The following is a 70,781-nucleotide window of genomic DNA, read 5'->3' on the forward strand; positions in this document are numbered from 1 at the left end:
GGCAGGACAGGTTAGAGAAAAGTTCTTATCACAGCTTGCAATGCAAACAGCCAGTGAGGCAAAAGAACCAGAAAACAGGTGATATATATCTCTGTAGGATACTTCAGTCAGGTATTTTAAAAATGTCAGACATCAGGGTATTGTTTCAGCTTCCTGGTATCTAATACAGATGTCAGATTTTTCTTTTTTTCCAGAGTAACTAAGTAAATTACTCCACATTCTTCTCCTAGAAAAATCACTTTGTCTGTTCCAGTTACCAGTGAATGATAATGCATCTTTTTCCCCGCAAGTCATGCAGATGCTAAGGTCTTTTCATAGTCCCACCACCAGAAGGTGCTGAAAAGTCTTTTCCCTGATACCAGCATAGTGATCCTCACCACTCACAGTGAGATGTAAAAGTCAATGCTGTGCCTTATAATGTCACACTGAATAAACTGAGATATCAAGCTGTCCAGAGCACTGAGCTAGCACGAAGGAACGAAGCTTGGAGCATGGAAGGATGAGGGTTATAATGCTTACACTGCCTGGCAAGGGGATCAAGTTTTGTCATTTATTCTGTATAGAACTTGAGCAGGATCTTAGGCTGCTTGTCTGGAGGTCAGAGGTGCTACTGCTGTGTGTGTGAACACTTGTGTGACCATTTTGCTATTTGGCCTGGCCCTGGGAAGCTCCAGTGACCACGAAAATCGAGGTATTGCTTTCCTGGCCTCCTGCTGAATCGGGGAGCTGCCTCCAGCAGGAGGGTGTTGTTATAGGATTCTCCACTTAGTGTCCTCACTTGCTTGCTTTTGGGATCAGCTAGAAAAAGGGGAGGGCTCTTGTTTCAGGAAGGATAGGGGCTAAAATCAAGATCTGAGTATCCGCGTTTTTTACATAAGGTGTTAATCTTCAAAATTAAGCCCTCTGCAGGCTCTGACTGCGCACCTGGGGGTTGGCAGCGTCTCTCCTGATGCCTGGTGGGTTTGAATGGCTTCAGGATGCAACCCACACTTGTAGACAGTGTAATCCACATTCAGGGGCTTGGCTTAGCTCCTCTGAAGCCTGGAGAGCGTGGCAAATTCTAAGGTGTAGGGCCTGATACAGAGCTGAAAATCCCTGGGAATCCCTCCTGATCCAAAGAGCACGGCTGTCCCATTGTGAATAACCAAGTGCAAACGCTTTCATGTGATATCTGCTAATGAGTTACTGAACAGACAGTATTAGTCTCATTTTGGGTCCTGATTCTGTAAAACATCAGTCCGTGCTTCATGCTGAAGGCAATTCCCCCCTCGCATGTTTACCGATAACTAAATGGTTGATCGGGAAACCTCACGTAGTTCTCGGTGTTTATTTCAGACTGAAGGAAAGATACCTGTCTGGTTTTTTTCAGCTGTCCCTGTTAAGCTAGTTATAACATATCTACCTGTAAACTTCACCTAGCTCAGTAATAAAATCTTACTCCCTAGATGTCTAAAGCTGGAAAGAATAAGGTCTGTGCCCACCAGCTCATGTATTATGATTGCCTGCACATCACAGGCCACGTAACACCATGTGGAATTGCAGAGGAATCTCTTCGCATTTTCCCCTTGCCCCATTTCTCAAAACTGAAGTGGGTCTCTTTGTAATGGGAATTATTTTAATAAATGTAATCAATGTATTTATTACTAATTTGTTAATTTCAGTATGATAGGTATTGCTCACCTTAAAGACACATCTTCATAGCATTTATATTATGCAAAAAGGGAGATCCAAAGTTTTCACCAGCCTGGACAGAGAAGGGATTGAACCAGAGCTCCGTAATGTGGATCCGCCCTGGGCTTTGGCACACTAATTGCTGTGGGGAATCTTTCTTTTCTGTCCTTGGGACTTGGAGTGTCCTGAAAGCTTTACTTCTGTAGCTGGTGGAAGACAAAAACCTATTTCAAAACTGAAGTCTTTCATGAAGGAACAACATTGTAATTCAGATGATCCTAACTTTACTAAGTTCCCCTATTTTAAGGTCAAAAACTGTGGGGTGGTTTTTTTTGTTTTGGTTTGTTTTTTTTCAGATCTTATACAAAGGCATCTTGTCTCCATACAAAAGCACAAATGGGAGAAAATCCAGCCCTTCCACCAGAGATTTGTTCCAATGATAAACACTGACTTTGGTTTAGAATACTTTGCCTTATTTCCTTTGTGAAACTTTTCCAGCTTCAGTTTTCAGCAAGTTGATCAAGTACTGCCATTGCCTGCTAGGGTAAACTCCAGAAGGATAAAATTTCCAGTTAATGGGGAATATGTGAACGCATCAATTCATGAGTTGGACTTTCACCCAGTAATTCCACCAACAATTTAGTAGCGTAGTAAGAGGATTACCTTCAGTTCCCATTCCTGTTCCCCAGACTCGTCAGTCCAAAGTCTTCTAATTATTTTCTAGGGCTTCCAACCTTTGTCCAATTGAGCATTAACTTGTACAATTGTATCTGACAACATTTTAAGCCTATTTAAATTCAGCTTAATTTGATCTTTTTCCTTTGCTATATAATTCTTGATTCCTTTTCTTTGTCCAGCCAAATCTCAGGACATGGGTCTCTAACCTGATCCTTTTTCTTATGAATTGTTAGGATCCAGCTTGTGACTATTGGAAGCCAGTTGGCAGAGCTGCTTTTATGTGCAAGATCAGGACCAGAATGAAAAAACAGAAGCATTTATTTCTCCAGGGTGTAGTCTGAGAGCAGCTGGAAGGCTTGGGCTGTCACTAGTGCATTAGGTGTGAAATACCCGCTGTCCTTAACTAGGTGAACCTCTTGACAGCAGAGCCTGTTATTCACGGTACCACCGATAGGACCGCATCAATGGGCCAATTTTCTGTGTAAGCGTAAATCACGCTGTATTCTTCATAGAAGAGAAAACCCACTGAGAGAACTGATTCTATTTGGGTGAGTTGTACTGAAAGAATATTGCTATTTGAGAAATAACCATTATTGGGTTTGATTTGATGTGGAATACAATAAAGCCCAAGCCGAATTATGCAGGGTTACTATAATTATTTTAAAAGCTCAGCATGGAAAAATTTGTAACAGCTCATGTGCTCACATCAGGGATCGTTTCAATTTTACCCTCATGAACAGTTGTTCATTCGTCGCTGATTGCAACAATCTTTTAATCAAGAAAACAGTGTGGATATTTTACTCCAGCTGGTAACAGGGGTTGGGGGAAATAGTAATTTTACAAGCTGAATTTGAGAACTGAATTTCTTCAAAGTAATGATACTTGCTAAATAGAAAGAAGTGGCTTCAAAGCTTCTTTAAAAGGAAAGACGGCATCAAATTCAGCCTTTAAACAATGTGTTGCGAATATGCTCCAAACCTAGAAGCATCAATGGGAAGGTCTCTGTCACTGGCAGCTTACAGAGGCGGCTTTTCCCCATTGCTCTTCACGTGGCAGCAATGGGCAGAAGCTCTGGTTTGCTTCACCAGAAACAAATTACAAATCACTAAGTGAATGAGCCAGCACACAACAAAACAGCTGGAAGCAAAGATCTCCCCATCCATTCTCCTTGCTGCTTAAATTAGCTCATGCAGTGCTTGCTTACTCCTCAGTGTCCAAACCCAGCATCTTACTGAGTACCTTAAAGGCTGGCATTATTTGACAACAAAAAGGTGGACAGGCGCTGCAGCTGGCTTCCCAGACAGGTAGATGTAGGGAGGGGATAAGATAACCAGTCTTTTCTGTGTTCTCAAAGTCCCATATCCTTTGGAGGTTACTCACCATCACAGCTGTCCGGAAAGCACCTTTCATTATTTTCCCATTCTTAATGTGAAAGAGCAGAGAAAGACAGCCAGGAGGATCGCTTCAGATGATGTTCTTGTTGCCTTTTGTGGGATTTTTTTCCCCCTGGAAAATGTTGGGGTTAAAAGTGTTAGAGGCGTGTAGTGAAAGCTTGAGAATTCTTGATGAAACCTATTTTGAAGGTTCCCCCCCAAACCACACACAGACACTTTTTCAACAGGAAAATGGTACTTCTGGAGGAAAGAAAGCCAACTTTTCTGACCGCTGTTTGACCAGCTCCAGGACTACGACAAATTCTTCAGGTCCTGATCATAGGCCGATGGTGTCTCCTATCATCATTTTTAAGCCAGGTCCATCCAGGTATGAATGGCACAAGCAACAGCACTTGCATTGCAGAGTTGCCTTGAAGAAGGACCCATTTGGGTGCCACCAGTGCCAAGTCAGTGTTAAGCTTCGGGTTGTTGCATGGCTCAGTTGCCTGCTCTTACTGTGCTGGCTTCTGCCTGCTCTGGCTCTTCTGCAGACCAGTTTGGATCCATGCTTCCTGATGGGGACACAGGGACACTGCTCTGAGAGTAGGATGCTAGTTAGACTTCTACTCAGGTGGCCCATCTGAGGAGACAAAAGCAAAGGAGAGCTTACCCCACAGACCTCACAACTGGTTTCAGTGACCAAGTTTGGGAATATGTGAAGGAGATGCCCAAGCTGTGAGAATCTAGTCTCAATTCAGACTCATGCAAATAGGCAGGTACGGAGCAGGACCAAAGCCCTGCCAAGCCACAGAAATATCTGTTTTGCAATCAGGAGATATGAATAAGTAGTCTATACTGAAATGGGACACTCTGCTTTTATAAATGTTTTTATAATCTAGTAAGCAGAGGAAAAACTGTATCAAAGATGTATTTTTTATCAGTGAAGTGACACTACTAAGTTATGTACAACTTAGGAGCTTTTCCATCAAGTATAAAGGGATATGGCCAAGATGCTTTAGCCTTTCCACACAGGTGGAGTGACTCCAGATATCAAAGGTGCAACTGAGAGGCTTCCCTCCTCCCTGCCCCAGTAAACTCTTGGTGGCGTCACTGGGAATCTTGCGTAGCTGCAGAATTCAGGTTGGGGACAGTTATTGTTAATACAATAAAAAGCAAATGAGAAATCCGTGGTTAGGTATGTCATTACTGCCAGTTTTCCCAGCTTACTCTCCAGACAGATTGGGTTTAGGGGATTGTTTTTTCTATTGCCACTTCTGGAATGCTAATAGGGACTGGGAGACTTGAACCTATTCAAACTGATCTCTTGATATTTCTCATTCATTTGTATATTAAGATTATTCCATAATGAGAAAATGTTTGGATTTGTCATACAGAAGACATACTTCACCCTACCCAGTATCTTCTACATGGAGGGAGTATAAATTGACCTCTGTCATGGTGATATTTTCCTTATCTTTTTAGTGGCATGAAAACTGGCAAGTAAATCTTCTATAGAAGCTCCCAGCACAAAAACGAAACTGAAATATTTAATCCCTGTGGAAACAGCTTATCATGGATGGAGGATTTCCCCCAAAATCAGATTGTGAGCTTCCAAGAATACATCCTGGAAATGGCGGTTTCACATCAAAGCTGAAAAAGGGAGTGAGAGGAGGAGAGGAGATTTGTGGGAGGAGGAGGAACCCGACTGCTGGTGTTCACCCAGCCTCTGCAGTCTCAGCCTCCAAGATCTAACTCCTGTGGGTTTAGTGTACATGTGAGTACTTCCACAGATTTTAAGCACTCCAGGCAGAAGTGCCGTTGTTAGCTATTTAATCTGAAAGCAGAGAGGATCATCTTTCTTCCTTTCAAATCTAAATCCCTTGTTAGCTTAATGTCGTAAGAGAGGAACACAATCCTCCAATAGAATTGAAAGCCAGGCTTTTTTTTTCTTCACTCCCAAAGAAAAGTACAAGTTACAAAGGAATGCTTACTTTTATTTGTAGCTTTTTCCTGAAGTGCACGTGATGTGTCAGCTCCTTAAATCCCTGTAGTCTGTGCCTGAGTCTATATTCTTCCAAGTATCTTATTTTCAGTCTCCTGCATCACTTTCTACTTTCCTCAGAGGTTTTTCTTTTAATTGCAAAATTTTAAAAAGTCACACATCAAGGCCATCTTCTCTTAAGTCTTAGATTTCCCACTCCTGTTAGTGGATGTCTACTTCAAGGCAACGATGCAATGCACTCCGTTGTTTATGTCATCCTCTAGTGGCAGAAGAAGGGGAAATCTCTCATGAACCGCGCAGACTGCTTTCAACAACCCATGGGTGAACTAGGTCCCCCTGCCCCTGTGACCCAGAAATTATTTTCTCTCTGCAAGTGACTGAATTTTCCTTATACTCGGTTATGATATTTCCTCAAATGTTTCGAGTCATGACACTTGGAGTTTTATATTCTGTGGCTTCTCTGTGGCTTGAGAAATGCTGCTCAGGCTCTCAAATCATGTAACTGTTCATGATCTTTGCACAGCTGAGGGGTAATGAATAGGTCCCAGCTAGTAGCCCACTTCAGAGCCTTTTATTTCTAGTCTTGCTGATTTGGATCTTGGCTGGGGTCTGAGTAAAAACTGACATTACTTGGTAGCTGATTTTTTAATGAGCTGGCAGCTTCTATTTTCTAAAAGGGCATGGCTGAAATGGGATACTGGAGATTTTGGTGACACACTCTCAACAGAAAAGAGGCCAGGGATTGAATTAGCACGCAATCTGAATTACTGGAGCATCCTGAAGCATCTCTTCAGATCAAATTAACATCTTGTCAGCGTGAACAACCCCCATGTGCTCATTCAGGACACCCTTTGGATTATTCCTTGGGACCCAGACTGTCACAGAATTCAAAAGATTACGTCCTCAGATATCAAGACCTGTGCAAGCAATGTCCATTATCGAAATGAATTTCAGACCAGCAATATACTGAGGGTGAGAGGGAGCCTCAATGCTGCAAGCAACTTTGCATGCATCCATGTAGCTATACTCAAGCAGAGGTTCTTAGAGCATTAGGAGCCTTCATCAGGAGACTTCCACTGAAGTCTTGTGACCTTCAGCTTTGCTTCTTGTAAAGAGATATTTGTAAAAATGTACAGCCTTCCATAAACACCACCCAGGCCTGGTGAGCAAGGGGATGGGGAGAGAAGGCTGAGTCCTTGCTCATTCAGGCAACATATTATTGATTTCCCTCTGAAAAGAAATAGCTCACTTTTATCAGAACTTGGCAGCAAGCAGAAGAAACGTGAAGAGCAGCCCAATACAAGCAGCATCCTGATAAGGTCTCCACGTGGTGCCTTGATGCTGGGCGAGCAGTGACTCTTCAGGATGAAATCATTAGTCTGTCTTTGAAACCTTTCCAAACTCAACTCCTCTTCTAGGAAGCACCGAAAAAGAAGCTAACCTGTACCAACCATGACAGCAATTTTAGCGACTTTCCATTTCAAGACCATCCTTTTTTGAGTAAGGAGTATAAGTTTGTTGGTGACCTGATGTAATGCCTGGCAGATTCACTGAGCTGTGAGTAGGTTTTCTCCTTCTAAAATTTGCTGTGTTTGAAGGTTTCCCATCAACCACCTTTAAAATACTGGGGCAAAGAGCCTTTGTTTTCCCATTTCCCATATCTGAAATGAGATAACAGTTCCTCTGAAGCTTGATTTACTGATGTTTGTAAGGCTCGTGGTAGTTTCTGCTTGGGGATTTCAAAGGGCTGCACTTCTGTCTAGTGTAAGTACCCTGACTTCAGCAAAGCTATGAACTAGATGAATATCTCCATCTTGTGCTAGTAACTCCTAACTAATCTTATTAAATCCTTTCCAGACCCAGATCAATATCTGAAATGCACTCTGTCCTGTAATTAATCTGATGAGCCATGCTATACATGTTTACAGGTCCCTTTGAATTTTTCTTTAGAGTTTTTTATTTTAAAATTAAACTGGTTTAGCAGAAACAGGGTCATGATCTCTGTTTCTTGGTAGCTTTTTCATGCCCTTATTAAATATCCTGTGCTGAGTGCACTCAGTAATTCAATGATCCTGCCCTGGTGAGTAGAGTTGGATAACAGGGTCTTAAAGACCCTGCACAGGGGCAAGTCTGGCAGTTTGATAGCTCATGTGTGAAAGGCGTCAGTCAGACCAGTCCGACCGATGCATGGATTTGTCCCTCGGAGACATAAATGCATGATGAAGCGTGCGGACCTACATGAGTTAGAGCACCGTCATGTCAGCGCTCCTGGCTCCTACCTCATGCAGTCATGTCTTCACCTTTGCTTCGTCTGCTTCAAGCTCTTGAGGGCAAGTTCTACCTCTTGGTGAGGACAGTCTTCTGATACCTGGCTCTTTTTTGAGCAAAGGGCTATTCAACAACAGCCCCATTGATTCGTGGCGGACTACAGTACTGCTAATTGGTGAGGGCGTGAAAACACCGGCCTTTAGTTTTATATGCCCTCCAGAAAAATGGGCATGTGATCTAGTTCATTAATAGTATAGATGACTTCATTAATAGTATAGATGACAGCAAGACTTAGAAGTAAGCTGTAGGAATAGAAGGAATTAATGGAATAATACTGTGACTCAATTTTGTTGCCATTGACCAACAGTCACATAGCTCACATATGTGAGATTGCAGCAGGCAGTAATTAACGCACTACAGTTGTGTCTGGGCTCAAAACCACAGCTGGCTGGTCTAGTGTTGGCAATAACTTCCAGTTTGAGCAGGAGGTTAGACTACAGACCTCTACAGGTTCCTTCCAGCATGCCTTTCCAGGAGCGTGTGACCCTGCCCAGGAGTCCTCTCATGTTGCACAATGCACAAAAGTTCACACCCTAGTGTCACAGCAAGGGGTCTAAGGATGGGGAGAGGATATTGGATATATGCACAGGGAATCATGAGAGAGCTGAAAACAATATCACAGTGTTGCTTTCTTTTTCTTCATCAGTCTTTAGCATGCTTCTTTGGAAGGGGCTTAGCTAATTGAAGGCATCAAGAAGGAGGCACTGGAGAGGTTTATGGCAACAGGGACAACAGGAGGTGCAAGGCTGAGCCAAAACACTGAGAATACTGGGTGGAGAGCAAAGCAGTCTGTACCAACCAGGGAGATCAGTCTCTAGAGTTTTCCATGGAAATCTGATGGTTTTCCCATTTAAAGAGTGGAAATCACCAACATTTTTGGTCTTAAATTTAAGGTTTCTCCATGAGACACAAAGAATATGGCACAGCTGAAAATGCAGTACTTGGAATCGGTGAAAGTTTTGTTCACCTCTCAGCCAGTGCAGGAACTGCTAAAGGTGCTCAAAGGTCTTGTGAGGAGGTTCATCCCAACCTCTTTTATTATTGAAGTTTACATGGGCATGGAGAGGTGAGGAGAGAAACGGGCCCTTGTGTCCCTTCTGTAGAGACTGAAAGTGCTTATCAGCACTTCATTTAATGATTCGGGTCTGGCACAGGCCTAGACTGCTCTTGGGCCCAGTTCAGTCTTGCAGCTGGTACATGGGCTAGTTTGGATGCAGAGGCTGTTTAAGAACATCTTCCTTACCTCTGAGGGCATTTGCATGCCTCACTGTTCCCCTTGCATAAAGAGGAAGGCCTGCCCGTCCAGCTTGTGAAAATTACCCCACAGCTAGGGCACTTTGTATTACAATTTTAGCCTGGGTCTGGTGACGCAGCCTTGATCTTGAGAGCTAACTTGACCACCCAGACCAGTGCAAGCCTGCCAGGAAAATGGCAAGCTCTGCTCTGCAAAGAGCTGCTCAGCTGGGCTGCCACTGAGCGGGATGTTGTGAGGATGAGAAACCCTTCTCGGTTGGGATCTGGGGCTCAGCTTGCCCACACATGTGGGCTTCACTATCAGGGTCACAAAAGCACGCCCATTCCTGCAACTAAATTTTAGTGCTCTGCATAGTTTGAATATGCCAGTGTGGGGTGGGGGAAAGGGAGCAGCTCTGGGTCTCCTCTCCCCCTTCCTCCTCATGGGAATTAAACATGAGAGCTAAGTGCTTGCTTTTCTGAAGTTATTATTGGCAACCAATGCAAAATGTCCCTTTTCATGACAAGTAAATGACCTGCTAAGTACAAGCTATAAAAATTCAGGTCATGTTTTCTGTTTCATTAACATGCTGCCTGACAAAGCCTTTGCCTGCTGGGGCTCTCTGCTGGGGAATGGGAGTTAGAAAACCCTTAAGGATTTCTCACTGTCATTACGAGATAGAAAGGCAAACAGCCTTCTAAAGGAAGGAAGGCTCCCAAAAGACAGGCTGCCTTTGTGTCTTGATCTCATGAGCAACCATAGGAGGAGGGAAGTAATGCCATTTACACACACAGTCCCAGTAGTGTGGGGTTCGAATGCTTTTATGTTTCACTAATAGCTGGGCCTGACTGTCCCAGAAGTCAATAGAAAGGTTTTCTTTGATTGAAACAGGCAGTGGACCAAAAATGCTATTTAGCCACAAAAATATTTGCAAAGTTGGTAAGTAGGGGGAGAAGACCACTATGAATCGGAAAGAGAATCCGAGGGAGAGCCTCTTTGAAATGCTTTTCTACAAAAATATTGGCTACCGTAGTCTTTGGGCCAGGAGCATCAAGAATTTACTGGAGACAGTTGTTCTTTCCACATAAAACCGTCTTTCAGAAATCAGAGAAGTGTCTCCCTGCAGGGGACATCCAAGGTGGGTTCAGAGGGTGCATCACTTCTAGGTGTAACTACAGGGCTTTCCCATTAAGGAGGTAGGGAGGATGGACCTTTGTTCACGTGCTTGGCTAAGGCAGGATTAATCTAAAGCTGGATTCTACCACCATATAATTCTGGCAGATGTTTGAATCCAAGGCCTTTTCTCTGTGTAGGGAGTTTGGGCTTGAAGGAGTTTGAAGAGCATTAGCTTTTGCTCTTGCCAATGTTGAGCAGCATGCATCCTGCCTTCTTGACTGCGTTCTCTCGGCTTGCAGGGTGGTAGTTGATGTGCTGGCAGTGAAGTCGTGCTGCCCTGCTTAGGGCTGAGGTTTGGCTTTCCAACTCCAGGTCAGCTCCCATTCCTCTCGCCTGTCCTGCTTCCTCAGCTATGAGCTGATAAAGTGAGTTGCACATGGAGAGCGTGGAGGCTGAGATGCAGCAGAGAGATCTGAGATGCAACCTGACAGGTCAGTGCCGTTCAGAGGGTTATAAATACTTCCTCGAGCCAACAGGTATTTCCAGGCTTGGCATCCAGGTGTTCTGCTGAATCACTTCTTGCCAGAGGTGGGTTTTAGGGACCAGGCTGCTTCGTGCCCTCTTCTGTGTTGTTCACTCCCATGTACTTTGTTCTCTACAGTGCTCTTGCCCAGAATGCCAATGTTTTGGAGCAGCACCATCAGACTTGTTCCAGGGATACTCAGCCTGCAATGAATGCATTGATTCATAGCTTATTTTTAAAGCCAGAAGGAATTGCTATGCTCGTTTGCTCTGACCTCGAGCATGCAGCAGGCACAGGAGTATTTATAGCTCTGTTTACAGCATTCTGCTCTGTATACAAGCCAATAAGCCCAAGAAAAGAGCAGGGTCCCTGCCCCAGTGTAGGTTTGACAGCCACTACAAGCTCAACTGCTTTATTAAGGTATTGCCCTCAGTAAATGGCAGGGCAGACTAGCCCTGCCGATTCCAGAGCACGTGGGCAGAGAGTTGCCCGCGCACAGGACTTGCTGCATATACATCTGTGGCCTGTTTGCAGCAGAAGCAGAAATAAGCTCCAGGTGTAAGAACAGAGGTCTGGGGAAGTCCTGGGTCTGTGCTTTACTGTTTCTTAGTCTCCATGCTGAGCCTGTCTTGCACCTTCTCTTAGGGGACCATCTCTCCTATGTTCTAACCATATTGAAGCAGCCCAGAAGATGCATAAGGTCACTGGATAAGATGGTTGAAATGAGCCTCGGGAATAATAAATAACTTGTAGGGTGGTGCTGGAGAAGAGCAGGACAGAGCCACCACCAACTGCAGCTGCTACAGCTCTCCCTGTATAATATTTCCCAATGTGTGTTCCCTGCTTTGTGTTTGGGGTTGCAGGCTAAGACACAGTGTGCTCCAGAGTGGTGTGGTGCTGCTTCTCAGCTGTGGTGCTTGAACTGACTTGCCCAAAGCTCAGGCACTCCAAGAAGATAAACTCTCTTGTACGTGTGGGACTGCGATCATTAAAAACTGAAGCAATGCAAATATACCCCGCTTCTCACTTGCCCCGTTCTGTCTTCATGTCTCGCAGCACACGGCCAGTGTCCAGGCCACTTGTCTTTCTCCTGTGCTTAATTCTGTTGCCTTAGCTCTTAACATGTGGTGAGTGTCCAACCAGAAACCTGAGCATTAACTAGATAGATTAACTAGACAGATAAGCTAGTTTTTCTTCCTGTTGACTGTTAGATTTCTGCAGGTTAGTCTACTGCAACCGCTTTCAGACTGCAAGCACAATGTAAGAAGCCCTTGTCATTCTTTTTCCAGTAAAATGCCAAGTACAACATTTCTTAGATTAAGATTTTCATAGCTAAATTTTGTTAGTGTTCTGATTGATATGTGTCCCTTCAGGTTCAAATTCCCCTGAGAGCCTGCCTTTTTCACCAAACTCTATTTTTGTGAGTGAACATGTAACTGACTGTAACATTGTACATCCCTCAGATTAAATCCCTAAGATGGAAAGTAATTACCTTTTTACATGCAGAAATGGTAAAATCAGCTGGAGCTAACACTTTGATAGTTAAGAGGATCATTTATTAATATTTCTGCATGGCGGCAGCACAGCCACCAAGGCCCTTGCAACTGTGAATCTCACAATCTTGCTCTTGGGCAAAGTATATGCAGTCATCTCTAATCTGTTCCATCTCTCCACAAGCAGCTCACCCAGCAGTGTGAACAAATTGCCTGGAAATGTCGTCATCGGGCTTCATCTGGCACTATCTCCCCTTCTGTCTGGGTCATTGATTTCCTCATCTCCTCTGCTTTAAAACTCAGATCATACATTAATTTGCGGCTCTCCAGTACTGAAGCAGCAGCACTGTGCCTCCCCTGCTCAACACCAGCAGTTTTCAGCTTCTGAAGTGTCCTTTCCTGTTGCTCATATGAAGACCTCCTGAATGTGTCTCAAGTGGCCTCTCTGCCTGCTCCATAACAGCATGCGCTCTGCCAGCTTTTGTTTCATCACAAGAGAGCTTAGAGCTGTTCTGCTTTCAGAAATTGGGTAAGATTCGGTCTCCTTCCTACAATGACTCAGTGTGCTGGAGAAATGACTCCTGCCTTGTACAAGCAGCTACCACGAAGCTCTCAGGGCTGGGTCAGCCTCTGCTAGCCACCAGCTCCCCTCCAGAGAGCCCCTTCGCCAGCAAGGAGCTGGGGCTGCTCCACGCTCTGGTCTTATGATTGCTAAATATAGAGCCCACTGACAAATAACATAAATGCATGAAGGGCCCAAGAACCAACAGTCGTTGCAGCATCGTCTTAGCTAATACAGCCTTTTCCTCTGTTCTTTTGTCCATGTTCCTGTGGCCTTTCAACACCATTCTTTGAATTTTGAAGAGATATCTCTGCATACCAAATTAATACTCAGTTCTCATTGCAAGTGTCCAGGACCGGGCCTTCAACATGCAATTCAGCTCAGAAAAGTTATTCTGTAAGAGAAAAAATCTTGTCTGGCTACTCACCGATACTGTGGTGGCTCTCTGCTTGCACTGGTCAGAGTTTATTCCCAGACCTGGTCTGCTGCCATCATTTAATAGCCAGGTACCACTCAGATCCTGTATCAGACCTGTTTGCTGAGCTGCAGCCAGCTCGAGCAGCTGAGCCACAAACTTTTGCCTGCTGTAGGTTTGCACAGCTATTCTCAAGGATCGAATCTGGCCAGCAGAAACTTATTTGTCTTGAGTTTTATTAGGAATAATAAAGTCCCATTTTTCCTCAACATTTGTAAACTGAGTGCATCTGGCATGGAAATAAGTGCAAGATGGTGAGGCCTCAAATTGTGAAGTCCTTACTCCTAAATTAATGGTGATCTTAATGGGAGTAATTCCATTCAAAGGAAGTGTCAGATAAAATTAGTCTGCTTCCTTATGGAAGTGTGTTCTTTCATAAAGCTCCTTGTCTTTCTAAAAACCAAACTGGCAGTCTCTTTGTTTCACAGCCAAATTCCTTATCCCAGGCCTGGAGTATGTATGGAAAAATATTTCCAGAGAATCCCCTGTTATAAATAACCTGGAGGGGGGAAGTATTCTATGTATTCTTCCTAAAAAAGAGAGGCAGGCTGCAAAAGGGTATGGAGAAAGGGCTGATCTCTTGTACTAGGGAAGGAAAAAAATCTTGATCTTGAGGCTGATGTTCACAGTGTGTGCTCAGGGTGAGTCACATGAAAGGCAAATTGAGATAAGAGGAAAGACTCCTGAAAGAAAACTACTGATTTTAATCTCTGTAACCCTGCTTAGAGGGTCCTTGTTATAGAAATAAAAGCGCTGTGCTTCCCTGTAACGTCTCCTTGTTAAAAGGTGCAGCACCACCAGCTCCCCTGAGCTTTCTGTCTACGGCCTCGCTGTATGTTTTCTACGTATAAAGCCTCTCGGGTTTTTTTTCTTCGTGACCTGTTTATAGAGGGTGCTGGGTGACCAGCCTGTCCCAGCCCTCTTGCAGCTGTTACAGCCACACCATATCCCGTCTTTAGCCACGCTGGCTCTTATGCAGTCACATGTGAACTTTTATCGGGTTTATGTAGTTGCATGTGAATATCACTAGATGTCCTCTACCGCTAAGTAGCTTTACCGCAGCCCGTGCCAGGCACCACACAGAAATTCAGTGAAATGAATCTCAGCTGTTTAAGCTGTCTTTTTTTATAGCTTCATTGTTCCTAGCCCATAGATGCACAGCAATATTCCTCATCCATAGCCTGAAGGAGTGATCTGCTACCTCTGACCGACTGGACTTACAGCGACAGCAAAGCTATTGTGTTGGTTTCGTGCAGATTTGGAGCCATCTGGCACATCATAGGAGCACCTCAACTTTTTACTTTGCCTCTCATTTGAGATTGAGCCATCAGGCAGAGCATAGGCTTTGGTGTCCTTGTGCTCTTCTCCAAATTCAACACCAAAGGCCAGGCGCGTGGGTCTCCACTCTAGCAAGATCTGATCCACTGCAGGATGGTGGATGCATCTCTGCGTGATGCAGTCGGGTACAGCTCCCTGCTCCAGCACAACCCAGCTGCCCTCCAGGCAGCGATGCCAGCAGCTCCTTGGGTTAGCTCATGGCAGGGCCACCGCATGCCCTCAGACCCCATCTCCACCCTCTGCCTTCTCTGCAGTGACCTCTTACCCTCTTATCCCTGGCTACGGCAGGAACTTCTGCAGACAAAAATCTTACCCGTTGCACTGTTCCTGCAGAGAAAACATTGCTTTTTTTGTGCAAACGGTCCCTGCCTTGCTGCCGTGCTGTGCAAGCCTGTGTGCTTGCAGCTGCCCGCTGCAGACCTCAGCTCGCATGCAGCGCGCCAGGGGCGGGCAAGGGAAGCATCCTCAGCCAGCCCCAAAGGCAGCTGCCAGCAAAACAAGCTGAGAGGCCACACGTGGCTCACGCTGCGTTAACCCGCGCAGCTTTAATAGGGGACAATAAACAGCCACATTCATCTAGCCCTAATAGTGAAATATTATGCCATATAAATAACGTGTCCTCTTATTTAGAGACAGTTTGCCTGAAGTATAGGCTGACCTGAGCTGTTCAGAGACTGTACGGTCACTTTAATCTATTAAGTGAAGCTGAAACAGACTGGAAATGTCATGTGCTTAAAGCTGTATGGGGGGGGAAATGTTGGCTGAAATCTTAAGGCACTTTTTGCTTTTAGCTTTGTATTAAGTTCCACAGTTTGAAGCATTGCCCATCCTGCGCTCGCATCTCCCCGGGGAGGGCTGGTAAAGGGGGGGGCTCTTCATGCCACTGCCTCTGCTGTCAAACTGAACGTGAAGTTTTGTTTGAGGGCTCCTTGGGATGACTCAGCAGGATACAAAAATGCACTTAAATAGGAGTTGTATTGTGTAAGCGCTCAACCACAGCAGCAATTCCCCTTTAGCAATGTTGTTAACTAATACGCACTACAAGAAATTTAATGTTGCTCCAGATGCTGGCTGGAATTGAAAGAGGAGTTTTTGGCTTTCCTCCTTACATAATTTTAGTATTTCTTATGGGCAGGAAGGCTACTGAGAACTGAGGAATACCCTGGAGACCTGACGTGCAGGAGCCAGGCCACGGACTTTTCCTCTCAAATGTTACTGACTTTGGTATGAAACACATCAGAGATTTTCAGGTTTGGGTGCCTGAATATTGGGCTTGGTTTGGAAACACAGCTGTCTGCACAGAAGCAGAAATGTGCCTGCTTTAAGGGTGATTTGTTTAAGATGCCCAAGTACAAAGCTGGATGCTCAGATTTAAAGATCTAAACTTGAAACCTTTCGCTTACCGGTCGCAGGACTGCTGTGTCCCCAGCATTTCGTGACAACATTTCCACATCTTCGAGGGTGTATAAATGACCTGCTGTGTTTTGAGACTCACTAGTGGGTACCGCTCACCAGCAGCTTTGCCAGTGCTGCCCTCGCTCATGGCAAGATGGGCTGATAGCAAAAAAACCAGATTCCTCGTAGCCAGCCACCTCCATTGCTGAGCTGTACATGTGGCTGCTAACAAAGTCTGCCCTTGAGAAACTGAGGAGACCGTTTTGTCCCGGAACGAAAATCTGCAACCAACAGAGGAGCCGAGTTTTGCACCAAATTCACGTGCAAACCTGTGACTCCTGTTGACAAACACGTCTTACAAACCTGGCTTTTCATTCACGTGAACAAAACGCCTCAGTCCCGCGGTTTGGTCCGGAAAGCCTCCAAGGGCTCCCTGGACATGTCTCCTGTGTCTCAAGACAGGGTGAGATTAGTGAAGAATTTGCAGGGTGAGCCGGTGCGGGTGCCGTGGCCGCCTGCTGTGGGTCTGCTCCCTCTCACCTCCTCCACGCTGCTGGGCCAATGCAGATTTTGAGGCAAAGGCTCGTGTATCGTGTTTGTAAAACTGCAGTGTGCTCCTCTCTGCCTCTTACTTGTTTCTTGAAGGCCACAGCACGTGCCAGACTGCCTCGGGTAGATGTTTTCTGGGAGTACTGGGGTGTATGTAATGCTAGTTTGGCACAGGAGGGGAGCTGGGGCTGCCCGCTTGTCTATGAGAACCAATTCAAGTCACATACATCTGCTTTGCAAACCGGCACGGAGGTGCACCCTGACCCAGCAAGGTGAGTTAGCAGGTGCCTAAATGCAGCCCTGTGAGAGATGCGCTGGGTGCTTGGCATGTCCCTCAGCACCCTGCAGGATGGTGCCCAAGATGCTCCCATTGCAGGACACGGGGCAGAGCCAGACCGAGCAGTTCTTCCTCACGTGGATTGCTGTCACGGAGCTGCTGCCTGCATCCTCTGTGAGGGCAGCGCATGTAAATAAACCCGTGCACGCACAGAAGCTGGGCTTTCGCTCCCGTCGGCTGCAAGGGGAAGGTGTGAGGTGGCAAAGGAGTCTGCAGGGGAGATGTGAAGCGCTGCTTTGGTTCTGTCTCCCATTGCCAAGGGCACAAAGGAGAGGTAGGAAAAGTAACTGCTGCCCATGTGTTCCCTCAAGTCCCATCTAGGATGGACTCTGGTGTATTGAACACAAATTCTGCTACTGTGATAAAAGTTGATACGGCTTCCTCGTATTTAGTATGAATATATATATATATGTGCGTGTGTGTGTGCATTGTAGCTGGTTCTTAATGGCATAGTGTGTGTCGTGTCCATGAGCCGTGAACTCCGGTTGTATAATCCCGTGCCCTCCGGTTGCTGCCCGGTCCATCAAGCAGCGCCCGCGGTTCTTCACTCTCCTCCTCCTCCTCCTCTGCTGGCGGCTGCACAGCGGCCCGGAGGGTCTCTCCGCTCCCGTTCAGCCAAACCGCCCCCGGGCTGCCGGGCGGGGAGAGGCGAGGCACCGGCCGCCCTCCCGCCCGCTCGGGCGCCTTAAGGTGCCGCCGCCCGCTCCCGCCGCCGCGGTCCACCTTAACGCGGCGGCGGCTGCGGCGGCGGACGGGCCCATTGCCGCGCCGGGGGTCGGCGGGCCCCGGGCCCCCCGGGAGCCGCGCCGCCGCACGCGCCCGCCGGAGAGCGGCATAAAAATGAGTCAAAAGTGAGAAAAACGTCGCCGTCACCGAGCCGCAGGTGATGGCGGGGCTCGGGCCACCGCCGAGAAACCCCCGCCGGCGGCACCCGGCCCGTCCCCGGGCGGCGGGGCCGGGCTATTTATAGCAGCCGCCGCGGCGATATAAGGGATGGCCGGGTGCGGGCTGCCCTGTCGCGGCCGGCGGGGCGGGAGCGGGCGGGGGCCGGCGGCGCTGCCCGGCCGGGGGCGCTTCTCGGCGGGCATGGGCGGGCGCTGAGGGCGCGGCGCGGCCCCGGCAGCCCGGGTGAGCGGGGAGAGGGGCTGGAGGGCTCGGGGCTGGGTGGCGCTTTCGGCAGGGGGGAAAAAAAAGAACCCAAACAAACAATAAATCGCAGTTTCTTTTGCTTTTACCCCCGCGACGCGAGGGGGTGCGGGACAGCGCCGCGCGGAGTTACGGCGCTCCACGCGCGGAAAGCCGGCGGGAGGGGTGGGACCGCCGTGACAGCCAGCGGTAACGGCGGCGGGGCTCTCCCCTCTCTCCCCTCCTCTTCCCCCAGTAATTCCTGCTGAAATGCGGTGCCCCGCTCTGGCATGAGCCCCCCCCCCCGCCGGGAGGAACGCTCCCCGGGCACCGCCGCTTTCCCTGGCCGGAGATCGGTGTCGGGAAGAAAGCGCTGTCGCCGACTGTCGCCGCGGAGCCGCCGCTCTCAGCAGCGCCAGACGCCGGGCTTGGGACGGTACGGTCGCTTTGTGCCGCGGGTCTCGCTGCTTTCGGTGTCCGGGGGGTTTCTTTCCTTCCCTGCTGGCCGCTTGAAGAGGGACTGTGTAAAGCGATGGTTGGACCGCTGCGGGTCTCATGTCTTCTCCGGGGGGTGTGGTGGGGAGAGGGGGCCGCTCTGAGTTGCGCCGTGTCGTGGAAGATCTTTGTAAGTTGAGGGTTTGTTGGATTTTTGCTCTGTCTCGGTTTTTTCCCCCCAGCAGATTCAGAGCCACGCTAGTCTCTTACTTTCCTACCGCTTGCGTGTTCTTATCTGTGTACCGCAAGATTTCTTATCTGGCGTTAAAACTGCTCTTGGACCACTATATACTTTGTGAAAGCTTCCAGATTCATGTGTTTGAGTTATTTGCTAGACTTTGAGAAGGAAGATACAGATGCTATCTTTAATTACAAAGAAACAAGAAGAGGAGGAGGTACTTTTTTTCCTGGTTTTACTTTTTCTCTGCTTTAAGAAAATGAACTGAACCACAGCTGAAGGACAAGGACTTTTCAGCTCTTGTGCTTGGGATTGCTGGGGATTAGAAAGAAAACTTGTAACTTTTTTTTTTTCTTTTTTTTAAACAACTCAAGAGCCCTAGAAGCGGTGTTTAGAAAACGCTGCTTCCCAGAGAAAGTAAGATAAAGCCACGCTGGCTGCAAGTCGAGGAGCAAGTTAAGAGTTAGTTAGACCTTGGGTGGACCAAGTCTCTGCCTCCTGCGCTTGGCTGCGCTAGTAACCCTCCCTTGTTGAGCTGATGACTTTATGCAACAAATTGGGACTTTACACCGCGGCGGTTCGGAGCAGAGCCTGGGGTTCTGTTAGAAGAGCAAAGCGCATGGTGGAGTCCTGACCCCCACGTGAGGCTCTCCCCCAGCACAGGTAACTGCAGCCCTTCTGCACCTGTCAGCTGGCACTCGTCTACATTAGTTGCCTAATGTTATGAAAGAGTGGAAATCTAAGCCACCAACTCCTTAGGTATCTTAAGGCATCTAAGTTTGGATTTTGGTGGCAGGCTTAAAGGGATGCTATTGACCAGAAATGTTCCGTTTATGTCTTATCTGGAAACTGTTGTTCATACAATAGTTGGTACTAAGAACAAGCACACCAACTTTATAGTCATAACTGGATATAGATGTGCTTTCTGAATTTTCACTGTGAAATTGTATCGGGTTAGCTCAGGCCCTTTCTGCACAAGAGACGCATTTCAAAGGCCTAAGACTGCATGGGTCAGCTGTCATTATTTTTCTTTATGAAAGGTGTTTCTCTGTTGCTCAGGATCTGTTAGGGGCATTGCAAAAACGGGGTCTATTAATTTAAGGAAAACTAGGAGAAGATAAGAGAGAGAACAAGGGTATGGCAAGGAAATAATGAAGTAATAGCTTTAGAAGAACTACCTCTCGGTAGCACAGCTTTTTAGGACTGCCTAATAGAGATAGGATTTCTTTCTCTGTACTTGAGTCTGAAAATACAAAGCTGACAGCACCTCTTTAAAAATAATAGTGCATATAGAAAAATATGTGTTCTTCATATTGTAGTTCTGCATCAATTTGTTTGGCTTCCTCTGATTTTGCCTCTCTATTCCAGGAGATATCCCATACGATAAGAGTGTGTAGCCCAGATTGCAGAGGGCCAAACACCCCACTGGCATGACGCCTGCACCAGGGCCGGAGCTGGCCCAGCATCTGTTTTCAGAACTGATGTGAAAGGCAGTTTCTATTTATTGAAGTTTTTTGTGGGTGTTTTCACAAGCTCAAAATTTTTTGCAGAGGAACTAAGAATTACAAAAACATAGCTTGCCTTCTTCATGGGGGGAGTTTTTGGTATGTCTTGCGTTGGGTGATTTTTTTTCTTAAACTGCCACTGAGGCTAACAAAAGGGAGGAATAAAACTGTATCACCTGGTGGTTAGAAAGGACTTCTTTCCTTCTCTCCACACATTTTTTGGCACTGGGGGAAACATGGCATTTGGGGACTGGAAGGAGGAGGATGAGTCCTGTACATGAGCTGGTGTTGTCATTGGCAAAGTAGTACACGAGGGCAATGGAAGGACAAGTGTATATAAGAGAAATGAATGTGAATCGTTACTGTTGACATCGTGCTGTGGTTCCTCAGAGCTCTTCTTTAACTGTGGGCGAAGCAGTGTGCTGTACCCGAGACCTGCATGACCCTTTAGCTCGTACCACATGCTGCCAGTGGTGTTTCGCTGTTGAGACCGTCAGGGCAGAAACTCTGCTCCCTACTGCTCTTAATTCTGGAGGGCTCCTTGAGGAAGGCTGTTTGGCTTCATTCATTTCTGCCCTTTCATTTTTATCTTCTCTCTTTGGGTGTGAAATATTTTTTTGTGACTGGATCCAAGCCAAGGGCCTCTACCTACCTCCCGCAGTTGCCAAGCTGGGCATCTCTGCTGGGTACAGGTGAGCCAGTTCATTAGGATGAATCAGTCTGCCCTATGAAAGCTTTAGGCTCCAGGCTTCAACTGGACCAGTCTCAGTGTGGTCTTGCCTGGTTTGTTTGCTTTGCACGGCTCCAGCCACGCTGTCGCTCCTGGTGGCTCCTCGCTCCAGCCTCTCTCAGCCTCCGCAGCCTGCGCCGGACCTCTGGTGCGGCGTGGGGCCCCTACGCGTGGAAGCTGCCCTTGCCTCAGCGTCGTAACTCCTCCGTGACTGTGCATCCCTTTGCCTTCTCTTACCTGCAGAGGTGGAGGCAGGAGGGATTGTGCCTCAGGATGGGAATGTGCAGCCCTCGACACAGAGAGTACTCCAGACTCTGGAGATGGAGAATATTAACATGAATCCACAGGAACGAAGAGGGGAGTGTTTTTGCATGTTGGCAGTGTTTGCATAAGCTTTTACTGTCACAAATAAGTACATCAGGGTTGAGGGGACAGATTCAATACAGAAAATATGGAATTAATTTTCAGGCTTCTCAGACAGTACTATAGGCAGGGCTGAGGAAGAGAAGTGGTGTTAAAAGATATGGAAATGTGCCTTGAAAGTGACCTTTCAAAGATCAACAATATTATTCTTGGTGTCTGAGGCACCCAAGTTTAATGAGGTATAAAGCAGAAGGGGTTGGGAGGATTTGGTCCAAGTGAAAACAGAATGAGCGTGGGACTGGCAGATGGGAGGAACGTTAGCCCACTCCTTGCTGGAGTTATCGCTGCTTTCTCCTGTTGTTGCCTACAGAGGGCCTTGACAGAAGATACTCAGTGGGGAGGGGAGTACAGCCTGCCTTTTCTACTTGAATGTCACTGGCTTTTTTTTTCTCCATGGGGAAACGAAGGTCCAATGCTCCAGTGGGTCACATCCTGAGTGTTTGTATCCAATGTAAATCTAGAGCAAGTCCATCAACTTCAATAGCATCTGCAATAAGCCACAACTGGCTCTTTCTGAACAGAGAGGAGAAATGAACAGCTGGAACTTCAGATGCTGACTTTGTTGGCATACTCATTTTTTTTTTGAGATTTACGACTCTCTTATTCTCCATTTGAGAATGTAGTGGAGCAATTGCTGATCCATGCATGCATGTATATGTGAGAAAATGTCAGCGGAGGAGTAATACGTATGGAAGTCTTGCATAGAAATATGGCAAACTGGCCACCTGTTCTTAGATGATGAAATAATTATACAAAAATATCTCCTGAAATAATGATTGAGTGAAGAGGTGGGGGCAGGGTTGGGGGAGGTTAATGATATTTTAAAGTAGTTTGCTGTACTTATAGCACTTAACGGTACTTACTACTGACTCTCCTGCTAATTTTACTGCTTCAGACACTAGTTCTTCAGTAAGTGGTGGTTAATGCTGCTCAGATGTATAGGTTTCATCAGAGACCAGTCCAATGGCTGGAGCTAGCTGAAGAGATAGGTGCCTAGGTACCTTCTCTGTCAAAGACTGCCCAAAGGTGGGTAGGCAGCTCTTATAGATTCCAGTCAGTGTCAGTCTGTCTCTCATTGAGCCCACTTTTCTTCTTTCTAAAACGGGGTAGTAGAAGTTCCTTCTTTGTGGGGTGTGTTGGAAGCATAAATATAGCACATGCTGAGATACTTCAGAAGGCATCTAAGTATCTGAGATATACTTTGGGATTGGATTCCCCTTCCTTCTGCTTCTCTTCTGGACAGAATTGACCAGCAGAATTGCTCAGTGCTTCTACAACTGAGGTTTTTTATTAATTCTTGGCTAAATCTTGTTTGCCTCAGAGTTTGTTTGCCATTGGTGGGCTTGAGATTAAAACCTTGAGCTACTTTCTTGTACTTTCTTCTACTACTACTATAGAGCAGCTTAAAAACTGTGCAGACACCCTTTCACCTTCTCCCGGATAGATAACATAATGCCTGCCTTGCCTACCCTTTCAGAAGGTCTGCTTCTGGAAAGGATGTTGTACCAAATATATAACTTTATGCAGTGTGGTTTATTCTTTCTTCATCCCTCTCAGCCCTCTGCTATTTAAGCCTTCGTTGTTGCTGCAAATTCCACAGTTTCATACAAAGCCTCTCTTTTGAACATACAACAGTTCTCATTCTCGTATTAACTTGCTAAACCTACTTGAAGTGGGCGCTTCATTTAATGGAGGGGAAAAATCTATGTATTTTCCCAAAGGTGGGGGAGATGCTCCCAAATGGTTTGCTGATCTCTGCTCTCTGTGTTTGGCTATTGCCAACTCCTGACTGCATCTGCCTAGCTCTTGGTCTAGAGATGAGCATCACTGAGGGCTTCCTGGGGACTGGTTCACCTCTGAACAGTGACTTGTAATGATCAAACATGGTGGGCCAGACCACTGGTTTATGTAGTGACTGCTGTTAGTCCACTGAAGACCAAACAGCTAGTTTCCATCATCTCCAGTGAAAACGAGTACAGCTGCATCAGCTTGCAGCCAGTTTACAATAAACCTGCTCCCTGGGCTGTGTGTTAACCTCGCTAAGTGTCTCCTGGGGTCAGGTCTGTTACTCCTGTATGTGAAAATAAGTCTTGTGCTTTCTAATCTACTGGAGTGTAAATAAAGCAAGAAGGTCTTTCACTTACAGGCTCACTCATTGGCATATATTAGTAACGCTCATCAGCTTTTGACTGGAACTTTGATGGCATAATTACTCTAAAAGGGTAACATAATCAAAACTACCTGTGTGACTTTGGGAGTTAGATTCCTAAGAGTCTTAGTCATTATTTTAAACAGGAATCAGCTTTTTAAGCCACACATACTCCTGGAAATTTTAAGAAAAGGCTTCTGTTATCATGTCTTTAAAATGACAGTTTCTAGGACGAGCATGGCAGCTCTGCCACTCCGCTCATTTCGGATATTAAATAAGGAGGTTGAAGAAACAATTAGAAAAATACCGTGGAAAATAGATTCTCATGGGTAATCTTACTAGAGAGGTCTAAGATGTAAAAACGTCTACTCTTCAGTCACCTGACAGCAGGATGGATGTGAGCATGTAGTTTTCAGCTATGTCTTCGGGACAGCTAGGAGGATGACTGATGTCTCGGCCGTCACTGTAGGCAGAGCAAACATACATTTCTCCAGACATGATTTGGTGCACTGAATTCAAACAACTTGTGACTGGAACAGTTCAAGTCACCAGGGCAAACATGGTTATCAGAAGAAATGGATAAACTAAGAAAACAGTCTTGCATACTCTAGTATTTATGTTTGTGTAGGTAAGACTTTAATTTGCTATCAATCTTCCGTTTCTTTTTGAGCAGTGATGGATTAGTCTTGGTACTTGTGCAATTTTTAAAGCATTCCTGTAACACTTGTAATGCAAAATCTATTTATTTTACAACATACGTGTGAGATAGGGAGCTACTATTTATCTCACTTGTACAGCTGGGGAACCAGAGCATTCAGTAAAGCTAAATGCAGCACACAGGATCACACAAGAAAGTCTGCAGCAGGACAGGCAGGAGGGTGCTGAAACTGGGTCTCAATTCCCATGAAAACCACTGAGCTCTGGTCCATGCTTTTCCCATCAGGTTCCTCCTCAGTGCTTCTGAGGCAGTTGGGTCATTTCCTTGGCTAGGCAAGGTGTGGTTTGGCTTTTTGAAGGAGGAAAGCTCAAGCCTGGTGATGGAGGGAGGAAAATTACGTATGTCAGGGGGAAGATGGGGAATGGGGAGCATCCTCCAGCTAGAGATGCCACCACCACTTCTTCAGCGAGCCCAGCTTCAGCGATGCTGGCACAGGCTGCTTCACAGCTGTCGAAACCCCTTTACTCGGGGTAAATCCCTGCTCTTCCTGTGCCCAGAGCCAGCTCTGCTGTTTTTAATAAAGTTGATATGAGTGCCTGGGTTGACGATGAAGCCTTCTGCCCAGCCGCTGGCTCCACATCTGCTGCCACTGCGCTGCATCTCTGTGCTGCCTGGGCTCCCTGACGGCGGAGCTGCCTTCGCTCCGACCTGGCCTTGTGTGGGGCACCAGTGTTTTGGTTTTGGGGGAGGAAGCTGTTGCAAAGCTGGCAGGAGGAATTTTTTGTTTTAGCTGCATGGTGAACAGTAACAATATGAGTTTTATTGCTCAGAATGTATCCACATTTATAGGATGCTATATTTAAAAAGGAGAAAAAATGAGTCATGGGGAGCTATGCTAATGCTAAGTATTTATGTCTACCTCTTGTGAGGCTGAAGGCAGCAGGAGTTGAGCAACACTCTTGTGAAGCGTCTAGAGGATTTACGGATTAAACTAAAGCCCGCTGAAGTCAGCTGTAAGTCACGCTGTGCCTCACTCGGGGTCCCTATCATGTACCTTGTGCTGGTTACAGTGAAATACTCTTCTTGAAAAACCTGGGAGCGCTCAGTGCTGTCGACTTCCCTGGGCTCAGGCAGGAGCTCACTGAGCCGCGGGCTGCAGCAGAGATCTTTACCCTCCCAGCGGCGACTAGAAAGTCACACCTTGGTCGCAGCCGGGGAGGGATGTCCCTGTGCCTCTCAGGCCTTGCCTACAGCACCACGCAAGCAGGTACCTGCACCCTGAGTGGGAGCAGGCAGAGCCTGGGCACGCCTCGGCTTCTACCCGCTCCTCTAGAAGAGCTGTAGGCCCAAAGAGAAGTAAGGTCAGGGTCTGCTGTGGCACAAGCTGCCGAGCTCTCCTTTCAGAGCCTGCTAGGGACACAGGGATGCCAGGATTCAGACGCTTTCGCTTATGGCATGCCTTGACACTAATTCAGTTGGCTTTCACTTAATTATGAAGTGCAAGTGTTGGTTTTTGTTTGTTTCTTTGTTTTTTTTATTTAAAAAATTCCTTAATGAAATACTGTTCTATTTGAGAGTGCCAGTGAATTCAGCTTTCCAAGTGTCTGCTTGCCAGCGTGGCTCAGCTCTAGTCTCAGGCAGAGGAGGGACTGGGACGGGGGCTTCTCTGCTGGGTGGGCCGAGAACAGAGGATGGAGACGGACTCACAGTGAACAAACCCAGACAGCATGGTGTGCCCAGAAAAATGCAGAGTTGGTAACAACAAGGTGCTCTGCAGCTCTTCTGTTTTGCCCACTTATTTGAGAGGAGGACTTTTCAAAGTGAGCAGAAAATAATCATTAAAATGAAGTCTTCAGGTTTAGTGGGCTTTTTGTTTTGCTTCTTTAGGAATCGGTCATATCAGTATCAAAATGAGCATATTTAAGCTTCCTTTGGTATATTTTTCAGGGGTACAGTAGAAAACAGAAAAGGCTGTAATGGTGTAAGGCTGGTTCTGGTTTGTGGAAACAAATACTTGCTCATCTTGCAATAGTAAGAGGGGTTGAAAAGCTTTTGAATAGGGATATGTTATTTGCATTGCTGGCAGCACAAAGCCTAATGGTGAGTCTGATATACAATAGCTGGAACAAAGACCCACCCAACCCACTTTGAAAGGATGTTAATGGACATTGGTGCAGTGGGAATCCCATGCATTTTTTTCTTAATCTGGCCTTCCCACTTAAAGGGCTACCAAAACATCCCCTGCAGCAGGTCTCCAGGTACCCGGTCACTCCAAAAAAGCATTTAGCGGATTTCTTCTCTAAGCTTGCAAGCCAGTGATACAAGCTCCTTTACCAGTTGGTTGTTGTGACACACACAGACTCCAGAAAGGTATGAAATGACAAAAAGTAACAGGATGCAGATGGAATTTAATCTTTCAGGCACATCCAGACACTGTTATCGGGACTGTCATCTGTACTTAACATACCCAAATAGCTCTTGAGGGGTCTGCATAGACAGCTGGCAATTTAGTAGAGATTGTGATCTTCAGAAAATACGTAGCTGATGTCTTCTGTAATACTTGGTATGGAAGTATTAGTGCCACCAGTGTAAGTAGAAGACTTGCCAGGTGGGGAACATCTATATATAAAGCAGGACTCATGGGGAAGAAGTTATTCGGTACTCAGCATTCAATCCCAGAAATGGTCATCGAGGGCATTCACAGAGCTTGTGTTGTGGGGAGACAAACTGGGAAGGGGGAGATCACTGAAGGAATCCCTTTGGCTCAGGAGTGCTCACTGCCAAGCTGCAGACTGGAGGTTGGTTTGATGGCTGCTGGCATTTGGTGGGGACAAGAGTCCCCAGCTAACCGAGGAGGAGGAGGAGGAGACGTGCCCGAATGCTCTGGCAAAATCCCAAGCTGTTGCAAATTGTTTTTGTGAAATGGCAGTGCAACATCAAGTATTGCCATCGTGGCTCTGAGTAGCGTATGATCTCGCTGTTGGGTACCTGCCTAGCCACAAGTCTACATCTGACGCAACTGTCCTTGGAGAACAAGGCAGGTATCGCCTGAGCCCATCCTGTGCACGCTCTGCTTCGCTTCCACCTGAAGAGACTTTGGTGACAGCTGGTGAAGGATCATAACTCTGTATTAAAAGTCCGAAGGTTACGATGAGCTGTAGCGATGAGGTGGACTTGAACGAGTACATGCAGCTCTTCCCTCAGAAAATATTTTGTAGCTCAAGGACGGAGTGCTGGGAGAGAGACTTCTCTGTTTCCTCCACATGCTGTGGATGCTTTTAAATTTAATCTGCAAACAGGCAGAATAGCAAACATGAGGAGCTGAGCAGACCATTTGCTTTTCTTGAGGTTTGGTTTGGTCTGAAAAACTCTGTTAAAATGTTCTGCTGAGCATCATTTCCTCTGCGCATTCTGCAAAATGGCTCCATGCAGCACAGAGATGCTGATAAGATGCTGCAGCACCCCTGTCCTGTGAGCTGTGAGTGTTTTGTTATGTGAGATTTACCTGTGGAATGTTAAGTCCATCTTCAGAAGTTTGACTTGGACTGAACACCTGCGGAGTGTGAAAAGTCTTTCAGGTTAATCAGCAAAGTTTTCTAGGGGATATATAATTTCTTATTCTTTTCGCAATGTAGCAAGTCTGTTCAATTAAGCATCTGGGATTTGAATTATTAAATAACAGAACAGTTTCAATCTACTTTTGTGTTGGTAAGGATCTCCAGCAACCCATTTTTATTCCTTGGATTTTTAGATTAGGAGCTCTTTGAACCTCAGGAGGACGACTTACTGGATGCGGGAGGGCAGAGAAATACAACTCTATTTCTAAGGTCTCCTGAGCACAGCAAGTCACTCCCTGTTGTTTACATACCAGCCTCACAAGAATATGGGAATACATGTTAGGCTGTCAAAGCAAAGGAGCAAAATCGTGTTTTCAGGCATATGCTGCGTTGAAGCATCTGTTTGGTTTTGTGCAGTGTGAGGATAAATCCTTTTGCTGCATAAAACACTGGGAGCAATTCTCTGGTTTGGAGGTCAGATTGCCTTATCTGTTTTGGGGGAAAAATAGAGAAAAATAACAGTAGTTGCAGTTTGCATGGACTTGGGAAGGCTCGCAAAGAGGTGGATGGGTCTAGCTGGGAGGTGGGAAGGGACAAAGAGGAGTTACCTAAGCCAAAGAGGTGAAGGGTTGCTGAACTCAGGCAGCGGGTGGAGGTCTGCCACCTTCAAGGCAGTGAATGAGGAGCTGCAGAAGGAGGTGAACAAGTGTCTGCTAGCATCCATGGTGGGGGCAGAGGGGCAGGCTGCCCTGGGCAGGGTGTCCTCCTGGGCAACGGGAGGCAAGGGACTTGCTGATGAAGCCACTTGGCCCCAACCAGCTCCCAAAATGCCTCCCAATGTCAGGAACACTCCTGACCCCAGGCTAATGTGCTCTCGCTCTGTTTGAGACCGGTGCACTTCAAAAGCCTTGTCGAGTGGCGGGGTGGGTGGACACGGTGGGTGGAGCTGATGACCCAAAATACCATTTCCCCTTCCTAAGGCTGGGCGTGTACCAAACTTGTGTCTCTGTGTGGTAAAAGAATATGAACCAAAAGTGCTGAGAGATGCAGTGGTTAAATTCAAACATGCTGTGGCAGGATGAAAGTAATCTTGTCCCTTACCAGCCTTTAATGCTTTGGGGCTTTATTTATTTTTTTTCAAGTGGCTGCAATCCCTGCCATCTCTATCTGTGCTTTTAATAGAAAGATTTTTATATGCAGAAACATGTCAAGACACCATCAGGGTAAACCATCCCATGTTGTGTTATAGCTCACAAGGTCAAGATAAAACATAAGGATATCTACAGTTGCCTTTCAGTTAAAATTTTATTTTTGCAATGTCCTTGAATGTACTGAAGTGTATGAAAAAGATCCCCACATGGAGTGAATGTCCTGTAGGGACAACCCAGCGTTCAAAGAAGGGCCAAATCCAAATTTCTTGCTCTTTCTGCGAGTCCGATATTTAAAATGTGACACAAATGAGAGATGTACCTGAGTTGCCAAGACTAAGGCTAGCATCTCTCTGCTTGGCGATTAAAAACAATGGCACTATACAGGCATAGGATTGGCATAGGAGGTCTGCCATAAGGTCAGAGCAACACAGCGCTGCATCCCAGTATCTTCGAGAAAAGACCTTGATGTCTTGACTCTGTTGTGACTTTGCAGCAGGATAGCTGTACCTCTTACCTGTGTGGTGGATCGAAGAAAAGAAAGGATCTTCCTGGGCTCTCATGGTAGAACCTAAACATTTCTATGAAACTTCTCTAGCCAAGGTCGGTAGGGGATTGAAACTTAGGAGAATCTGAGCAAGGAAACCTGTTCACATAGGAGACCACAGTAATTGAATGAAAACAATGCTCTGGAAGAGCTACTAAAGGACCAGGGATTCTTCTTTGAAAGTAGCTCTTGATTTGACCTCGAGAATCTACGCAGAAACTTTGTCCATTTTTGCTTTGTTCAGTTCATGTGTGGTCTTACCTGTGAAACGACCCTTCCCATCGCCTGGGTACAGCAGAAGTCCTGTACGCCTGTAGGAGCCAGCGCTCTGTACTGCAGCAGGTACAACTGCACGTAGGACAACTCACAGTTAAGTAAAAACGAGTGTGTCCAGCCTCAGTAAATGAGGATAAATGCAGTGATATTTGTGTTTAACTAATGTTTTATCCTCTTGTCTGATCGAAGTTCCTTATCCGCCCCTTCACCAATACCAAGTGGCGCATTTGTTGTCCGCATTGCTGTGGGGAAGGAGCTCTTTGGTGGGTTGGGTGTAGCCCAGCACATCTCCTCATCCCTCTGGGACAGCATCCCCTTGGGGAATCTGACTGTACGGTTTCTAGAAACCTGCTAGTGCCAGCCCGATGATTGACAGAAGGCATCATCTTTGGCACGGGGCACTGGGGGGCTGAGTACCTTCAAGGGTGACTTCTGAAATGAGTATAACCATGTTTGGTGTGTTTCTCCCATGTGAATGTTAGAACCAGTTTATTGGGCAAAAGTAGAAGATGTTATTGTTTGGTGTGTGTGAAAGATGCTTTGTGGCGATAGCAGTGGAGGGTGTGCCTCTCCCTTTTCCTTTAACTGGGGAGAGACTCTGCTGTTGCTTTTTCTTTTCTTTTTCTTCCCAAATGGCAATTGATTTTTGAGGGGGTTTATCTTTTCCTGAAGTTGTGAGTGAATTTCTGATGTGATTGCACAGAGGTAGTGGTGGTTGGAGCCCTGCTGTTGCCTCGTTCATCGGAGGTGCTTCACGAGAATGCAAGACACTTTTGAGGTATGATTTCCCATAGCATGCTAATCCAGTGAAGTGCTGTAGACTTGCTTGCTGGCACTGTTTAAAGCCATAATGCAGCACCACCTGCCAAACCACGGGGCATAATGGAAATGTTAATGAATGTACATATATACCCTCCCACGCAGCTGCAAGTTGAATGACTTAAAAGTTGTGGCAGAGGGTTTAGACTGAGCGTGGAAGGAACAGGCTTAGGGTATCCTGATGCAGGTCTGTGCTGAAACTGGGGGGTGAGGAGTGGCCACAGGGGTCTGAAGTTGGGTCAGCTGAACCGTAGGGTGTTTTCAAAGATGTGTTGACTTTCAGCTGCTGCTCTCTGATATATGGAATCGTCCACTCGTGACACCTGAGAAGAAACGTGAGCATCCAATAGCAAAGCACAGGTACTGAGCAGGACCGGCTGGGATCCCGGTACCTCTTTTCCAAAGGGGTATCGTTGCAAGATGCTTCTCTCCAGTGCTGGCAGGGCGTATGTGTTTGATGGAAGGGAGAACTTGAGCCATGCATGGGTAAATTCTGTTCCTCAAGGGTGGTTTGGCCAGTTACCTGCTGGTCTGAGCGTCAAGGTGTGTGTTTGCCACCAGGAGGGCCTGCCCAGGCTGGCGGGGAGCAGGAGGAGGACAGCAGGGAGGGAGCTGACAGCCGTGCAGCTTGCCAAAGAGAAGGAAGGGCTGAGAAGAGGCGCTGGGGCTGGCCTGGCACGTGGCTGGGATGCTGGTGGTGTACGTGCACCCTGTCCTGAGACAATTTCACAGGGATGCTGTGGCCTCACGCAGCTGTGGGTCACTATGTGTGGCGCGGAGGAGGGGGCCGCGCATCTTCCCCATCCCACTCCTCACCCCGGTACCTGGCCCTGAGCTCTGCCCACATTCCTCTTTCAGACAAGCCTGTTGGGATTTGCCAAATATGGAGTCGCCTCCCCAGCATGTTGTGCGTAAATAAGAGGCACATGCTCTTGGCAGACACTGTAACAAGCCTGGAAAAAATTACTGTTATGGGTCCTGGGCCAGTGGTTAGATCTTAGAGTCTTCCAAGTGACAGAGTAGTGACACGGACCCAGGAAATGCCTGGAAAATAGCCTTCCACGTGGTTCTGGGATTTACAGTCATGAAATTGTACCTAAAATCCACAAGGTACCTGTTTGGGTAAACCTGGAAGATGAATTCCACACTGGTGAAGTTCGGCTGAAGCTCCAGCATCGGAGACTAGCATGCTCTGTGCTCTTCTGTACCTGTAAATGAGTATTAAATGAGCTGTGGGGAACCAGGAGGACTGTCCTTGACCCAGCAGCCTGAGAAAATTGACAGAGAGCCCTGCCCTGTGCCCTGGGGTATAGAAGTGTTGCAGAAACATCTGTGCTGCTCAATAGCTCACAGGTAATTCCAGGGAGCAGTGGGATGCAGAGAGGGAGTGGGCAATCTGTCTGTTTTTCCATAAGATGTGGACAACAATAGTCTTTTTGCCTAGAAAGGACATAATCATGAGTCAAGTTTTGAAGACTACTTGCAGTAGAGACAGGTTTTGGAAATAGCCTGGAGATCCCCACTCTTCTCACCTTCCTCCATCTCCCCCAAAAGGCTCTGGCAGCATCAGCCATGGACTTGAGAGGATTCACCTGTCCCCACATGGAAATGCTATTACCAGGGACCTTCGCAGCCTTCAGCTCTTCACAGCTGTCTGAAGAGATGCAGAGTGTGTTTGCCAGGAGGGAAAGGAGTCTTTAAAAAGCCATTTACATCCCGAAAGACATCCGGTAGCAACACTGGAGATGTAAAAAGCATTAAATACCGAATTGAGCCTGACTGGAAGACAAACTTGGAGCCACATGTATTGATTGATTTGCAGGAGGGTGACTGGGATGAGATGGCCCTGTACCCTTTCTATTCATCTCCAAAGCATCCGTAGGTGCCATGAAGTCTGTGCGTTGGCTCAGTCATGCCTGCCCTCTGCACGTCATGATGTCCATAAAACCACAGTGCAGCAAGCCATCAAGGAGCTGGGCAGGGTGCAGGTACACAGCGTGGTCAGGATACTATTGAGCACCCCTTGTTTTGGGCAGGGGGATGCAGGGCCGTGGGTGGGGAAGGCAGAGTGAAGCTGAGTCCATGCTAGGCAGTTTTTGGCACTGCTCAGGATCCCCCCCCCCAGCTCTGCGGTGCATGAATTCTGCATGTGGACCACTCTGCCTGCCCGGAGCGATGCCAGCCGAGGCCGGGAGGGCTGTGCCCTGCACATCTGGCTGCATCGCCAGCAGCGGGGCCACGTGCAGGCAGCAGAGCATCTGGCTGCCAACCGAGCGCTGCCACAGCACTGGGCTATTGCTTCGGAAACCTTGCTGAGCAGTATAACAGAGCAGCAAAACCACCCAGGGCAGTGGATTTGGGGTCTTTATATTGGCGTGTCAGCAGACTGGGATGTGTAGGAGGGAAGCTGCCCATTTCCAGGGATTGTGTGAGCAGGAAGGGCAGCTATTGGAATTCGAAGCCACTTCCTCCACTGTAAATTTGTTCTTGTGTTATCTCTGGCTGGGCAGGGCAGAGGAACGTCTTGGCTATCTGATTTTTTGCTATAGTATGTTTAGGTCAGCTTCATCTGTTCCATGATAACATAGGAGAGGCATTCCTGGCCTCCCTAGCAAAGAATTTTCAAGAGTAATACAGGAATCTGTCATCCCTCGATGTCTCCCAGGAGCTCTGGAAATAAATGAGTAAGGAAAGAGATGGTGGATATAAACACACAGAAGTGATGGAAGTAAAAGTAGCTGAGCCATCTGCTTCCTCAGGCCCCAGTCTAATGTGCAGGGATGCTCTCATTTCATGCCTTAGCAAAAGGCTTGGATCAGCCTCCAGTGGATACCCCTGGACTGGAAACCATACAGTTTTAATGGAGGTCTGAGAGTCAAGGAATGGATCTTGCATAGCTGCTTTCTGGTTGCATATCTGGATTCTCCTACAAAACTGGTAGCGGCAGTGCTGTAACTCTACAGATGACCCAAATCTGACTTAAGTGTTGTTTTTAATGAAAAAAAAAAAAAAAATCTGGCTTCTGCATCCGAGTGTTGGCTTGTCAGAGTGACAGGGATCTTCTTACGTATTTTGAAAAGAGCACTAAATCACTGAGAGAAACAGGCTGAAGATTAATGGAGTGGTTGTGGGAGGTGGAGGAGGAGTTGGGGGAGGGAAGCGGAGTTCATTTTGGATGACATTTGTCAATATGATTGACGCATGCTGTGCTGCATTTACATACAGATCAGGACACCGACAAGCACGTGCTTCCAAGTAAATACAAGTGAGCCCCTGAGCCCAGCCTGGCCATGGGAAAGCTGCTGCTCAGTGCTACAGTAAGGGCTCCTTCTTATCACTTAAGGATTCACAGCAGAGGGAGACAGGAGACCGGGGGGGCGGGCACCTACCACCTAAGCAATTTCCAGTGACGTGGCTTTTTATTATTATTATTTGTTCAGGCTATAATTCCATGTTTCCTGAAATAACTACTGAGTATTCATCAGGCAGCTACTGCCTTTAGCTGCCTTTTGTGTGAATCTCAAGTGCTTCATTACTCCCCCGGTGAGTTTTCTTTCTCTTACAGTAAATCTGAGCAGCATCTGTGCGGTGGGGGAGGTGATGTGATCTTGGGTTGAAAAGGAGAAAAGGTCTGGCTGACATGTGAAGCTGGTGAGGAGTTCAGGGAGCGCAGCCCTTGGGGTACAGCATCTTTTTGTCCGGGAGGAAAATTCATGAGGCTGCTTCCAGAACCTGCAGCTACATCCCCCAAATTCAAAACCCAACTGGTTGCAGCTCTTGATTGCTGGGTTGAGGATTTTATTTTTAAACAACAGTTGGTTTATGACTTTTTTTTCCCCTTCTCTTTAGTAGCAATATGATAATGCTTTGATCACTGCTCCAAAAGGAAATGCCTGTAATTTTCAGTGCAGGTCTTGCCAGGTGCTGGGCTCCATCAGATCGCCTGGAAGCTGATAGGAGTTGAGAACATTCTCACCTGGCAGGATCCTCCTTATTAGAAAACCTCAAGAGTTTTGAAATTTCACATGGGTTTTGAACAACTTAATGCCAGAACTACAAAGGGCATCAGGCTATGGCTTCCCACATGATGGATCTCTTCTATACTGACTTCCCACTGAAGACTTGCACGCAGCCCAGCTTTGGCTTGGTGTGTCCTTTTTGAGGCATTGACCGAGCAGGAAATCTGACAGACTGGAGGAAACCTGGCTAAGAGGTAATCATCTTTATTAAATAATAGTTGGTGGTGGTTATTCATACCTCTGTGGGTCCTTTGGCTTTCGAAGATTTGGGACATGGTCATGCCAACTTGAGGGAGAAATTCCTGAAGTTCAATCAGTCCTGATCGGCATGACTCAGGGGAGGCAGCTGCCTCCTGAAAGGGCATGTCCCATGTTTCAAAGGTTCTCAGTAGATCCCAGTCCAAGGGATTGCCTGCAACACATAAGGCTGAAGTATTTTGGTACCTGGCAAGCGTCTTTGGGTGTGTCGTGGTGGTTGTGTGGCTGCAGCCAGCAGTCTGCAAGAGGAACAGAGAGGGAAGTGTTCAGATCTTGCAGAGTTTCAGCCCTGGAGGCATTGCATGGAGCTGCTAATGCTTGCAAAGTGGCCAGGTAAAAGGGCGTAATCCAGTGAGCTATGGCTAAAGGAAGAGTTATTAATTGCGACCGTAGGAGTAGTTGGCAGCCTCGGTGGCTGATAGTCTTCCTCAGCCTGAGGTGAGGTTGGTGTCTTCAGGTACGCAGAGCTCTGGCAGGGTGTATGTGAAGAGCTATCCATGGGCCAAAGCAAGCCGATGATAGAAAAATTCCCTTGGCCATGGGCTGATGGCATTGGTCAGCATACATACATATACCTAAGTATATGCTAAATCTCAACCTATTGCTATAGCGGCCGCAGGCTCCCTAAAGTTGTCAGTCTTGGAGAGCTGCAGCAGAGGAGGAGGGAGCTGGTGGTTCCCACGCAGACCTTGCTGCAGCTTTTGCTTGAGGTTTCATAACAGAATTAAGCAATTTGTGTCACATGTTGCCATGGAGACAGTAAATCACTGTCATGCTGGGCTTCTCTGTCAGGGAGACAGTGTCTTTAATTGCACTAACCTCCCCTGCAAAGCCAGGGCTTGGTTCTGAGCAAGTTTACCTGCTGTAATGGCTTTGCCCTGAGAGCTCTGTCTCCAGGAGAGCAGAGCTGGGACTGGGGACAGGAGTGCTCACTCATTGAATATCAAATATCTGGGGTCAATTTTATTATTGTGGTATGTGGCCACACCTCTGCTCAGATGAACAGAAATTATACTGATTTACACAAGCTGAGATCTGTCTCACTTGCATTCAGAGCAAGTTTTGCCATGAAAATGGGGATTAGATACACTACCTATATGTTGTGGTGACCCATTGGGGCTTGGGGGTCCAGTCGCACAAACTAAGCTGAATTTCTTCGTCTTTGGTGTTTTTACATTACATGGCTGCTCCAAGGGGATAGCTCAGCCCTTCCACTCCATCCTTGCATCGAGACAGGTAAATGGGGTTTTACACAGTTTATTCTGCCTCCATAAGAAATCCTTTTTGCAGAGGAGGCTCAGCCTCAGTGACACTCTTGGGTCAGCATTTCTCTTTTTTCCTTGCTGCCTACCCCAGAAGTAGTCACATTTCTGACTGTCTCAGCATTACTGGCTTGTGCTGTCAGGACGCAGATCTTGCCAGTGTGTATGAAGACTGTGGTATAAATCGCCTCCTTCCAGTGACTTAACCAGAGCCCTGACAGCTTTCGTCGGTGTAGGGTATGGATCTTCCTCTTGGCTCCTTCAAAATAAACAACTATATAAACTGTAAGATGATTATCATCAGAGCTTATTAGTGTATTACCACATGCTGCTTTGTATTCAGACAATAGATAAAAACGTCTGTGCTTCGTTTTTCTCAGTCAGATCCACAGCAAACACGCTAATTCTTGCTCCCATCTGAGGAGGACTGTGTCAGTACTCTTGCCAAAAACACATGAAAATCAGCCCAAGTCTTGTGCACTTGCCTGTAGCAACGTAACCAGCTGGCACGGAAGCTCTGCACACCTTTGGGAGTGTTTAATGTTTTCCAGGCGGTGACATATGTTGGTTTTAACATTTGATTTATTGTCTGGTTTAGATGATAATCTCGTCAAGGCATGAGCTGTCTTCTTGCTTTGGTTATCAGGGCAGGTGGAGGTATAGAGGGATTGATGAACTTGGCTTTCAGAGGGTTTGCCTTATGTACTGCATGTCGGGAGCACAGGACCTGCCATCTCAGTAGAAGGAGTGTTTCCATGAGCAGTAGAACCAGCCCTGCAGAAACATCTAAACTTGCTGCTCTTTTACACTCAATAGAAGTTTTCGTCTGTTCATGCTAACGTCACCTAAAATATGGAGGGTCTGTGCTCAACAAACCAGCCTACAGTGCTTGACTTCTTTTTTTTTTTAATTATTTTTTTTTTCAGTTCAGTTCTTGCTGTTTCTCCCCAGGCTACATAGTACTCAGTCTGGTAGCTTAGACATACAGTATGACCAAACTTCTGGAAATGATGGGAAGCAAATGCACCGATTCAACCCATAAGCATGTTGGACAGAGTCACAGTTTGTACAACGGGCTAAATATTATCCTAGTACTTTGGGGAGCGTTTCATGCAAGACAAGCTCGAGGCTTCTTAGAAGCGAGTTAAAGGGGCTGGTACTAAACGTCAGTGAAAATGTAACGCTTGTCTGTTGAGCAGTAGCATGTGGTTTTGTGATGAGGAAAAAATCATGCACAAATGGAGTATGCTTTTCACATCCGCAGCCTGTCCCCCGCCATGTCAGTAACAATTGGCCTTTCATACTGCCCCGCCAGAGCCGCTCCGCCGTGTAGAGAAGGATGGGGTGAAATCTTGGCAATGGGCAAAGCAAAAAATGGTTGTCAGATGTGCTGGGGGGGCAGGGTTTTAGCCAGGGTCTCTGTCCTAAAGAGGCTGAGAGAATCATCTGGCCCTAGTGGGATTACGTGGAAGGAAAATTTGGTCTTCCAAGGAAAAATGAGAAATGTAGTTGAAATCCATAGGTTTCTATCCAGCCAAGCATGCTGCTTGTTGATGATGTGATCTTTTAAACATGAGAAAGTGGCTTACTTTCCCTAAAACTAGGGATTATGGTGAGGAATTGCATTAAGACTGGTTGAGATCTCAGCTGGTGCTTGGTCTCCTCCCCGTCCAGCAGCTGTTGCTTGCAGTGGAAATTCTTGCTGTTCCCAAGAATTTCTCCAAAGATAGTTTAGAAACCAGCAGACTTGATCATGTTTCTTCTTGCTCTGAAAATTTTGGCTTGTCTTAACTTGGACAAAAGGTCTTTGCAGCTCTTATTAGCCTCAGCGATCTCACCTCTGTGATCACCCTCTCTCCCTCTTACGGGATTTTCTTTTTAGAGGAGAAACTAAGACAGTTCCTATACATTTGGTTCAAGGAGAAATGTACAGTACGTGACCTTAATTAGGGGTCAAGACATTTAACCTGCACAACATACAGATTATGCATATGGGAAGTTATTTCTGTGTTTGTGGAAGTCCCTGAAGTGCAAGCTGTACGTTGTCATCATACATAACACGGTGCTGGGCAGGATGGAGGAGAGGAGATTCCCTCATTTGAAAAATGGAGGGTTTTTCTCTTTTGACATTTAGCTGTGACTGTAGGTGGGAATGTAACTCCCAGAGCTGTGTCCTGCTGGCACTAGTTGGATTATGGTATGGTGATCGGAGGCAAGAAAGAGCAAGGAAACTTTGTTCTCATGCCTACTTTGTGGACAGAAAAAGCATAGGGTGAATCACTCACATTTCATTGTCTTTAATATTGTCTTTGGGCATTGCTATGATTTGAATGGTGCTCTCACAGCATATCTCGGGTCACGTGCTGACAGCAAATGTTTTGGGGGGTTATATTTTAGATTACAGCCCAAATTCAGATATAGCTGCTTTGGCTGGAGGATCTTTTTCCCATAAGTAAAACTTAAACTCAAATGCGAATGTTCACAACTGGTTTTATTTTGTCTCCTTTCATGCACTTGCCTACACGTGTGGGAAGGTGGGTAAGTCATGGGGGGAAAAGCTGGTTAGTAAAGCTGTGAAATGACTGTGAAAAGCCCTTTCTTTGGATGGGGTCTCCAGTATACAGTAAGGAATGTGGGACCCCCCAAGCAAGTGCCTTTATGGTTCAATCATTTGGATTAAACTGAAATAGTGATTTAGGAGAAAGGGACTGGAGAAACTAGAAAATAAACTTGGAAGTCTGATATCTTCTTCAATATGAAATCAAACCATTAGGGGGTTATGCTCTTGTCTTTTTGAAAAATGGTCCAAGCTGGCTTTTGGGCCTCTTTGGAAATGAAGAGTCAAAGTGTTTTGTTTGGAAAATATCAAAATGAAAGAATTTCTGGGGAAAAAAAAATACTCTATACTATAGGCTGAAATAAAATTATATTAGTTGGTGGCTCAGCTTGCACTGTGCACACAGCAGCCCTGCAGTCTTGGCTCCTAAGCACCACCTGGGTCAGCCTGCGGCACCGAGTACATCGGCCTTGCTCAGTGGTCTCTGAGAACGAAAAAGTTACAGTCCTCTTCTTAATGGAGAACAACCCCTGTGGTTATTGGGAAAGCCTCCAGAAGCTTGTGTGGGGAAGTGGGGATACAGATCGGAATGCCAGCAGTTTCTGGAGGCTTCCCCAGAGCAGGTAGCCCAGAGCAGTCCTCGTCCCCCCTCAGCTCTGACCCCAGCCAGTGCCTGCAGCCAGAAGGGAACAAGCAAAACTAAAATGGATGGGAAAACCAAAATGGATGGGAGCAGGTGCCTGCAGAAAGCGTCACCACAGCTGCTCCTGCGCTGTACGGCTTGTGTCAAGAAAACTGATACCAAGGAAATCAGCTGCCCTCTCTTGAGCCTTATCATTAGGATGGATTTTTCTATTTTATTTTACTTTTTTACTGTCTGAAAAACCTCCCTGAAAATGCAATGGCCATTCAAATTTGGGAGATGGCCACCCATTGCCCCTGTGATTTGAGTGAGCATCGCTGTTGCCCATGTGGGGAAGGAGGGTGGAGGGCACTGCCTTCTGCAGCATACGTACAAAACCACTCGCCTGGCTTCTTCGTGAATAAGTGGTCGCTGCTGAGTGTTGAAATTGGCCATTCAGCAATGGCTGCCTCTTCTCCTTTCTCCACACACACGTGCTGTTGCCCGGTTCCAGCCGGTGAATTTTCTTCTTTTTTCTTTGAAGAGTCAGTTCCTCCTCGGCTCACCCGAGATGAAGGGAGCAGTGTGACCGCGCTGCAGGGGAAGCTGCTCTCCTGGCTCTCTGGGCTGTGTCATAGCCACAGAAACCAACCTTCCTGCCATGGCAGGGTTGGGTTTTTTGGTTTGGTTTTTTTTTTTTTAAAAGGCAAAACAAAAACCACCTGTTGTTCCTGGCCTGCTGCCTTCTTGTTTTTTATTTCTCAAACTTGAAAATGAGGGAGAAGAAGGTATCTAAGTGCATTTTTGTCTGCCAGCAGAGCCAGGACTGGACCTTGAGCTCCGGTTTCATCCATCACCGCCGGTTCTGCCAGCAGTTCTGGCCCCGCAGACGTAACGCACCATTTAATATTTGCTGTATCCCAGGTTAAGCAGTGAAGAATAGCAAGGCTCTGGCTTCTCAATGGGATTTGGTCACTGGCAACTGGAAATTATCTGGAACTTGACAGCTGCGCTGACCCAGGGTGATTTTTGGCATGGCCGCATGGGCCCAACCCCTATAGGAAAGGTATTCAGATGATAGAAGTTTTGCACACGCCTTTGGTGGCAATTAGTGATCCTTGTAGATGACGCAGGAGTAAACAAGCCACAGCGGAGGGGTTGTCTGCACTTCGATGTGATGGGTCTGGGTTGTGGTAGAGCTGTCGGGGAGGGTAGATGCTGCCACTCCTGTCCAAAAGGACTTTGGATGTCAGAGTGCATCAGGGAGGGGGTATAGCCAAGGAAAACCCCTGGGATGCTGCCTTGGAGTACTGCCTTCATCCTCGCTTCTTCGGCACCAGATGAAAGTTGCCTTGTGCGTGTTGCCCTCTTTTCATTGCTAACTGAAATCAGAGATGATCTCTTTCTCCAGCAGGTTTAGCACACTGGAAGCATGGCTACAAGTGCCGTTCCCAGCGAAAACCTCCCCACATACAAGCTGGTGGTGGTTGGAGACGGAGGCGTGGGGAAGAGCGCTCTCACCATTCAGTTTTTCCAGAAGATTTTTGTGCCGGACTACGACCCAACTATTGAAGACTCCTACCTGAAGCACACAGAAATAGACGGGCAATGGGCAATTCTTGATGGTAAGCAAGCTACTCTTATGGTCCCCTTATGTTCTAGCTGAGCGTAAGCACAAATCAACCTCAGTGCCTCCCCCAGCGCGTTGTGCCCTTGTGTCTCTCCTACTCTGCTGTGGGCTGCCAGGAATTTGAGTGAAAACTGGTCTGTGAGCTGCGGACCGTGGTCTGCAGCTGACCTCTAGCAAAGCTTCTGCTTCCAGTTGTGTTGGTTCCAGTTCTGCACAGAAATGTTTCTTGCAGGAGCATGAAAACCTATAGATCATCAAACATTTGGGGTAGGCTTCTACGAAGGGTGAATTATAGCACTGTGAGGTGGCTATTGCTAATGATACTTCATTGTGGTTAGGCTTATCCCCTGGGAAATAACAGTGAGTGGGTAACTGAGTGAGTGTTATAACCAGAAAGAACATTTAATCAAAACTGTCATCCACTGACAGTGAAGAATTGCAACACCTCTTAACTCCCATCATTCAGGCGTGATGTTTTCATATCTAGTTACCTGTTGCATTTAAATACAGGTAGGGTACCAGCCTGGAGAGCTGCTGTAACCAAGATCTTTCAGTTCTTTGAAGAAAAATGGCGCTTTTTTTAAAACAAACAAACAAACAAAAAAAATAAAACAAAACAAACAAAAAACCCCCAAGCAAACTAAAAAAACCTCAAACCAGCCAACCCCCAAAAAAACAAAACCAAAAAATCTTGATTCTGCAGGTGAGGGAAAAGCCCTATATTACCTAAAGCTGCAACTTATTAGTTTGTGCTGCAAGAGACAGACTGACCACAGCCATAAGGGGAATCTTGCTGTTAAATGTTATAAGTTTTGTTTGGCTTTATACAATAATTAGGTAGTACATAAAAGCAAGCAAATATTTTGTGCCTTAATTACCCAAGTGCATGTATGTGGCCACTAACACAACTGAAATAAATTTAACCTCACTTGCGACACGTTCCTACCTCCATCCTCTTGTCACGAAGGCGCTCAAGATCTTTGGTGTCTCTGTATGTGCATTGGTGTGCAGGGACAGAAAACTGGGGGATAGGCATGAGTGGTGGAATGTGCATGGTGGTGGGGTTTGCTGTGAAGACCGTAAGCTTGGTCTGGAAACTTGAATCTTAGTTGCACTCTTAAGGATTTACCAGATACAGTTTAGTGAGTACAAATGGCCCCAAGGTCCTTAAAGAACAGTCATTACTCAGTATTTAAAAAAATAAAAAAAAATTAAAACCCAAGCAACTTAATCTTGCCAACATTTGTTCATTTAGATATGTTAGTAGTTGATTGCTGATAGGAGGGAATATTTGCGAAATTGGTGCCCAAATATGTCTCTTGTTGATACCTGCTCTCCATTAATCATCACATAATGTACCTATGCACCTTTATTTTTAAAATGGCAGTGTTGTATAAAACAAAAATCCAGTCCTGCTGTAAATGAAATCCATTCTTTCTTTTTAGTCCAGAGCCAGCCCTCTAACATGAGCAACCTTTATCTTTGCTGATATGCCCCATGTTCTGATATAACAGTACCGGCTGCTGTACACATTGCTGTTGGCTGAAACAGCCTGGGTTTTGTAAAATGTTTGGAAGTGGAAAAGGCATCTTTCACTGAATATTTGGAATTTTTGTTTAGTCAAAAAAATAAAAAACAACCCTGACCTGGGTGGGAGTGGGGAAAGAGGTTGTTTTCCAACAAGCGGAAACTTAACCCTTTGTTTTAATGCAAAAGCCTTTCTTTTGCTCAGATGGAGTTTAGTGGCTGTACTTGGGCTAAACTGAATTCAGCTGTGGCCTTGAATGGCATGTTGGGAATCCCTGACTTTCAGAGTTCCTGTGCCCACAGATGCCTTGCAGCCACAGAAGTGAAACTGCAGCTTCTCCTTCTCTTTCCTACCACTTGAGATTTTGAACAATCAGAATTTTGGAAGAAAGGCAAAATTCTTGCTTGGAAAAGCATGTGAGCCTTTGCCATCTGCCCAGTAGAAACAGGGCATAAAGACTGACTATCACATGTGTCTTCTGCCACAGCTTTCCGTCATAGGCTTTGGATATAGGCCATTCTTGGAGGTCACCATATACTTGGACAGCTGCGCTTGTTGTGGTTACACGTGGTTGCATGAATCACTTATGGTATAAAATTAGGGACAAACATGATAGGAAGGGTAAAGATGCATCATGATAAATTCTAGGCTTTCCAGTTGTCCTTTATGGCCAAATCCTTTACAAGCTGATGCTTTGTGCAGTGCTTGGTGGGGAGAAGAAGCTGCCCACCCCCAAAATAGGAACTAGTTTTAGAAGATGAGACTACCAAGTGAGGATATAGCGTGAGGGGCTCCATAAGCTTCTAAGCTTGCAGAAAATATAATTAAAAAAAAAGCCAAATACATCGGCATTCAACAACTTAATTAAAAAAAAAAAAAAAAAAAAAGAAAACACAACCCACCCTGTTCCAGGCTGTTGCCTGAGCAGTTCTGCACAAAGCATCTCTATCATTTGGTATCTGCGCCAGCATTATGTTGTAAAAAACACCCTTGTGCTAGCCAGCTTGCATAAAGCATTTGGCTTCCCTCCATGAAGACCTCCACCCACATTTATTCAATAGCACTAACTGGCAGTGTGATGAAACGTTTGACTTGTATTTTTTTCCTTTGCTGAAATCTCTCACTGCAAGTAAACTTAAAAGAAATAGGCTTTATTTCAGATTTTAGACCTTGGAGCCAAACCTACGTTCAAACTCTTCTTTTACATATTTGCTCTCTGGCTTTGTGTCTGTTTTCTTACCAAAGAAATGTCTATGATAGTTCCCTGCCTCCCAGAAGATTGTGGGACCTGTGCTTGGTGTGTTCAAGTCCAACACTACCTAAAAATACTTTAGTGTTGGCCTTACACTAGCTTTATAAGACCATCGATGCAGTGTTTGAAGGACAAGTGTCATAGACTGGAACAGGGCACTTACCCTGAATAAGGGATGCACAGGCAATTTGTGGCTAGCCCATTTTTTCAGTTGCTGCCACCCCAACAAGGCTTTATGATCAGCCTCCAATCTTCTCTGCATATGTTATCTTCATTTATTCCCTGCTGTTCATACAGAGGTCAGGACGGTGATGTGCTTGGTTAAATGCATTCACACGCAGGTGCCATATAGACACATCAGGTCAGAATTAAGTGGGGGCCAGGGTTAATCTACTTTGATTAGCTGTTGCTCCAGTTGAGTTGCTATCATTAATTTTGTACACTCCTTTCTGCGTGCGGGCTAACTTAGCAATTAGCACAGAATTTCTCTTGGTGTGGCTGCAAAATGCCAGTCTGGAATTATTAATCTGGGCATGAAGCCAAAAGTGGAATGCTTTAATGTGGCAAAAAATTCCCAATGGTTCAAAATTCTTTACAGCTCATAAACCACACAGAGATAAAAAGGTGGTGAGGAAGAGGAGAGAAAGAGATGGCCACAAGCACATGGCTTGGGCATGTTGATGGATTGGGCTAAACCCTTAGCTGTCAGTAGGGCTGTGCCAGTTGGTAGCAGCAAAGCAAGGAATTGTGCCTGTGTGTTGGGTGAAAGGAGGCTGTGGTCTCCCACCTCTTCCCTTTCCTTCCCCTGGTATGATTTAGATGAAACTCTCACTGCCTAGAAATTGTCTTCCTACTCCTGTGCTTCAGTTTTCCTTTTTATTTCTCTTCTTCCCAAGTCTCCTCTCAGTTCCTGGGTGCCCTTGCGTTGGGCTGGACCTGCACAGCCCTGGTGTGCACCCCCATGGAGCAACACCAAGCACCGTTCCTTCCCCCGGGCTCCCTCTCTGCTCTTTCCACCCGTGTGTCCCATGCAGCCCTTTTTGCCGAGGGTTTTTGCTGCTAGTCATCCGAGGACAGGCTGCCTGCTTTTCTGCTTTTCTCCTCAGGAAGCTGGGGAACAATTCAGCCAGGAGGCCAGAGGGAGATCAAAGGTCACTTCAGACTTCCAGGCAGAAGGGTTGGTTTGCAGCTCGCTTTCTTTTTTTTTTATTTAAACTTTGGGTAGTGTCATTGAAGGAATTAAAATTCAAATTAAGTTTGTACTTTCATTCTTTTATTTGTGTGTACAGTATTTTTCCTCCCTTAATTGCTGGGATTTTGCAACCTTGAAAGAGGGGTTTTTGTCTTGGGTTGTGGGGATTTTTTTCCTGCCAGGAAAATTTTGATGTTGCAACATGGAAAACACAAGGCTTTGAATACTTGCCCTTTGTTAGAGAAAGAGCTCCTTTAAGGGCTCGCATCTTTATTCTGTTTCTTGATGTGGAAGCCTTTCTTCTGAAGGCCCCTCTTTTCTTTTTCCTTAAAGAAAGGGCAAGAATTCAAGTACTTGGGTTTTCCATGTTATAACATCTGTGTATTTAGTTAGGGCACAGAAGAAGGGCTCATAAAAGCCCCAGTGTTTCCCAGTCCTGTGTTTTTCCCTGAGGAAAGCTCTCATGGTGGGGGCAGTGTGGCTGTATCTGAGAAGAAGCAGAAGCATCAGAGTGACCAAGTGAAGCATCTGCTTCGCCTTGTGCACAGCATGGGCACCTCATACCTCTTCAGGGTGACTTGGGGTGTGGGAATACAGAATATAAGCCCTGGCCCCTGCACCCCATCTGCTCAGCGCCCAGAATACCAGTTCCTCGGCTGAAGCCAGTGTCTGATGGGGGCTGCCCTCTCCCACCACACTGCTGATGGAAGGAAGATGAAGACTGTGGGAATGGCTCTCCTCAGCCATCTCCTCTTTGGTTTGACTTGTCAGTTCAAGTTGAGTTTTCCCTTGAGCTTAGCTGCCAAGCTGCAGGGTAGCTGGGGATGGAGTTTCTCTCTGGCCTCACCTTTTGAAAGCAGAGCTGCAGTGCCAAGAGGGAAGCAAGACTTTGAGAGAGAAGTGCCAAGAGGAGTCTGGCTCTGTAATCCGTGATGGCAGCGCTCCCCTGACAGTGCCATGTTCCCAGTTGTGCTCTTTGCTCCAGGGACTTTTCTGTATTTCACATTAAAAAGTCGCTGAAGAAGCAGAAAACACCTGGGGTCAGGCTGCTTTGTGCTGCTCCTCTCCCTGGTGCTGTGAACCCAGGTTCTTATCTGCCTGCTGACCCATCCAGCTTCTTAAAGGCTTGCACGTGTGCCGGGTGTATGTAGCCAAAGGGATTTCACTGGAGACTGCTTGCAAAAATCAAATTGTACATATTGAGTTCACCTTTCCGAGCATGAGATCACGGTAGGCACAAACAACTTTGTCCTGTCCCTGAGCTCCGTGGTGTGCAGCCACTCTTCTGGATGCTGTAAGGCAAGGTGCTCCAAGAGCCGCCTGGAGCTGCTTTCAGGACTGGCTGCGGCAATGTGCAGTCACTGCTTGGAACGGGCCATCGGTGTCTGATTCGAGCAGTGAAACCCAAGCACTGAAGGACAGAAAATGGGTTTAACCTGCCTGTCTGGTCATCTTTGGCCCCTTAGGTGCCATGGACAGTGGAGAAACTCTCTTGAGTTGATCTATACACCTAGCTGCTCAGCAGTGTAAAGATAAAGACGTAGGAGGGCGTTTTGCCTAGGTATGAAAAGAGAAGAGGTACTCACCTTTACAGCCAGATCTGAGCTCTCTGAAGGCTGGGAAGGCTGTGTTTGAATCTGAACTGAATCCAGCCCAGGCTCTAGAAGAAGCAATGCTGTGACTTAGATTTCATAGTACGTCTCTGGCCGTGGCTTAGATTTACATGCCTGTGTCTCTGGATGGGCACTCGCAGCACTGTCGGTTGCAGAGACATTGCCACATAAAATACCTGGAAGTACCAAGTGCTTCTGTTTTGGGCCACAAATTCCTGTGTATTCCTGGGCTCCTGTGCCTGCTCAGAAGTGCTCTCTAAGCAGCCGCATTCTTGCCTAACCCATCAATATTCACAGGAAAATGGTGTGCAGAGCACTAAGGGGGCAGGATTCAGTTAGCAAGGAGTTCATCACAACAGTTGGGGTCACATCCACTGGAAAGTGGAAAAGGGGATCTCTTTGCCGAGCAGCCTCTTACCTGCAAAGCAAGAGACGTCCCTGCTGGGCTCTCTCAGCCTAATTGCTCTTAGTTTAGTCTCCAGCTGATTGCGTGATAGCTCTGTAAAACGGCTTTGCCCTCTTTGGATGTCTGTTCCTACATCAGACATATTCCTTGGCTTCTCTCTCCTCTCTTTTCACCCAAACACTCCTTAACACTCCTTCTTGCTGCTTCCTCGGTCGAGTTTGTGGGAACTTCACCAAGTTTGCTGTTGGAAGTCCCTCACCACGTGCTGTGCAGCCTGTGAATCTGATTTCAGTTCTTGGAAGAATGAGGTAGGGGAAACCCACTGTGCTTTGGTCCAGCCTTGTTTCCACATTGGCTTTTATGCGCTGCCAGTGGGGCAACTGCCAGTAAGAGGCAATTGCTGGTTTTAAAGTGTACCAGGGGAGGAGGGAGCTCACAGTTCTTCTCTGTCTGCAGAAATGGGGATTTTGAAAGAAGATGAATGCTGGCTAACATCCTAAATCTCCTGACCCCTTTGGGAAGCCAGTCAAAGCACCATCCCAGTTTCACCTTCTCAAGGTTTCTCCTTGCTACTTTCCCATTTCTGTAGATAAGAGTCTTCTTGAAGCTCTTATGCCACAAGAAGCAAAGCTGCTTGCATCTGTCCCTTTTTTGGTGCTGATGCTTTCCAGGATGTGGTCCCGTCCTGCCTACGAAGGATCCAGATCGCACAGATTGTTTACAATTCGTGTAGCACAGAACTGCTAGGATGGGGGGGAGGAGGCGGTGTCTTTAAAAGCACTTTTAAAGTTAAAACAAAGACTTTCTCTGGCCAACCACATGATGCTTAATTTTGCATAAATAACCTTAACCTTCACTGCTGCGTGTCTTACTTGCATTTCCAAAGTGCTGTTTTAAATGCTGCCTGGACTTGCTCGCCTTTCTATGAACACTGCAAGTGAATTCCCTTTAAATAGCAGCTGCTGACACAGCAGCTTTGCCTGTGTTTAGCATGATGCTGTGGCCAAGATCCAGACAAAATAGGAGCGGCAGGAGTGCAGCCCTGTGCTGTCCCTTGGGTATCCCCACAGAACCCCAGGGCTCATCCCCTGCCCTCTCGCAGGGGATGGAAAGTTTTGGAGGGGCAGCAGCTGGGGATGGGCTGATGGGTGCAAAAGCAGAGCTGGAATGCTCCTCATGTGTTTCATGGGAGGTTTGCAAATGTGCCAGAGCAAGGGGAAGTCCCTAAGCAAATTACCATGCAGGATACAGCACATCCATCTCCACCTTGCCCACAGCTTGTGCTCGGGCACCTGAGGGAGGGCTGGAGAGCCCGGCCCCCTGCAAGAAGCTGTCCCACTCCACCACAAGTTGGGTTTGTGTGTTGGAGAGGGGGAGGGAGTGTGTGTTTGTGCGTGTCTGTTGGTTGTCAGCTCTCAGCCCTGCCCTGACATTGCGTCCAGCTGGTGCAGGAGTCAGATGAGGGCAGCCCAACCTCTCCTTACAGGTTGGGTGGGTAGGAAGGATTAATTTCCTCTTCCGTCCTAGCCACGTGGTCCTGGCCTTATTCCATGGTAGCAATTCTGCCCAGGGCATAGAAATTCACCAGCACATGCAGTGTCTCTGGGTTGTTTGTCTTTTTTCTTTTTCTTCTTTTTTGTACAGTCCTTAAGAATAGCCTGGGTGCCTTTGAGCTGAGACCCTTGTTTCCTAGATTTAGAGGACAGAGGCAGGGTAAAAGACTATGAAAAGGCACCCGTGACTTTCCAGCAAGCTCCAGCTACTCAGCAAACAAGCCTAAATCTCAGGGTCTCTGCAAGAGCCTAGAAGCTCTTTTCACCTTAAAGGCTCCTGGAAACAGGCATTCAAGACCAGCTAGGACAGGTGAACGAATGAGGCTGAAGGCTTTAAAGGGCCTGCCATCACCAAGTAAGGTCTCCAGGTCCTCCAGCATACCTGCCTTTCCTCCAGGCCTGTAGTGAAGGTGGGGGCTGGCTCGTGGGGTGCGCTGTGACATGCAGCATGTCTGCCTGTGGCCACCCATGCTGATTCAGCAAGTAGCACCAGCAGCAAAGTGGGCTTTATCCTAGCCCCATCTGGAAATCGGGGCAGCCTGAGTACTTACCCCTACAGGGAACATCTTGCTAGGACTGTAGGCCTGCTCAGACTAGAAAAACTCATATCAAGCCATGCTGTCAGCAGTACGCTCCTGCCACAGTCTCCATCCACCGGTGCCCTGGGCTTTCCCCATGACTCGTGGGCAGCAGATGCTAACGCTGTGGCTGTACAGCGGAGGCAGAAACAGTTTTCCCACCCAGCATAATTGACTGGGATGTGAAAATGTTCCCAGTCATCATAAAGGTCCCATGTTTGCCTCTGGGATACAACAATGCACTAGGACTATTACTTCTGAGCAACCGATGCATTTTGAGCTCACACCACATTTGTACTGGCATAGCTTAAACTGATGAACTCCTCTTGTACCCTCCTCCTGCCAGTCAAAGTCCTGGCAGTGTACGAAGCTGGGGCCCAAGAATTGGCATTGATGATGTGCATTAGTGTGTGGTGTTTACCCAGAAGGCTGGCGTAGTTTGCTCCTCATGTGGTCCATGATGTGGCTGATGGGACCCCCTGCGAGGCAGAATGATGGAGAACGAGTGGGTTATGGTCACATTAGAGAGGCGGTTAATCTAGTGGGGAACAGCATCTCAGTTGCTGCCACAACTAGGGTGTTTTAGGGGATTTGAGGATAGATCTAGGCATTGTCAATGCACAGAAACACAATTGCTGTATAGGATATGCAAATCACTTAAACCTTTTCCACCTGTTTTAACTAGCTACTCAATATCAGAACACCACTTGGAACTAGTTAAGGGGAGCTCCTCAAGGCTGTACCGTCTTGCTCTGAAAGCACATAATTGTGTAGAAATAATATCCAGGCATTGAGAAAAGGAAAATGCTTGTAGCTATTACTCTGGGTTGTCTCCCAGCTCTGCTTCCCCCTGCAGTTTGTAGATTGTCCCTGACATTTAAACTGGCATTTACTTACTCTTCCAGTCTTGGGTTTTTCCATGCAGGGAACAGAGAGAGCTGGAAGATGGAGGGCTGCAAAATCCTTTGAGCAATATCTTGCCAGAGGAGCAACTCCCCAGGTTCAGTGGTCAGTATTTGATACTGGAAAAGGAAAGTAAAATCCATGTAGTCTTCTGCCCCTCCATCCGCTCCCATTGTAGGCACACGGTGATGAGTGGGGTCTGGGAATTTTTTTTGCTTTGTCACAAGAAGCCACCTTGTCCATCCAACTTGCTTTCATCAGATCTTGCAGCCTTTGAGAGGACCAAGCCCAGCGGAGGCAGAAGGACCATGTAGGACACATAGCGGTGACAGCAGCCGCAGGTCCTCACCGTAACGAAAAACCTTCGTCTCTTCTTTCCTAGTTCTCGATACTGCAGGCCAAGAGGAGTTCAGCGCAATGCGGGAGCAGTACATGAGGACCGGAGATGGTTTCCTTATAGTCTACTCGGTGACAGACAAGGCTAGCTTCGAGCACGTGGACCGGTTCCACCAGCTGATCCTCAGAGTCAAGGACAGGTGGGTGCCGTGGAGCCAGGCGCTGCCTGACCCCCCTCCCGCCGCTCTGGAGACCGTGCCGTGAGGGCGGTTGCATGTCTCACCCTGCCTTTTGCCTCCCAGGTGTCCCGGGGCAAATTCGTGCATGCTCTGTGTGGGTTTATAGACCTACATATGAGGAAAAAGAAGTATTTTACCTTTCTGATAAGCATCTAGTGCTTTCAGCGTGGAAAATTTCAGTAGTGTTACGATGGAGTGAAAATGGTTCTGGAAGGCAGAAACTCCAGCCAGAACAGTCTGGCAGAGCAGTGTGAGAAAGGCAGACACCTTTGAAGGTAACCCGTTTGGCTCTGAAGAGGGAGAAGGATGCTCTGTGCACAGTGCAGGCACTTTCGGAACACCAGCAGGGAGTCAGCAAGTGTTCGTTCGGCCCTAATCCTTTTGTGTGTCCTGTCAGCATCCTCCTTTCCCTGACTTCAGTTTGGGCAAAACAAGCCTTCAAAGGTCCTGCATGATATGGGGCTATGAACAAGTGTCTTGAAGGGGAAAACACCTCACGTCAGGAGGAACTGTATTTCTTACAAGGGGTGTAATGCAGTTAATGCATCGTGCTCTGCAGCAACCACTTTCAATGAATAAAACATCTCAGCGTGACTGGGGAGAAAGCAAGACAGGTTGCCCGCTCCCCACCTTGTGCATGCGTAGGAGAAGGTAGCACTGAGGGTTTAATCGTGGTAAGAAAATATGTCCTGACAGAGGGAGGGGAAGCTGCCAGGATTTTATCTCCGAGATAACTCCCTCTTCCCATCCCAGTTCAAGAGGTGATGAATCCGTCCTCATTGGGTGGGGTGTGAATCAAGCCCTTATATGTTTGCAGCTTTGAAACACTTAGTTTTTCCATTCATAATGGCTTTTAATTATGGAAGTCATCAAGAAAAGCCACCAGAGGGTTCGGGCCTCGTTGCTGGCTTCCTTTCGCAGCTCTGAATAACTTCCCCACAGGAAGGGTGGACTCATATCATGTGAGGTTCACAGCTGACAGCTCTTCCAGTAAAGCATCCAAAGCAGAGCCCACAAGAGTGAAAAGTAAAGGAAAAACCACCCTTTGATTTCATCTAAATGAAGAGAAATGTCAGTCACTCAGTCTGCTTCCCAGATCATGACAGTCTTTTCTTCACTGCCAGCTCAGCTTGGGGCAAATTAAATCTGTTTCTGAAAGCTGAAGAAGAAGGTACAGCGTTTCCTGTAACCTGCCCCAAACTGATGTCAGTTTTATCTAATTTAACTTCGTGAAAATAAGGTGTGGTATTCATTGTTTTGCTCTGGACTGAAACTTCTACCCCTCCGTATGCTGTGCAAACACGGCGGCAAGCATGTGAGAAGCAGGAAACGAAACAGGCTGGTGAGCTTGTTTGTGTTTCCCCGCTCAACGCCACCGGAGCGCAGAGCCCGGGGAGCTTAACGCTTCATCCAAAACCTGAGCACCTTCACAAAATTGCAGCAATAGGAGCAGCGCGAGTAAAGAAACCATCCTGCCAGACCCACAGGTAGCTGGGAGCAGAGCATCGCCCTGGTTTTCAAGCTAGCAGTCAGTTTTGGCAGCTTAAAATCCAAAGGAATTGCAGGCTGCCGCATTAGCAGAGCTGTTCAAAGCCTTCCTCCTGTTTCTTTCCATAATCTTCATTACAGTAAAACTTCCAACCATAGTAGCTTTGTCCAGCTAGCAATCGTACGGTTTACAACGGGGAACAAAGTCCCCATAGAGTTTTATGTCTGATGTAAACAAGGCAAATGAGATACTGTCCAAGTGCAGTCCCTTTCTTATCAATGTGCTGCAAGCCAAAAAGGAATCAAATAATCCAGACAAGCAAGTGTTTTGCACCAGAATGATCAGAGTCAAGATATATCAATGCTCAGGTATTAAAATTAAATCAAAGCCACATTATCAGAATGAACAACTCTAAGACTCATTTAAAATGCAGAGTGCAGTACAGTGTTTTTCCAGCCAGAGCAGTGGGGCAACGTGCCAGAGAGAAGATGGAGCCCTTATCGTCGTGATGAAAAATGATACAGAAACGCTGTCTGAAAATCCAGAGCTACTCAGGGAAGTGTTTTATGCAGAAATGAGTATGGCTAGCTGCTCCTTAGCCCCATAAAATCAACCCTGTTACAGCAGAGAACATTGGAATCATTTTAGGAGGGTTTAAAGTTAAATACAAGAAAATAATACTGCAATAATTGTCATTTATCAGAAGGGACCTCCTTCATCCCAGCAGTGGGTAAAGGCCCTGCAGCACGCCTGTGCTCTCTGCATCACGCAGCCAGAGGAGAGGCTCCCGTATGGGAGGTGGGGTGGGGTGAGGTGGGGTGGGGTGGGGTGGGCAGCAGCCGCACTGCCAGGACCACCCGTGGCACAAGGTGGCTCGGTTTGGTTTAGTCACCAGAGCTACAGGGATTTCTACCAGGGAAGAGCCTGACCTACACACCTCGTCAGGAGAGCCTTGCACTGGACATGCTGTGGATAGATGGGTCTCTTTGCAGGTGGTGACTGAAGATGGTCACTTACATGCCCTGTAAAGTCAAAGAAATACTGAGTATTATTACAGAGGTAGATGGTTTTGGTACAGAGGGACCTTTGTTCATCAGGTTTTTGCTCTGGGATTAGAAGCAGGTAATAGCATCTGGAAACTTAGGAAGACTCTTCGGTTCCCTCCAGCATCCTTCCAGCTACCACTTCCACTCTTTCAGTTTCTCTTGGGGTAACAATTGGTGGGGATCTTTGCCCCCATTCATATTCTCCCCCATGAGGTGCCCCGCAAAGTGCTGGCTCTCCCAGAGTCCGTCTATTCTTCCGCCACGGTTGCTCTCAGTGGATGAGTCTCCACCAGGAGATGAGCCGACACCAGTTCCTCCAACATAGCTCATTACCTTGCAATGACTAGCAGCTGCCAAGATATGCTGTTACTGAGATGCCTTAACTGTTACAAGAGAGTCCCGTTCTCCTGTTCAAGATCTGTCTCTATGTCTCAGTTAATTTCCTGACTAATTCTGTAGTTCTTCATCTAGTTGGATCGTCAGTCTTAGCTATTATCAGGCATTGCAAAAAGAATGACACTAAGTCCCTGAAGTGCCTGCAAATAAGAATGAATGTGTGCATGCATGCAACTTGGCAAGTAAATTTTTACAATATGAACGTATGTGTAGAACAGTCCGGCGGCTGGTGTGTGTTCCTTTGGTCTTTCTTTACATTTCTTTACACGTATGTGGTATGTCTGTAGCTGAAAATGTTAGATGATGTCAGCATCAGAAAGTGAAACTTATGCTCAGTATTTTTAATTGTAGTTTGCTAATAATTGGGTGGTGGTTTTGATTTTTTCCAGAGAGTCCTTTCCAATGATTTTGGTGGCGAACAAAGTTGATCTAATGCATTTACGGAAAATTACAAGAGAACAGGGAAGAGAAATGGCAACAAAACATAATGTAAGTTTGCGGGATTGTTTAATTGGTTGTTGTAAGTCCCATTATAGGCATTCAGAATTTAATTCCCTACTCATTTGGAGCTGAATTAAAGCATTTCTCTTATAATCAAACATTTGCAATTACAATTTCGACTACTACAGAGGAGTAGCTATACAGTTTCTTTTCAGTAGGGCCAATTCATCATTGAAACTAGAGCCTCTGCTGTACACCAGGCTGTAGCAAAGCTGTGGCCATCACAAAGCCACGTGTACAAGGTGTCTGCAAGTGGTGAGAAACGCGAAATGCTCAAAATGAGGGAAGAAAGTGCACCCTCCTGGAGTGAAAAGGCAGAGTCAGGCATTAGGAAGTATACCCAGGTGTCTGTAGGAAGTGAGCTTGTTAAAGATAATGAAGTTACAGAGCTGTTAAGCCTACATAAATCTGGCCCACCATCTTAGCTCTGCATTATTCATGCCATAGTTTAGCCTGAGAAATCAGTCTTGGATGAATATAGATGACGTGATACTCCACTAATCACCTCTAAATGCCAGCAGCCGTGAATACCCAGAGGGAGGCAACAGCTCCCGTCGGACGAACTGAATGGGAAGGTAAAGGCAAGCAAGCCTGAGACCTCATGGCACCTTGCTGTGCCTAAACAGCAAACCGGGGGGTGTTTCTGAAGAAGTCATGATGGGGGTTTGGGAGGGCAGGTTCACTCCCTCCCCTACCCAAGGAAGCTCGTTTCTGTAGGAGCCAGGACACCTAAACTGCAACATGTTGCACCCATCTGTACGCACACGCTTTGGAAAAGGCCGTGTACGAAAATACCTTATCAGAGGCAGTTTTATAAATCTGCCAGCATGCTGGACAAGCACTCTAGGAGGCCCCATCTGGCTGTCAGACTTTGAAGGAGAAGATCATTTTACACTGAAGGGGAATTGTAGTCATGAAATATTCATGCAGTAGTCCTAATAAAATGTGGCAAGCAAGAATTTTTGGCAAGTGCTCGTCTTTCAACAGCCTTCGGCTATTTTCATGTCTGCTAGCACAGGTTAGAGGGAGAGAACATCTAACAACATGAAGTCCATGATTATTCTTCCCCAAACCCAGAGCTCTGATAGCAGCTGGTTTGCCTGGTGCTTATTCCAGACCTTTTGTAAGCACTTGCTGACCTTGCTGCGAGCGTGAAGGTGTTGGTAGCAGTGTCATGACAACACTTGGTTTACCTGTATTTCCCTGGTCTCTTAGGCACCCGGTATCTCCAGCCCTTAGGGTTTTTCATTTTGAAACTGGTTTGCTACCAACACGTAGGCTGTTACTAATCTCTTTCATGATACGCTTCTGTCCTCCAGATTCCCTATATAGAAACTAGCGCCAAGGACCCACCTCTAAACGTTGACAAGGCCTTCCATGATCTGGTGAGGGTAATAAGGTAAGCTGCAAACTCTTCACTTGCTCACTGCCCATGGACAGGACGTGCAGGAGTCCTGGCCCGGAGAGCCAGGAGCCAACTTTTGAGGAGCAGGGGCCAGGTGTTTTGGTTGGGGGTGGGAGATTTCTGGGGTTTATTAAACTTTCTTGTCCTATGTCTGCGTAGGGATGTTACTAACATTTAGTTACCCTTGTAGGACATCATTGCTAAGCAGGTTGAGAACTAGCTGTGGCCATGACAAAAATACATTATTCAATGAATGGTGCAAAGCCTACTACAATGATAAGCTTTAAAAGGCCGGCGTTAAAAGCTTTGGACCAGTAATTTGGGTTTTCATAGCTTTGTCCTCTCAGGGTCTCGTGTTGCCAGAGGTTAAAAAAGGACTGGCAAAAAATTCTACAAAATTCTAGTGTTGTAGGTGACTTCTAACATTTTCTGCTCACTAAATGGAAAAAATTAAGCCGCTTTGTAGGAGAAACAGCATGACCTAATGGCTAAGCCACAGGTTTCCTCCTCAGACTGCAGAGGTTTGTTCCCGGTTTTGGCATGAGCTGCCTTGGCTCGCTTTGGCAAACGCCTGCTCTGCGGGCGAACCCCTGCTCCCGCTGCCGGCGGGGAGGGACTGCCTTCCAAAATCCCGGCTGCCCTGCAGGAAAAGAGCTGCACGCACATCTCGGCGTCTCGGCTGATAACCTCAAATCTCTCTGAAAAGATTTGTTTTTCTGGCACCGTTTGTCTGCCAGATTTTTCTGGGCCCTCATTTTTCATGTTTTGGGAGGGTGCTGAGCTGAAATCATGCTCCTCTCCGCCGTGCAGTCAAAGTGCCTCGCTCGGCAATTAAACCACGAGGCATTTATTCACAGCATATCTGTACTTGTGAATATCTTAGCGCAGCCTCGAGTCAGCCTCCATCAAAAGCAGATGGTGCTGCCCACTCTTCCCACATGTCTCAAAAGCAGGGGGCAGAAAGTCTTTGGAGAACTACAGAGCTGAGTTGGAAATGTCCCAAGCTATTTCCCAACTGTTCTGTAACTCAGCATTAGCTGGCTAGATATTACTTTTGTGTTACAGTGAGCTCTTAACCACCATCTATTCTACTCTGGGAGAAAAAAAACATAGCCAAAATAAGATGGTAAGGCTCTGTTTGTTTGCTTTCTCTACATAACGCAACTCCAGACAGGCTGGAAGGAGTGTTGTAATGAGACATCACTAAATTCAAGCCCTGAAAATGCACTCCATAACATCAAAAATAGGTGATGCACCTCAGTTCCCTCAGTAGTCACCATGAAAGTCATTGCCAGCCAGGTGAAACCCTCCGTGGCATCAAGGGCACCAGAGATGTTCACAAGAGCTGGAACTCGGGTTAAGTCAGAGAGCAGAGATGTGCTGTGTGATCTAGCTGGTCATTTGCCACAAAGCAGCTTTGCTTGGTCTTTGGACATTGCAAATTGTCCGCATCCATAGGATGGCATCACCCACCAAGTATTGCTTTTCTTTAAGTGAGCTTTTCCAAAGAAAATGGAAATTTACAGCCCCCTAATAACTGTGTCATTCCTGGAGTGCTTTACAAATGCAGAGGCTCCTCAGAGCCCGTGTGAGTTTGCAGGGTGAGGATGCTCGTTCAGGGTTGGCACTGTTTGTGCTCCTTGCACTTGGCCAATTCCCAGTTTATTTAGCTTCATGCAAGAAACTGTTGTCTGCAAGTTATTCAGAAAGGAGTCGGGTGATTGAGTCCGCCCAATAGGTCTTCTACATTTCCTGATATCCCTTTTATGCTGCAGCGGTGCGTACACAAGGACTGTCACAGCAGAAATCTTGAGCTGGCGCGGGACGTGGTTTTCTGGATCTCTAAAACAGTTCCAGAACGCTGTGAACAGCTTGCGACCGCTTAGTGTTTATCCAAATTAACTTTAAAGTATTTTTTTATTTCAGCTTTCTAGTTTTGAGCTTTATGGTTTTTATGCCTCCAGCCTTGATACTTGCTGGAAAAAAAATCTTATTAGTTAAAGCCCATTTTTTCAGGTGGTTGCAAGCATTTGGGAGCTGAGGCTATAAGAAAAACACCAAATGAAGCCGTAATGATTTGCCCCCCAGATATGTCTTATCCTGGTCTGGATAACTTGGTCTAAACACTCAGTTTAGTGCCTGGCATATTACATAGCAAAGAGGCTGGGTTTAAACTATTGGAACTCAGGTTGGTTATTTAGACACCGTTTGAATCAACGGAAGCTGACGGTGTTCGTGTGGTTTATCTTGCAATAAAATCTAAGTCTACAGGCTGCTTGTCGGGTGTTTGAGCTGCAAAGCCTTCTTCTGTTGAATTTGCACCACTGGGCTAGCAGAGTAGCTGTTGCAAACAGGTACAGTTGCAAACAGGCATTTTGGCAATGCCTCATCATTGTGAAAAGGGAGAAGCCCTCAACATAACATTTTAGAGGTTGCTGACAACCGATCTGACTGATGGGAGCTGCCGGGGCGCAGCGCACGCGAGCTCTCAGCTGCCTGTTTGACAGCTGTGACTTCAGGCAACCAGGGACATCTTTCTGGGGTCAGCTCGCTCTCCGTGCTCTGGTGCTCTTCGCAGCTTCCAGGGGAGGCCAGAGCCCTCTGTTTTTTCATTATTATTTTTTAGCCCCTCTCCATAACCAAGTCCACAGCAGTGCAGTTGGCTAAGGGCAATGCCAGCTGAAAGCCAATCTTGCCGGAAGGGTTTATTTCTCTGTGCAGTCTGTATCTCTTTCGCCCTCCTCCCTAACAAGCATTAGCAGCAGTGTGATGGATGATATTGCATTGCTTAGAGCATTCCTGTTTCCCAGAGCAGCCCCCTGGCAGGGGAGGAGGCAGCAGTTCACCCAGGGCAACTCGAGGCATAGTTCCCTAGCAGGACATATATCCCTGCTGTTAGCCTTAATGTTTGCTTATGGCTTCTTTCCTCCTTCCTTGAAAACACAGGCAGTTGTCTTGTTAGCTGTGTGACATGAAAAGCCACATGGTGGTGGAAGGGTATATGGAGATATATATGCAAATATGCATATGCACGCCAAGATGCTGTTCTGCTGGCTGCCCAGGGCTCTGGACGCTGATGTCCGACCCAGCCTTGTGTCTCACCTGCTTATTTTCCTTTCTGTCTCCCGAAACAGGCAACAGATCCCAGAGAAAAGCCAGAAAAAGAAGAAAAAGACCAAATGGCGAGGGGACAGAGCCACGGGCTCCCACAAACTCCAGTGTGTGATTTTGTGACGGGACTGCCTGGGAGTGCCTTGGACGCCTCCCTCCTCCCCCCTTGACCCACCGCCACCCCAGGCACGGAGCAGCAGTGCGATGCCCACACGGCCCTGCCGCCCCCTCGGGCTCCCCACGGCGCTCGGGCTCGGCGGAGGCGGCTCGATGGGGACCGGACCCCCCCGGAGGGGGGCTGCGCGTCGGGGCTGGCGTGGGAGCCGCGCAAACGGGAGGCGGAAGGGATCAGCAGGACCTTGACTCTCGAACATCCCCAGCGCCTTCCAGGGGCCTCCATGATGTTTATTTAAAAAAAAAAAGGGGGGAGAAAAAAAAAAAAAAAGAAAAAAAAAGTGTTGGTTTTAGCTGCAAACATTTCTCCTTGTGACCCATTTCTGAAGAGCCATGAATAGCCCCCCTGTTTGGTACAGTCGTCTGTGTATGTGTGGGGGAAGGGAAAGGGCTTTTCTTTTCTTTCTCTAAAATTTTTTTTTTTGTCCTCTTCTCCTTTTTCGTGTTTGCTCAGTGAGCGTTGGGTTGCAAAGAAACACGGCCGGGGTTAGATTTTTTGCACTGAACTCTCTCTTGGGCGGCAGTGCCAAAACACGACTTCATATGAAAGTGCATAGATTTGGAGGAAGAAAATGAATTCCAGCTGCTCTGGGTGCTCCAGACATTGTGTCAGACTCTGGAGGGCAGCCAGCTCACAGACCATAAACTCCAGCTTAGGAAAGGAGGTTTGGGTTTGGATTTTTTTTTTTCTTACCCTTTTGTCAAGAGGTTTTGTTTCTGTTTTGTAATTTGGGGCATGTCAACGTTAAGATGTTTTGTTAACCTGGAAGTATTTAAATTAAAGTAATTTACAAATGGAAGGGTTTGTCCTCTTTAAGGGGGCGGAAAGTGAGAGAGGAAGTAAAAGCTGAACTGAATTTGTTATCTGCGTGTTGAATTTCTCCCTCATAAATGTGTGTAAAATGGTGCGATCTAAATCCCTCTTTATTATTCCTTAACCTTTCCCTGCAAAGCCACTCTTGGGCAGATGAATTGTTTTGCTTTTCCCAGGCCCATCTTGCACACACACAAAAAATCTGTTTATGGCCTTTGGCTCAATGTTGCTTCATTTCTTCTTCTCCCCTCTTTGCTGAGACTTGGTGACTTGAAAGGAAGAGGTGTTTTGAAAATTACTCAAGTGGGATGTGTCTCTTCATAAGCTTAGTATATCTAAAATGTCTCCCTGGAAGCAGTGGAGACTAAATATCTTCATGCCTTAGGAAAAGGCAAGGCAGAAAACGTGCAGCCATTCAAGCTGCCATCTGTGGCACCAGAAATATGGTTGTGCTCATCCTGGAGGGGCCACATTTTCTCTCACACCTTTGCTGGCACTAAAAATTGCAGTGGCAACTTTAATGGATTGTCATCTGCTGGCCTGAAGCCATCAGCTCCATTCACAGGGTCACCAAACCCCTTTAAAAGTAACAACTTGCTTTTCATCAGCTTGAATCCTATTCAAATATGCTTTATGGGCATGACTTAAAATATTGGCAGGGTATGAATGCCTGAGGTTTGTGTGTCTGAGTGCAGAAAATCCTAGTATTGGGTACTGAAGATCTGTTCAAGATGGTGGATCATCACAAACTTGATTGTTTATGTTTGTCTTTGCAATCCATTTGCCGCTGGATTTCATTTCTGGAGTCTTTGCCAGGTCACCTTGTGAAATGGGAGTTGGCTGCTGGATTATTTTTCAGGTGAGTGCAGCTAATGAAAACATCTTCCTAATTTGTCTTATCTTCATCACGGCCAGAAGATGGCAAATGTCTGCGGCTGGCTCAGCAAGCTGCTTACCATAACGCTGGCTCCACTGCCTCTGTCCCCTTTTGTGTGACGACAGATGCTGGGGCTGGATTAAGGCGGCAGATAGATATTGGGAAGAAATATTTTTCATGGTCTCTTGCGTTGAATGTGGGCCACACGCTTCAGTAAAGTTGCAACACCCTGTGTCAACTGAGATCTGGCTCCAGACCATCGCAGCATTTCTCCCACTGTATTGTTTCCTTGTTGGCTGAACTGTGGTGACCGAAACCATCTGGGTCAAATCCTGGCTCTTGAGACTTGCCACTATCTTCTGGGGGTGAAGAGCTCCCTGTAGACATCTCATTTGTTCTGCCTCCAGTAAATGAGAAAGCGTCTGATGTGTGCAACCAACCCAATTTGCTGTAACCCCCGGTACCGCTTTCCTGCCGGAATCCCTGTCTAGCCTGGCTACTGGCTTAATTTTTTTTAATTATACACAACTAATGCTATGGGATCCCACACACAAGAAGATGATGGCATTTTCAGGGAGCCCTGCTAATACCCCCTAGAGCCCTTCCACTTAAAAATAACATGATTTCTGCTGAAACCCCTCATCCTTATTATTTTTATATAAACCCTTGGGAATACTTGCTTGAAAACAGCATGTGTGTATCTTGAGTCACATCTGCTGGGTACTCAGCACTGCATGTGAGAAATTATCTGCTTTTTCTGAAGCATCTTAATTGTTTCTTCAGCTTCTTTAGCAACTAACAGATATTGCAGAATAACGGAGGAAGGACGGGAAAGGAGCACATTTAACAACTGAATATGGGTAGTGGAAAATGGGGAAAGCATGCTCGTTTTCTTCTATGTTCATCAACTTGTTTATAGCAAGGAGTGGTTTCCAACAGAGATCGCCTCTCTAATGAGTCTAGGGTGCTCAAAACAGTGAAGAGATACAAAGCCTATTGCCATCTAACTCACCCTTTCATACTCAGAGCTGTTAGCAAACCAAGAGCACCTTCCTTGGTATATGCAGCACCTAGAGACCTGGGTTGAGAGACACTGCTTGGTGGTACTTACGCTACTGAAAGCACCAACCGTGCTGGTGGGTGGCTTATTTTTTTCTATGGAGCGTTCAATGGAAAGGGACTTCTTTGCTGTGGTCAGAGTCTGGAGAAGGAGCCTGTAAGGGTGGGCTCATTTTCCAAAGAACTGATGGTCTAAGTGACCTGACGTCATCTTCACCCCCTGGGTAAATCTGCAATCACTTGTCTCACAGAAATCTGTTTCCTCTTCTGCTAAACAGGAATTTAGACGGCAGAGCTGGCCATATCCTTACCTTGCTTTCAATAGACACCTACAAACAAAATGAAAAGAGAAGAGGGGTAAAACCTTACAGGTTCACTTGTATTTGATAACCAAATGGTCTGCTTCTTTCATTTTAGGCACTGAGTAGTATTTGTAAAACAACAAAAAAATCCTTAAGCTGCATAAGTTTTGGCTTTGTAAAGGCGTAATTCACCTCCCCAACCTGGGATCTCATCCCAGCTGTACCACTGCCTTCAGGCAGATCATGTTGCTGTTTCCTCCCTCAGGTCCTGCCTATAAAGCAGACACTGGCTTGTTTTCTTATCGGCTTTTGAGATGTATGGCATTTATTGTACAAGCCAAGTCATCTGTCCGTCTATCTTTGTCTCTCATTTAAGGAAAAGGGGGGTGGGAAGGAAGAGAAGGAAAAATACCTGGCTAAAATAAATACATTTTTCTCTGGCATGAGCAGAGGATTTAATTGTCCCTCTCTGCCTGCCAACTCAATGGAACAAAAGCCTGATAACAACAAAAACAAACAAAAAGACCCCAGCTGTGCAGCCCTACGAGTAGTGGGCTACCTACAAACCTGCTTTCTTGGCTGTCTCAGCCAAGGCCAGTGCTATCACTGGCAAAGCTGCTGAATGACTGCCTGGGTACATCTGAGTAAACCATGTTCAGCTGATGGTGCTCAGTGGAAAAATGCTAGAGAGAGATGGTGAACAAGACAAGCAGGAGCTTAATGAGGGGCTGAGATGGCTTGGTTTGGATCAGATGCTTCAGTTTAACAAGAGGGAATTGCAGTATGTTGCTCAGTTCCTTAATCTGTCATAATTAATTTTGGCTGGCTCTTTAAACCTACAGCTGTACTAGAATTTGTAGATTGGGATAGGCTGAAGGGTTTAGACATAGATGATGTGTCTCGTCTCGAGAGGTAATGAGCGTTATTAGGCACGGAGAGGACAGCATTGTAATACTGGCTCAGACTTTTCCTTTTTTTTTTTTGCTTGTTACCATCCTAAGGCCAAAACCGACTGCCCAGAGCCTTGTTCAGCTCCAGTGATTTCAAGGGATGATCGCTAAATGCTGCTGAAGTGCTTGGGAATGAGGTGATCCCCCAAAAGCCCTGCTAAGGGTAGAATACAATGAGGAGTACAGAATATAAGAGTGTTTTAAGAGACACAACTTGTGGACTACTCTAGGTGTCAGAGTTCAGATATGGATTTACTAATTGAGAGAGAGAGAAAGAGGGCTTGAGAGAAGTTTGGCATTAGAGAAATAGCCAAGCCCCTGTGACAACTGCCACATCAACCCGTGTACCTGGGACTGGACAGCAAAACTCTGTGTCTGGAAATCCAAGCTCTGTGAGTTGGGGTTCAATGGCCAATCTAATCTATCTGCGTAGGCTGGGCAGAAAGGAGGAACTTTAGTGTGCCTGTGAAGTACTGCATTACAGCTACATATCCAGCGCTACAGTAAAAAGGAGGCGAAGGATGCTACAACACAGGGAATGCTGCAGTTCTTGGTCACTGCTCCCTGTGCTGGGAGGTCTGCTGGGGCCAGCAGTCACATAGGCTCAATTCTGTGTCTTGCATACATGTATTTAATGCCATCTGAGATGCCTTGGGGTATACAGGGCATTTGCCTGGGAGTTTCAGATGTAACACAAGACCTATGGGAGAGCTGTGCTCTTCTGAAGCAACAGCTAGCAGCCAGGTAAGATTCACCTGAGCATCTGAAATGACTCCAGATGCGTATTTTCAGGCAGCTAGTTGACCAGCTAGTTGGTGGTTTGAGAGCCCTTTCCTATTTCACAGCTGGGCTCTGAGAAAAGGCTGTGGCTGTTTCAAGTGGCTGTGGATATTCTAGGTCTTCTCCTGCAAAGGGATCTCATTTGTTTTTTAGGGACTCACCGATGCATCAAAACAAAGCCTGATGTAGAAGTCACCAATTTTGCGAAATTATTAATTGCATCTTGCAGCCTAAGCGATCTCATGAGTCTCACTTGCACAATTAGGCTGTAAATAATTCAATATTTGACTATCAGGGATTCCATCGATACTATGCAGGCTTTTTGCTTCTTTTTCTCCCGCACGCAAGGGGAATAAATATTTCATAGATGATCTCACAGACACAGTTTCTGGGATGACATGGGACTTGCTTGCAGCAGAACAGAGCAGGGAGATGACTCTACGTGTGCTGGATCCTGTGACAGGGAGAGACAAGGAGGAGCGGCAGCATGGAGGTATGCTCTGGTTTGGGTTTTTTTTTCCCACCACTGTGGCAAATCCCTCGAGCTCCAAGAAGTCACCAGTAAGTGGCCAGCAGGTCAGGCAGGCCAAGATTTCCCAAGGCAGGACCTCCAAAGCACTTCCCAGTGCAGGCGCTGCGTCGCTGCTGTGTGCGGTGCCAAGGGGAGGGGGATGGGGGAGGAAGGCTCACGCTCAGCACTTGAGACCCTCCAGGTCGGTGAACACAGGGGTTAGTGTTCATGACAGTGATAGGGATGTCCAGGAGTGCTGAGTGCAGAGTAGAGACAGACAAAATCCCCTAATCCTTCTGGCAGTTTTGGGACAGCTTTTTTATTTCTTTTGAATTGAGGGCTCCCTTTACCAAATCCTGGGGGACCAGCAACATCGTTCCAAGCCCAACACAGCAGTCTGACTTGCCACAAGCGTTAACTACTTCTCTGGTTTCCGTCCTTCCTCCCAGGGCATGTGACGTAGTCTGAGAGCTCAGACTGGGCATGTGGTCAGGTCCAACAGCCAAAGAGGAGGGACTCAGACAAAATCCTGGATTTGCTCAGTAAGAGAGCAGGAGTAAGAGGAGGAAGGAGCTTTGTGAATTGGGAGCCTGTTCTATAAAGCCAAATCCTCTGCAAATCTGGGTAAGAGACATTGCACGGTCTGTGATTAGGACAATCTCTGCTGAGAAGTCAGCCCAGCTGAACAAGTCACGAGCTGGTCCTTGGACTGCCGCACGCAGAGGTGGTTACCATGTGGCTTCTCTGACAGCAGCTCCTCTCAACTGCAGCAGTCAAGCCTAGCCAGCCCAAGACCTGGTCGGGTATTTGGCATATCTCTTTGCATCTCAATAGTCCATGTCCCCTTAAAGCAGGAGCCCTGGTGCTGGGAACCCACTGAAAGGCCTGGGCACATGCTTATGGGGCAGGGGTTTCTTTTCTCCAAGCTCCATAATAAGAGCTGTGTTTCAAACAACAGTCCCCGGGATGCGAGCTGACAAAAAGCAGGAAATTGGAAGTGAAGGCTGATGCGCCGGGCTCTGCTCACACAATTGTGGAGGTTGAACAAAGCACAATGGTGTGAGCTGGGGACAGGGTGCTGCCCGCCCTCCTCTGGGAGCTTCCTGCCTTGCCCTGCCCTCATCCTCGTCTCCAAACCTTCACAAGAGCTTAAACCCGTTTCTGGCGTTGAGTTTCCCACAGAGCTGGTCACAGAGTTTCATTCCCACGTTTTTTTGCTTGGCTTAGTGAAGTTTCTTTGTTTTCCTCAGCACCCTTTGGCCAGAAGGGTTAGCCTGCTGATGGGGGGGTGTTTGGGCAGCCTTTGGCAGAAGGTGCTTCATGGGGAAGAGGAGTCACACTGCCAGCATGAAATACTTAAAGTCAGAGATGGCACTCTGCTACGTTTTTGGTGGTTTTACTCTAACACGTAACAATTATTCTGGGAAAATTCACACAATACCTGCTGGTGTAAGGACAGAGAAGTGGCACTAACCATTTTTCATTTCAGGATCTTAAAGCATTCATGAATCGATCCAACCACTTTGCAGTCAGGACACTCAGAGGTGGCAGATCTTGTTCTGTAGGCTGCAGAAATGAGAGTGCAGAGATCTGAAGCGTGGAGAAATAAAGAGCTGAAGTTGGTGAGATGCCCGAACACCTAGCACTGCTGGGACTTGTGCTCAATTTGCTTCAAGCTGAGAAACTACAATTAGCATAGACTTAACTGAAGATAAATATTAAATGCTGAAAGAAGAGGTCTAAGGCCAGCTATCTTGAGAGGTTCAGTCCCTGATACAAATTGTAAATACCTACTAGACATAGACTGCTTCCAGAAGTGGCATATTTCCCAGTATTTTCCATTGATTTTTTTTTTCCTAAACAATCCATCTCCTTCCTAATTTAGGATTCAGCTTATCACATCATGGAGATAAAATAAAAATGGAAAAGGTCACAAGTTCTACTTCATTGTGAGGAAAAAAAGTTTACTCTCTGTAAAACGCCTTTGGACTTATTTACATGACTGCTTTGTTTTTTCTTACAGACAAAAAGCTTGAATCCTGCTTGTCCCATGGAGTCCCGAATACCAGCAACTGTATTACCGAGGGGCTGCCCTAGGAGAACAAACCCGTGAGTGCCAAGAGTAAGCTGTGTGAGCCCACAGCTGGGCTGCTGTTTCAAGTTTCCAAGGGGCAGAGGCTAATGCTTATTTTTAAAATCATAGAATCATAGAATCGTCAAGGTTGGAAAAGACCCTTAAGATCATCGAGTCCAACTGTTAACCTAACACTGCCAGGTCCATCTATACCATGTCCTCGAGCACCACATCTATCCGTTCTTTAAATACCTCCAGGGATGGAGACTCAACCACTTCCCTGGGCAGCCTGTTCCAATGCTTGACGACCCTCTCGGTGAAGAAGTTTTTCCTAATATCTAACCTAAACCTGCCCTGGCGCAGCTTGAGGCCGTTTCCTCTCATCCTGTCACTCATTACTAGGGAGAAGAGATGACCCCCCCCACCTCGGTACAACCTCCTTTCAGGTAGTTGTAGAGAGCAATAAGGTCTCCCCTCAGCCTCCTCTTCTCCAGACTAAACAACCCCAGCTCCCTCAGCCGCTCCTCGTAAGACTTGTGCTCTAGACCCTTCACCAGCTTCATTGCCCTCCTCTGGACACGCTCCAGCACCTCCATGTCCTTCTTGTAGCGAGGGGCCCAAAACTGAACACAGTACTCGAGATGCGGCCTCACCAATGCCAAGTACAGGGGCACTATCACCTCCCTGGTCCTGCTGGCCACACTATTCCTGATACAAGCCAGGATTGCCATTGGCCCTCTTGGCCACCTGAGCACACTGCTGGCTCATGTTCAGGTGGCTGTCAACCAACACCCCCAGGTCCTTTTCCGTCAGGCAGCTCTCCAGCCACTCCTCCCCCAGCCTGCAGCATTGCATGGGGTTGTTTTGACCGAAGTGCAGGACTCGGCACTTAGCCTTGTTGAACCTCATACAGTTGGCCCCAGCCCATCGATCCAGCCTGTCCAGGTCCCTCTGCAGGGTCTTCCTGCCCTCCAGCAGATCGACACTTCCACCCAACTTGGTGTCATCTGCAAACTTACTGAGGGTGCACTCTATCCCCTCATCCAGATCATCAGTGAAGATGTTGAACAGGACCGGCCCCAGTACTGAGCCCTGGGGAAAACCACTCGTGACTGGAAGACAAATGACAGATCCTTTGGCCATGTGGTCCTAAGGCAACAACAAAGAAAGGATGCTATCTAATGCCAGCCTCACTGTTCCTTTTAGCATCCAGAGGACTTTCAGAACTGGCCATATAGATGATGTTACTGATGCCTGTGCTGAATAAACTACTTCTGCTTCTGGGGCCAGAGTTAGCATCAGCCTGACCAGAGCTATAGGGAGCAAGGCTGCCTACATATTTCTTATATTTTATTGCCAACTAATGCCAAACTGCAGGCTTATTCAGCCCTAGTAATGGTCTCAGTTGGGTTTCCTCTTACTGTGACCAGTGTGAGATGTGTAGTATTGAAAAATCACTGGAGAGCCATTTTGGCTATGGCATAGCATCTTTTACTGCCCAGCTGCCTCTTCTCAGCAACAGCCTTTTACCACAAGCTCTATAAAGGTGGGACAGAGCTGGTGCTCCTCCCTGGAGAGAGGCTGGTGCCTTGACTTTGATGGTGTGGGCTTGGGTTTGTGTCTACTGCATGGAGCAGCTTCAAGGACAGGGGCAAATTCATTGCCACCCTGTATCACTAAGGGGGTCTTAGCATCTCTTTGGGGCAATTTGGCCGTTTCCCAGAAATTAATCCCCTGCGTCGACCAGCCAAGGACAGGAACAATTTGTCTGTGTTTTCACTTGGTAACAGGATTAGCTGTTTTATAGAGAGGCTGGACCCGAGGAGAGCATCTGCGAGGAGAAGTGGCCTTACCTGCCGTGTGGACTGGCCTTGTCCCAGCACTCTCCTTCTGTCCCAGCTGCCCCTTGTGACAATGTCCAGCAGCAAATGTAGACAGGGTGGGTGGCTGTACAGCATCTGGCGTGAACGGGGAGGTCAGTACGCCCTCGGGACCCCTTCATGTGTGGGCAGGGTAGGTACTGCCAACAGGACTGCCAGGTGCTGGGCACCATTGGGAACCTGCGGGGGGCTTCGGTGAGGGCATACTATGTTTTTCCAGATCCCTCCTGTCCCCTTCTCTTTTCTACTGGTGTGGAAAATAACCCAAGGAACAACTAAACAGCAGGAAAAGCTTCTCTAACGCCTAAGTCCTTTGTGTTCCTTCTCAGCAAAGGCTGGGAGTAAAACTGCCCCAAAAAATGGTGAAAAAACTGCCAAAGGGGCAGAGTGTAAAAGGGAAACTAAGGAATCTGCACTTGCATGAGTGGCGGATGTTTTTTATTATTACCGTTATTGGCTATTCAAACACTTTTACCCAAAAAAAGAAAAGGAGAAGTGGAAGCGGCAGCCTCAAATCAAACAGAAGATTTCAAACAGTTCACAAACTTTTTCTAAATATATTAATCTTCCAAAGGCTCTTTAGCCTGTTACTTAGACTTAAATAATCATGACCTAGTACTTACTGAGTAACTAAAATCTTTTGAGATTTCACATTTATACTCCAGGAGATCATTGTAAAACAAAGGGCTGAAAAAATCCCATTTGGATGTGAATATTTAATACAGCTGTTTGGAAAGCTGCTGCGCTGACATTAATATGGGCAGATAATCAAATAAGGATTAAAACACACAATTATGCAGAGATAAAATTAGAAGAGGAAAAAGCTCTAAGTTAAGCCAAAAGAAAATGGTTTATAAAGACATTTTGATGGTGGCCTTTCAAAAACAAGGGGAACTAAGCACCAGAGTTGTTACTTTATATTCAGGATTATAGATCAGCGGCAGTACCAGTAGTACCTGGTATATAAATATAGGATGGCTGTGGGGTTTGTTCCTCAAAGACCCACTTCAGAGCCCGTGAATGTTAGCCGGAGCCTTTCTGTTAAGTCGAACAGGCTTTGGATCAGGCTCCATCACCTTCTGATGAGGGAGTCCCACAATTCCTTTAATCGGCAGCTTGCAGGAGAAGCAGAAGTGAAACATTGCAAAAGCCAAGCTCCAACAGGAGTTCTGTTCAATTATGTCTTAACATTAAACTGTAGCTAATGTGCTTTTACCAGCTGTCCTGATGAAATACTATTAAGAGCCGGTGCATCGCATTAATTAAAGTGAAATTTCATAATGAATTCTTTTTGCAAGGCAGCAGGGATGAATCGGTGACCTACATAACCTCCCTTCCCTCCGAAATAGCTTTCCGAACTAATGAAATGAATCCCTCTGGTTGTGGCAGGAGAGCGGAGGGAGCCGTGCCTTGCATCCCAGCTACACGCTGCAACACGAAAAAATCCGGGCGCTCTCTGCAGAGATTATGGCTTGCGATTCATTGTGTCTAGCAACAAGAGGGAACTTTCAGAGGCAGAAGGACTCTCCATTAAGGGCACCTTGCGTAATGGGAGGCTTTTGAAAGCTCCATTAAAATTCTTGGACAGTGCTCTCGCAGAGAAGCCGGCGGATAAGCTGGCTGACCCTCTACCTTATAAACTGGCACAAAGGCACAGACAGTTAAAGGCACATTCATTCGAGCATAAGAGGCTTAGGGTATGTCATTAAAATATAATCCACAGTGCACAACAAACACATGCATGCAGCTGGCAGCTCAAACCTGTTTTTGCAAGCGCTTTAGGAGAGAAGCAGGAGAATAAGCGTTACATGGCTTGTGTACGCAGGGAGAGGATGGGAGGGGGGAGACCTCTGTTCCTGGGCATACGTGTTTAAAAGAGAAAATATGCCTGTGAATTCCGATTATGCCTGTGTTAGTACATTTTTATCCATGGTTTGAGATGAAAAGCAATTTATGATGTTCCTAAGTCTCAGCAGTCTACATTTCACTAAGCCATGGAAGTGCAATCAAAACAGTGCCTGTACCAATGCTGGATTGTGCCAGCGAGTCCTAATTGCCTGAAAGATAATGGTGTCATTAAAGTCTCTTGCCCCTGTGAGCGTTGAGCTCCTCGACAGAAAAGATGCTTTTATTGTTGGTTTCAAAGGAGCCCTCAGTCACTGCTAAAGCACATTGTCCATTCAGAGGTACTGTGGGAGGCTGTTTTCTGTAGCCGCTTTATTTCTCTGCTTTCCCCTTCCTAGACAGGGGACAGGGGAGGGCAATAGAAAGAAACACAGAAAAAATGTTGACTTTTCATCAAGAAAGCCAAAATATAAATCAGATATTATTCAGTTAGAAACCATGAGGGGAAGCAGTGGCTGAGACCTTGCGCTGGTTAGGCTTCTGGCAAGAGAAATGGAGAGTGCTTCTGTGAGAGGAGACACACTCCACAAAAAATGTCAGCTTCGCCAGCAATTTTCAATTCAGTAATCATTTTGACAGAAAAGCTGTGACCAGCTTCTTTTTTCATACCAAAGTCATGCGGCTCTGCAATTATGCCTTAATTCACGGCCATCCTTCTTACTGGACAATTTCAATTAAGAAATGACCTCTCTCTAAAACATTCAATTCTGCTACATAATTTATTCTTGTCTTCATCTGGTAACATCTTTCTAAAAGGCAGAAAGACGCTTCTCCAGGTGAATTGATCACTTGTCAGTTCATGGCTAGGTTTTTTTTAAACAGAAGTTTATTTTTCTTTACCTGCACTCTGAGCCTTGCTAGTTCTTGTGCTTCGA

At 46.7% G+C, this 70,781-nt stretch overlaps 1 protein-coding gene across 8 annotated transcripts; it reads left to right on the forward strand.

The window, feature by feature from the left end:
- Positions 1 to 17,818: 17,818 nt before the first annotated feature.
- MRAS (muscle RAS oncogene homolog) lies at positions 17,819 to 59,616 on the forward strand. 8 transcript variants are annotated; one of them, XM_087733416.1, is made up of 7 exons: positions 17,819 to 17,957; positions 18,456 to 18,635; positions 40,817 to 41,027; positions 50,440 to 50,593; positions 53,953 to 54,052; positions 55,384 to 55,463; positions 58,604 to 59,616. In XM_087733416.1, the coding sequence occupies exons 3-7, from the start codon at positions 40,835 to 40,837 to the stop codon at positions 58,701 to 58,703; spliced, it is 627 nt and encodes a 208-aa protein (XP_087589542.1). In that variant the 5' UTR covers positions 17,819 to 17,957; positions 18,456 to 18,635; positions 40,817 to 40,834; the 3' UTR covers positions 58,704 to 59,616. The 8 variants fall into 8 exon arrangements, with proteins under 8 accessions (XP_087589542.1, XP_087589541.1, XP_087589540.1 ...); XM_087733415.1 differs by lacking the exon at positions 17,819 to 17,957 and adding an exon at positions 18,090 to 18,202 and having other exon boundaries at positions 40,814 to 41,027; XM_087733414.1 differs by lacking the exon at positions 17,819 to 17,957 and adding an exon at positions 18,090 to 18,202.
- Positions 59,617 to 70,781: the final 11,165 nt, after the last annotated feature.

The sequence above is a fragment of the Nipponia nippon genome, unplaced genomic scaffold (assembly GCF_047370975.1).
Source record: "Nipponia nippon isolate SJK-2023a ecotype South Korea unplaced genomic scaffold, ASM4737097v1 scaffold_5, whole genome shotgun sequence".
In the NCBI taxonomy this organism is placed as follows: domain Eukaryota; kingdom Metazoa; phylum Chordata; class Aves; order Pelecaniformes; family Threskiornithidae; genus Nipponia; species Nipponia nippon.

Excerpts from the sequence above, each read along its gene's own strand:
- MRAS (XM_087733416.1), top strand. The coding sequence starts at position 40,835 with ATGGCTACAAGTGCCGTTCCCAGCGAAAACCTCCCCACATACAAGCTG. Across the intron at positions 41,028-50,439 it reads GCAATGGGCAATTCTTGATG|TTCTCGATACTGCAGGCCAA; the intron begins GTAAGCAAGCTA and ends CTTCTTTCCTAG. Across the intron at positions 50,594-53,952 it reads ATCCTCAGAGTCAAGGACAG|AGAGTCCTTTCCAATGATTT; the intron begins GTGGGTGCCGTG and ends GATTTTTTCCAG.